The sequence below is a fragment of the Mus caroli genome, unplaced genomic scaffold (assembly GCF_978045245.1).
Source record: "Mus caroli unplaced genomic scaffold, Mus_caroli_1 scaffold_6, whole genome shotgun sequence".
NCBI lineage: Eukaryota > Metazoa > Chordata > Mammalia > Rodentia > Muridae > Mus > Mus caroli.
In genome coordinates this window covers 43,378,137-43,450,225 of record NW_028227261.1, presented here as the reverse complement: position 1 = coordinate 43,450,225, position 72,089 = coordinate 43,378,137, and the positions used below count along the sequence as shown (strand labels likewise).

Below are 72,089 nucleotides of genomic sequence, written 5' to 3'. Positions count from 1 at the left end.
AGCTGGGTACCCCAAGGACATCTCACCAGTTCCAGCCAGAGATCTGATCTACATGCACCTACATCGCGCCCAGACCCTCAAGCCTCGCTAAAAGGGCCCCTGCCTAGTTCTATTTACTAATCCTTCTTATTCTGTTTTTGTTCCCATGTTAAAATAGAATAAATGCAGTGCAAGTTATGGTACTAAGGCAACAATATCGGGTCCTTCAGGAGGCCGAAAACTCGCTCTAAGATTAGAGCTACTCACTAAAAGGAGTGGGGAAGGAAGGTAGAAAATTACTGACCACCTGAACTCTTCACCTCAGAGTTCGACCCCTCCCATCTGGAGAGTTCCCGGAACACACCTGAACTCTTCACCCCAGAATACATTCCTGAACTTTTCAACCCAAAGTCTGACCCCCTCCTAACTGAAGACTGTTCCAAGAACATTTTTGAGATAAAGGCTTCTTGGAATGTTCCAACAGATCGGGTACATTGCCAAAATATAGGACAGGACCCCTCGGTTACGTAAACTTGTACTTTCCCCACCCTGCTCCCCCCTTGGCTTTTTCCTATATAAGCCTGTGAAAAATTTGGGCGGTCGTCGATTCTCCTCTACACCATGCCTGGTGTATGAGTTTTGACCCCAGAGCTCTGGTTTATGTGCTTTTTATGTGCTTTCTTGTTGTTGCTTTATTAAATCTTACTCTCTACATCTTAAGTTCGGTCTCAGTGTCTTCTTGGGTACGCGGCTGTCCCGAGGCTTGAGTGAGGGTCTGCCCTCCGGGGGTCTTTCACTTTAAATCTTTTCTTTAATTCTACTTTCTAGGATAAGAATCACAATAAATATTATCTCAACTAGAAGTATCCTTAGAGGCCCAGTCTCTTGGTCTGCCTTATGCCATGTGTTGGAAAGACTCCAAACCTGAGTTACCAATTTAAAGCTAACTTTCTAGTAACCAGTGTTAAACCTTTCTGATCAGTAAACAACCAAATTAAGTGGCTACACAAATCTTATAAATTTAGACCAATCAAAGAATTTCAATTTTTCTAGCTATAACTATGAGATAAGAAAAGCACCTTGTCATTAGCTAAATGCAATAATCACAATTGCAGAGAATTTTGTTAGTAAGGAACAACTACCAGCCTATTTGCCTTAAAACTAAGAGGTTGCAAACTGTTTCTCAAAAAAAAAAAAAAAAAGTTTTTCCAGCAGGAACCCTCCTGCTGTGCATGATCCTGGCTAAAGGGTGTGGCTACTCTCTTGCTGAACCAGCAGATAACGTTTTAGCCATCTTTATTTTCCAACATGAAGCACAGAACATTCAGTCATTCAGACAACGAGACAAACACACATGGATTGAGCACGTGAACAGACTGGTGCACCAGACATTAGACGTTAGACAACACAAAGAGAGCAGAGAACTTCTGCTGTAAGGGATAGAGAGAAAAAGGCAAGGCGTCCCCCAACATTTCTCTCTGCCTTGGGAGAGTTTCAAAATCCATTTTCCTCTATCTTATTTTATTATTACAAACCCTGTTTCTGCTGCCTGATACAGCTCCCGTCTGCGGACATCTGCCTGATTATTTAATTTAAACCCTTTTTCCTCTTGCCCTAAAGCAGTTTTTTGAAAACTGTGGACAACCACCTGATCAGTTCCTAGTTCCAATAATTTGCTGCGTTCCTAAGTGAATCCAGCGTTGGGTTAGCACTGAATTTCAACCTTAGCCCGTATCTTCTGCACCTCCGACAACATTTTACCTGTTGTTTCACCGTTCCCTGATATGAATTCTCTGATTCTTTTTCTTCCCGTGGAGCTCCATTACTGAGCAGCGTTCCTTCAGTGTTTTTCTGCCATTCCTCAAGTCCCACGTTCGGATGCCAGATTGTTGTGAACCAGCCAGCGGCTCACATGAACTGGGTTTCACCTGGGAGGCAAACCAGGGCTGAAAGAGAGGGAAACTAGGCGAATGAGACAGAAATGGAGCCAGGACAAAGTTCTGATCAAGGCTCAAATGCTTAATGGTGAATGAGCTTATAAAGGAGGGAGGAGAGGCCTTTATGGCATGAAACATGTTACTGGCATATCTCACAGTCCTACAGGACAAGCAGTTGTAGTGATATCTAATCGTACACTAAAAGAGATACTTAACAAACAAAAAGCGGTTATAGAAACCCCAAAAGATATATTATATAGTGTTTTACTGACTTTTAATTTTTTAAATGCTAATGAACAACAACAACAACAAAACAGCTGCTGCAAGACATTGGATTATAGAAAAAACTTCTGAATTAGAATGGCCTGTACTATTTATTTTTTAAACTTATTTATTTTTACTAGCTATTTTCTTCATTTGCATTTCAAATGCTATCCCCTTTCCTAATTTCCTCTCCAAAAATCTCCTCTATCCTCCCCACTCTCCCTGCTCCCCAACCCACCCACTCCTGGCCCTGGCATTCCTCTATACTGGGGCATATAATCTTTGCAAGACCAAGGGCTTCTCCTCCCATTGATGGCTGACTAGGTCATCCTCTGCTACATATGCAGCTAGAGACATGAGCTCTGGGGTTAATGGTTAGTTCACATTTTTGTTCCTCCTACAGGGTTGCAGACCCCTTCAGCTCCTTGGGTACTTTCTCTAGCTCCTCCATTGGTGACCCTGTGTTCCATCCAATAGATGACTGTGAGCATCCACTTCTGTATTTGCCAGGCACTGGCATTTTTCCCTGTGCCAATGTGTTTGATGTACTTTCTCACTTTCTCTTCTGTTAGATTCAGTGTTTCTGGCTTTATGAGGAGGTCCTTGATCCACTTGGACTTGAACTTCATACAATTAAAAATGGATCCATTTGGATTCTTCTACATGCAGATCACCAATTAGACCGGTACCATTTGTTGAAAATGCTCTTTTTTCCACTGGATGGTTTTGGCTTTTTTTTTTTTTTTTTTTTTTTGGTCATAAATCAAGTGACCATAGTTGTGTGGGTCTATTTCTGGATCTCCAATTCTATTTCATTGATTTACCTGTTTGCCTCTGTACTAATACCATGTGATTTTTATTAGTATTGGTCTATAGTACCGCTTGAGATCAGGGAGGGTGATTCCCCCCAGAATTCGTAAATGGAAAGAATCTTGAAGCAATGCCACTAAAATCAGCGACAAGACTGCCCACTCTCTCCACATTTATTCAATATAGTACTCAAAGTTCTAGTTAGAGCTATTAGAAAACAAAAGTAAATGAAAGGAATACAAATCTGAAAGGAAGCACTCAAGGTATCACTATATGGAAATGATATGATAGTATACAAAAGCCACCCTAAAAATTCTACCAGAGAACCCCTTCAGCTGATAAATAACTTCATCAATGAGGCTGGATATCAAATTAACTCAAACAAATCAGTAGCCTTTGTCTATTCAATGGATAAATGATCTGAGAAAGAAATTATGGAAACAATACCCTCCACAATAGTCACAAATAATATAAAGTATCTTGGTGTAACTCTAACCAAACAAGTGAAAAATCTGTATGACAAAAACTTCATGTCTCTGAAGAAAGGAATTGAGGAAGACCCAGAAGATGTAAAAATCTCCCATGCTCATGGATAGATAGAATAGTCATAGTAAAAATGGGCATCTTACCAAAAGCAATCTACAAATTCAATGCAATTCCCATCAGTATTCCAACTCAGTTCTTCACAGAGAAAGAAAGAGCAATTTTCAACTTCATCTGGAAAAAGAAAAAAAAAACAGTATAGTGAAAGCATCTCTCTCTTTAGGTTAGAGAAAATTTCTTCTATGACTTTGTTGTAAATATTTTCTAGACCTTCAAGCTAGGAGTCTTTTCCTTCTTCTATTCTTATATCATTCTTGTGTTTTGTCTTTTTTATAGTGTCCCAGATTTCCTGGAAGTTTTGTATCAGGAACTTTATACATTTAACATCTTTTAAGTAATGTAACATTTCGTCTATCATATCTTCTATGCCTGACATTCTCTATTCTATCTATTTTATTCAGGTGGTGATGCTTGCATCTGTAGTTCCTGTTCACATCCCTAGGTTTCCATCTCCATGATTTCCTCAATTTGTGTTTTCTTTACTGTCTTCTTTTCCAGTTTTAGGTCTTGAACAGTTTTACTCATTTTCTTCACTTATTTGATTGCATTTCCCTGTATTTCTTTAAAGGACTTATTCATTTTCTCTTTTAAAGGCCTATGTCATTTTCATAGGATTTGATTTAAGGTAATTTTCCTGTTCTCCAGCTTTGTTAGAATATCCAGAGCTTTCTGTAGTTGGACAGAACTTCTCTGGTGGTGGAATATTGGCCTTGATATTGCTGGTTATGTTCTTATGTGGCCTCTAGCCATCTGGGGTTTTTGATTATTTTATGTTTAGGTGCTATTTCCTGAGTTTATTTTTGTTGCATATGTGCTTTTTAAATATAATTTTCCCCTTAGTGTCTGTTTGTTCTCAGTCTTCTGGCCTGAGTGGCCTCCACTTCTGGTGAACAGTGAGTTTTCAGGTCCAGTAGTATTATCTGGGATTTTTATGGCTAGAATGGCTTCTCAGATATTGGGTGCTAACATTAATTTTGGGGTTCCAAGTACCAGCATGGCCTGGAGTCCTTTGTGACTATGTGACCTTCCTGAAAGCAGGAATAGTTCTGACTGAGAAATGTAAACCAGGGGATGTGGTGTAGTTTGAGACAAGTAAAGGGCATAGGACATAGGGCATAGGGAACTGGGCAGGATTTGTTTTTCATTATAGATTGGCCTCCTGGAAAGCAGAGAGAGTTGTGGGCCAGAAAATGAAGCTGAGGGGATTAGGCATCCATTTGTTTGGAGATCCAGATTGTTCTGTACCTCTGTCTTTGCTGCTGTTTTCAGTATTTGTGTCTTATAGGATTCATGCATTTCATTTGCTAGTTCATATAGTCTCCTATAGTTACTATAGCATAAATATCCATTTCTTGCTTTCTTTTTAATTATAAAGTTATTAAGAATTGTTAATCCCTGTCTAAACTTCTTTGGTGTTATTATTATTATTAATTATTAATCGTTGGTTTTAAAAGAAATGTTTCTCTGTGTAGCCATGGCTGTCCTGGAACTTGCTCTGTATTCCAGTGTGGAATTAAATTCAGAGACCCACCTGTCTGTACCTCCTGAATACTGGAATTAAAAACATGTGCCAGCACACTGGAATAATAGTAATACTGGCCATTCTATAATCACAAATACCCTTAAATGTCATATTCTTTATTGTATATTTGAGTCTTTAGAAGTTTTCCTCAGAGCTGAGCGTGGTGGCGCACACCCTTAATCTCAGCACTTTTGAAGCAGAGACAGGTGAATTTCTGTGTTTGAAGCCAGCCTGGTCTACAGACTGAGTTCCAGGACAGCCAGGGGAACACAGAGAAAACCTGTCTCAAAAAATTAAAGAGAGAGAGAGAGAGAGAGAGAGAGAGAGAGAGAGAGAGAGAGAGAGAGAGAGAGAGAGAGAGAGAGAGAGAGAGAGAAGTTTTCCTCAATAAAATTAATTACAGCCTCTGGATATCTTTGGTAGAGTTTCATAAATTACAAAGACATGTTCCTTCTTTAGGTAATATTACCTATATATCTAAGTGTTGCTCAAGATCCATGTATTAAAATGTTATATTAGGTGTCATTTTCAGTTATCTATGAATAGATACTCATATTTTTGACAGTTTGGATATATTATGTCCTGGTGAAAACTTCTTTTGGTTGAAATTTATTGGCTATCTTTGAGCTTTGTGTAGCCTGGTGCTCCTATGTTTTCCAAGAATTGTAAAGTTTTCATCTATTATTTCTTTAACTAATCTCTCTCTTTCTTGGATAACTTCTATTATGCAAACTTAAGCTGTTTGATAATATCTCCTATCTATTTTGGAATTAATTCTTTTCATGTTTTACTTTCCTTCTCTGTTTGAGTAAATAATTCCAGATGACTCACTTTTTATAGTTTAAGAATTGGTTACTCTGTTTGATCAAGTTTCTTCTGTTGTTGATGCTCCCTTCAGCATTTTGATTTCTTTCACTATTTACTTCACTCTAGGATTCCTGTTTGTAGTGGTCTTCTGCTTTCCTTTGGAAATAATTTTCCCAATTATCAATGTTCATTTTTAATTCATTGTGATACCTTAAAAATAAATGAGAAACTATTTTCAGGCAATTTATCGATCCTCACTTCTTGGGGATTAATTACTGTAATTCATAGTGTGCTTTCTGTGTACATCTATTGTAATAAGTATAATAAATTACCTTAAATTTAGTGACTTAAATTAAGAGCTATTTGATCTTATAGTTCTGGGGATCAAAAGCCTGTGTAGTTCGTTTCACTGGGCTAAACACAGTGTTTTCCAGAGGATCTAGGAAGAACCAATGTACTTTCCTTTTAAAACTTCTAATTGTATAGATTATACAATTATATTGTTATTTAGAGCTTCATTCATGCATTCTGAAATTTATTTATATTGTTGGATCATTTTAGCTCCTTGAAACTGTTTATAGAGTCCTGTGTCCTTACTAGAAGTCATAAGAAGACTGAGTTGAGTTATATCATATGCTTCCATGAGACTTGACAAACTATGATAGGTCATGTGTCTTTCAGTATTAAATCATTCTCTGTCTCCTTCATTCTGACTCCAGCTAGTAAACATATATTTTTAAGATTTTATATAATTAGATTGGGTCTACCCAAATAATCTCAGGAATCCCTTTCATTTTAAGGTTTATAGCTTTAAAACCCTTTCCCATATAATATAACATGTTTCAAAATTACAGGAAATATGTGGATATTTTTGGAGATCAGTTATGCTTAATTACTATAGTCTGGACTACAATTTTGGAGGTGCCTCCAAAGATTTATATTACTCTTAAATAAAAAAAATAATTCAACTCATTCTGAAATTCCCCCAAATTTTCATCCTATTATAGCATCAAATCAAAGTTGGTAGTAGAGCATGATATCAAATGTATATAAATTATCTATTTTATATAATTGTAAGTATTGGGGACTCAATCCACAAAAGTAGCAAAAAATGTTATAGTAGCATAGCAGACAGATATCTTAAAAGATTAACAAGTAACAGGATTTTCTAAACCCAGTCATCCTGTGGTCTGGAGAACAACGCTAGATGAAAGGAAAGGTCAGTCTTGGAGTTTGCAAATTTAAAGTTAAACTCTAAAATTATAGTTTTCTTAACCGACAATGCAAAGAGTACTGCCTCTGAAGGATTAAACTGGATTACAAAATATTGTGCATTGTATCACTTTAAATGCAATGGATATCGATTCCAAAATTCTTTTTTTCCATTAATTTATTTATTTTATATTCTGATTACTGCTACCTCTCCTGGTTCCCCTTCACACAATTCTTCCCCCACTCCACCTCCTTCTCCTTGAAGAGGGTGAGGCCTCCTGTATACCTCACTCCCTCCCCAACCATGGTGCATCAAGTCTCTGTAAGGCTAGGTGCATTCTCTTCTACTGAAACCAGACAAGATAGCCCAGTTATGAGAATTAATACTACGTAATGAGCAAAGATGTAATATTGAGGTGGAATTACAAATCAATGAATAATTGTACTGACTAGTTTTGTGTCAACTTGACACAGCTGGCTTTATCACAGAAAAAAGGAGCTTCAGTTAAGGAAATGCTTCCATGAGATCCACACTCCTTTAATCCCAGCACTTGGGAGGCAGAGGCAGGCAGATTTCTGAGTTCGAAGCCAGCCTGGTCTACAAAGTGAGTCCAGAACATCCAGGGCTATATGGAGAAAACATGTCTTGAAAAACAAACAAAAAAAAATTAGCAAAACTTAACTCTTTCAAGATATATGCTAAGAAAGCTAACTTTTTTACATTGTCATATAGGCAGAGAATTGAAGATAATATGTATTAAATTAGGGATGTCACTGATGTTAACATAAAAATGTTTCTTTTATAATGATAGTCCGTGTTTCTTCAGATATGTGATATTCCCCAATACTTCTTGTATTCAAATAAGAATTATGTCACATTTATTCCATTGTGTTCTCCACTAGAATACTTTTAAATTACTATTAAATAGTCAATGCACATCAATAAATTTTAGGGAAATAAAAAAAAAATGTGTGAAATTGTGAGATGAAAGGTGTTTTGAGCTCGTAGTAGTACACATTCCAAACAGTTTCTCAAAGGCAAAAAGTAATTAAAAAATTTAAAATAAACTAATAGAATTGAATCTATGAAATCATTTATTAAATGATTCATTTAAGTAACAATAATAAAGGATGAGAATATGAACATATAATAAATGTGCAAAAGTAAGTAATTCAAATATTAATACAGCTGTTATATTGTAGCTGTAAATTAATGAGTATTTAACTAACAGAATGCAAATACAAAGATGGGTCTCTGAATCTACATATTATACTTTCCCAGATTTATCCAACTCTAGCTCAAAAATATTTTTAAAAGGTTGTACCTATACTGAGCATACGACGATATTTATTTGTTGTCAATAAAACAACCAAGGGATAAAAATAAGTCTATACTATGCTTCACCCTAACAGGAAAATATGGTTATCACCTATTAGGAAGAGGGTTGAAGAGATTATAAAGTCCATAAAAACAAATGACTACAAGAAAACCACGTCTTCTAGATAGCAGGCAGCTACAAATAGGAACTCACAATGGTTCTGACACCATTTATAAGACTTGTGCAAGACCAAGCCAGATCAAATCTTAGCAATCAGAGAGGTTAGTATAAAGTTCCAACCCTAGAAGAAGAATTATTGGCATTTTTTTTTAATTGCTGTGAGAAGAAATGTCAGTTTTTAAAATGACAATTGCCAATAATTTGTTTATGCTGCAGTGGAAGGACATACAATTAAAAATATTTAATAATCACAAATTAGCCTTGAAAGAAGACAAAAATCACAAAAGGTGGGTAGGAGTAAGGAGGTCTATCTAGAAAGAGTTGGGGGAACAGGATGTCTATGCTAAAACATGCACAAAATTCTCAAAGTGGCCAGATATAAAATTAACTCAAATAAAACAGTAGCCTTCCTTTATACAAAGGATAAACAGGCTGAGAAAAAATTAGGTAAACAGCTCCCTTCACAATAGCCACAAATAATATAAAGTATCTTGGTGTAACACTAACCAAACAAGTGAGAGACCTGTATAACAATAACTTCAAGTCTGTCAAGAAATAAATCGATGAAGATCCCAGAAAATGGAGAGATCTCCTATGCTCATGGATTGGCAGAATTAACATAGTAAAAGTAACCATCCTATCAAAGGCAATCTGTAGATTCAATGCAATTCCCATCAAAATCCCAACACAATTCTTTAGAGACATGTAAAGAGCGATTTTCAAATTCATCTGGAAAGGCAAAAAACCCTGAATAGCCAAAAACAATTCTTAACAACTACAGGACAATAGTGATAAAAACTGCATGGTAGTGGTACAGAGATAGACACATTGATCAATGGAATAGAATTGAAAGTCCAGAAATAAAGCCATCTTTTTATTTTGTTTCCTATCCATTGTGTTGTTTTATTCTGACTTTTATTCCTTCCAGACTCAATCAGTAGAAACAATGGCCCAATTTGTACAATTACAGAGGAAACTAGCAAATGGGGGTGGATAAAGGGAGATATCTGCCCTCAAAGTGTGTGTTGCTTTCAATGTCTGAAGAATAAGCAATGACATCTGCCTGCTATTGCTTCTTCCTGAGCAAGTGTGGCTATCACTGCTGCTACTGCAATCCTGTGATGTTATACTTGACCATCTCTGGCCTTCTAATGTGGATGGAGTATCAATAACTTTCCATGGATCTTCCAAAACTTTCACACAGGACTAGGACTGCAAAGACATCCAGGCTGATGGATCAAGAATCTTGATTCTATTTTATAAATGATTTAATAAACTGCATTTTATAATGTACATGCATTCTATTAGTTTGATTTTTGTTGTGCTGATAGAGTTCAGAATAGCCTAGAAGGTCTGAACTTACAAACTCAATTGTTCAACAACTCAAAAAGGGGCTACACATTCCCAGTACTGAGGTTTTTATTTCCTATTATGCAGTGTTGAATTATGGAATTGTCATCAGCATAGGGTACCTTTATTTAAACCCCTTTTATTATATACACGTGTATATAATCTAGAAGGTTTCTATAATAGGTTTTTATACCTAATTTTCAAAAACCCTTTAGTATTAGTTATCTCTCCCATATTTTCTCCTCTATTCCACCCTACCAATACTCACTCCATGTAAACCTACTCATCCTACTATGATTCACCTTTATATCACTCTTTTATTCTAACTCCCCTCTTTGAAAGATCTCTTCTCCCTGTATCATCCATGGTCCTTTACAAATATCCTAACATTCAAATACACACACACACACACACACACACACACACACACACGCACACACGCGCGCATGCGTGGATAATGCATATCTATCTATCTGTCTATCTGGAAATATCTGCCCTCAAAATGTGTGTTGCTTTCAACATCTGAAGAGTAAGTAATAATAATAATTATATATATATATATATATATATATATATATATATATATGTGTGTGTGTGTGTGTGTGTGTGTGTGTGTGTGTGTGTGTGTATGAAGCTAACATTCACCATTCACTTATGAGATAAAATGGGAAATGTTTATCTTTCTATGTCTGGATTACCTCACTCAGGATAATTGTTAAGAATTCTGTGCATTCACTTACAATAGGCATGATTTTATTCTTCTAATTTTTATTAATTTTATTAGTTCTTAGGGATTATTTTTTTGAAGTTTATAATCCAGTGCTTTACTTTTGTAAAATCCCAGATGATGGTGACCTCACAATATCTGTTTCTGAAAAAAAAAAGCCTCAAATCATCTATAGATTGTCTTTTACAATGTTAGCATCAGCTTTTAAAAATGATTTTTCATCTTTTTTTCCCAGTCCAAGAAATATCCCCCTCCCAGTCTACCCTGACTGCTTCACCTCCCATACCTCCTCCCCTCATCTCCAAGAGGATGTCCCCCCAATCACTCCACCAGATATCCCCACTCCCTGGGGCCTCAAGTCTCTTGAAGGTTAGGTGCATCTTCTCTGTAAGAGTCCAGATCCATCAGTCTTTTTCTATATACGTGTTGGGAGCCTCATACCAACTGGTATATGCTATCTCAGTGTCTGAGAGATGTCGGTGATCTAGGTAGTTGAAACTGCTAGTTTTCCTATAGGGTTGCCCTCCTCCTTAGTTTCTTCCAGCTTTTCCCTAATTCAAACACAGGGGTCACCAGCGTTTGTCAATTGGTTGGGTATAAATATCTGCATCTGAATCAGCTGCTTGTTGGGCTTTTTGGAGGGCAGTCATGATAGGTCCCTGTCATGCATCAGTATATATATCAGTACCATAGCATCAGTAATAGGATCTCAATTTGCACCTATCACTGAACCTCCTTTCCCCGTAGTTTCTTTTCCATTTTTGTTCCTGCAGTTCTTTCAGACAGAAACAATTCTGGGTCAGAGTTTTTGACTGTAGGATGGCAACCCCATCCCTCCACTTGATGTCTTGTCTTTCTGCTGGAGTTGGGCTGTACAAGGTTCCTCTCCCCACTGTAGTGCATGTCATCTAAGTAAGGTCCCTCTCTCTGAGTCCTGAGAGTCTATTACTTCCCTGGTCTGTGGTACATTCCAGAGGTTCCTACTCCTCCCAGCTCTTGAAGTTACCTGTTTCCATTCATCTGGTGGCCCTCAGGGCTTCAGTCCTGTTCCTCCCACCCAATACATGATCATGTTCCCCTCTTCCCCCCTTCCATCCCTTTTCCCTCCCAGGTCCCTCCCTTCCTCTTCCATTGTATGATTGCTTTCTTCTCCCTCTGAAGTGGGATTGAGGTATCCTCACTTGGGCTCTTCAGCTTGTTAACTTTCTTGAGTTCTGTATCCTGGGTATTCTGTAAGTTTTTGGTGAATATACATCCATTATTGAGTACATACCATGAATGTTCTTTTGTATCTGATTTACCTCACTCAGTATGAAATTTTCTAGTTCCATCCATTTGCATGCAAAACACATGATGTCCTCATTCTTAATAGGTGAGAACCATTGTATAAATGAACCACATTTTCTATAGCCATTCTTTTGTTGTGAGACATCTGGTTTGTTTCTAGCTCCTAGCTATCACAAATAAGGATATGAACATAGTTTTGCCCACACAATTTTGTATCATCTGTGCTTTTATCCTTTCTAGTACAGTGAATACTACTCCTATACTATGGAAATGTAATCTTCCAGTGCAACCTGGTCACCTACCAGGACTGCACATTTTAAAGAAAGCCTGCTCTCCCTCTCTGAGAAGCTATCAGTTGACATAACCCCCTAGCTAGTGTAGAACTTTGTGCTCTTGCTCCTCTTTCAAGTGTACTATTTTTTTTCTGACTTGAACTTGTATAGGCCCCATGCATTTTATCTCAACTGCTATGAATCCTTATGTGCAGCTGTTCTGCTCTCTCTGAAAATCATGGCTCCCTTGTATTGATCCACCATTTCTGGCACTCACAATCTCTCTTTATTCACAATGACACGTGAGCCTTTGTAAGTGGGATGTAATATAGATGTCCCAATTATGGTTGAACATTCAACAGTCTCTTATTCTCTGTACTTTAACAAGTAGTTAGTTTCTGTGATAATCTCCATCTACTGTAAAACAGAGGCTTCAGTTGTCATCCTTTTAATTTTTGACCATGGCTATCCAAGAAAATCCGAAATCAGCCTGCTGGTGTTTTCCTTGGTCACACACCCCAGATGAGGAAGGTAATCTACCACTGAAGATGTCATGTACTCCAACACCAGAGCCCAGAGACCTTTTCTGGAACTGACCTGAAAAACTCTTCCCTGAGGACTAAGTTCATGGTCTCAGGACACTCCATTCAAACTTTCAAAGGAGGGAAGCAACTAGCACTCCTACACAGTGTGACACTTATAAACCATAGAGTTATGGGGCCCAGTCCCAATAAATACACCTACAAAACATTCCCACACCTACGGTTAGAACAACATTTTGGAAGAGGGAACAGAAAGATTATAAGGGCCAGAATATCAGGTGTTTGCTGTGAGAGTGTATCTCATAGTAATGTAAGAAGCTACACCCATAGAGTCTCACTAGCATGACTTTCTGTATATGAGCTTAACAAAGATGACAACAATGACCACACCAAACTGAATGGAGAGAAGCCCATAACTCATCAATCTTACATACAGAACTTTAAGCAACTGAAGAAGTCTGGGACTAAGGGAGGTGGCCTTCCCCAGGGAAGGCCCTTCTAATTGATTGTCCAGTGCCAAATAGTCAGCCCTAAAAGTACTGAAAGCATATATATGGGTAACATGCAGACTCAACAGGCTCCTTTAGGATTACTACTGCCCCAATATAAATGTGTCTAATATATATATATATACTTATAGAGTTATATGCTTCCATAATATATAAGCTTATAGAGTTATATGCTTCCATATAGATGCATGTGATGTGGAAGAGAGGTCAGGATGAAAAATTACTAAAAATTAATACATTTTGAGAAACATTATTTACACCAGCAGAACAATATTTCATTGTATAAATATACCACATTTTTACTATCTGTTTGTTAGCTGATGGATGCCTCCTACTACATTTCTATTTACTGGCCATTTTAAATAGAGCATCAAATAACATGGATGTTGTGATTTGAATGAAAATGGCACCTATAGATCATACAGAGTGGTGCTATTAGGAGTGGCGCTTTGTTGCAGAAGCTGTTGTAATATAATAGGAAGTGTGTCACAGTGGGTGGGCTGTAGGGTCTCAGAGGCTCAAGACAGGCCTCCTAGGTCACTGTTTCTTCCTGCTGTCTGTGGATCCACATGTAGATCTCTTAGCTACCTCTCCAGCAACATGACTGCTGTCCCACCTCTAAACTGTAAGCCAGTCCCAATTAAATGTTTTAAGTTGTAAAAGTTGCCTTTGTCATTGCTTATTTTCACAGAACCCTAATAAAGAAAATGGATGAACAAGTATCTATTTAGTAGGATATCAAGTCCTTTGTGTATATATGTAAAAGTGGTATAGCTTGATCTTGTAGAAAATCTATATCTAGCTTCTTGAGGAACCTCCATATTAATTTCCATAATACCTGTTCCAGGTTGTATTCTCAAAAGCAGTAAGTGTTTTTCATTTTCCACCTCTACACCAATGTTTATTATCATTTGCTTTGTTGGGCTTAACAGCCATTGATTGCCACGAGCAATTGATCTAACAAGTGATACTCTTTGATTTTTCTGTACCCTGTGAACATACAATGTGGGTGTTGTTTAAGCAGTCCTATTGGTTTTTCATGGGCGAACTTTCCTATCATGCATAGAAAACACTCTCACAGCATGTGTCCTGGTTCTTTGACTCTTATTTTTCTGGGCATTACACAGTCACTTATTGTCCACAATTCTGACAGTTTAGTCATTACAGTATTCATCTTCTGCAAAAAGAATCTTCTTTTATAAGTGGTAAGAACTACAACTTATCCACAAGAATGAAAATAAGTATTTAGAACACTGTTAGAGATTATATTGGTTTTACAAAGCAGCAGTAATAGGTTCTTCTCTAGAATCATGGTCTTCAGGAGTATGAGTATTTGGCTATGCTTATAGTAAGAGACATGGAATCTCTCCTATTCTGTGTGGATTACAAGTCTGTTTTAGTGGATCTCTGCTACTTCCAATATAATGGTACCACTATTGCATGACTGAGAAGATAATTTTTTATTAATTTATTCACTTTAAACAGCTATCACAGCTCTTCTCCCTTATTTCTTCCCATTTCTACCCTCTTCCCTCATTTCTCTCTTTCCTTAGAGAAGGGATGCAAGCCCCTTGGGTTACAACCTGCCCTGGATTATCAAGTTGCATCAGGACGAATTGCATCATCATCCACTTAGGCCAGACAAGTCAGTGCAGCTAGGGGAACATGATGCAAAGGCAGGCAACAGAGTCCATGTCAGAGAGAGTCCGACCTTCAATTGTTAGGGAATCCACAAAGAGACCAAGATGTCCATCTATAACATATTTGTAGGGGAACTAGGTTCAGTCCATGCATGTTCTTTGCTTGGCTCAGTCTTTGTGAGCACCATGCTATGCATTTACACAATGGGATACTACTCAACTATTAAAAGCAGAGATATAATGAAAATTTCAGGCAAATAGATGGAACTATCATTAAGAAAATATCATCTTAGGTGAGACAACTCAGATGCTGAAAGAAACACATGGTATCTACCCTCTTATAAGTGGATATTAGGCATAAGTTACAGAATAACCCATGCTACAATTCATAGTTTCAAAGGTTAAAGGTTCCAAAGGAAGAACGTTTGAATTTCACCCTGAAGGAAAAATAAAATACATACCAGATGGAGAGTGTTGAGGGAAATTGGGTGTAGACCAGGTATGGGAAGAGTAGGCCTTGGAGAAAAAAGAAAAAATCAGTTGGGGGAGGTATCTCTGGTACAAACCAGAGACCTGGGATGGAGGAGATCCATGGGAGGAAATGTGGGTGACCTCATCTGAGATTCTTAGTAAATGGGGATATTGAGACTGAAGTGGCCACATCCTCTAGCCAGGTGGATTTCATTGGAGGGAGGGTGACAATAAGCCATCCACAAAACCTTTAACCCCCAAATTTGCCCTGCTTACAATATATGCAGTGATAAATTTGGAACATAGATTCAGGGAATGGCCATCTGATGACTGGCCCAACATGAGATCCTCCCTGACACTATTAAAGGAACTCTTCTATGCTTACAGACAGGAACTTAGCATAATTGTCATTTGAGAGGCTTCATTCTGCAGCTGATGGAAACAGATGCAGAAACCCACAACCACTTAGGATATCTTGCCAAGCTTCCTGTTATAATTCATATGCTCTACAGATGGGCAGTACTTTTGATTGTGTTTTTCCCTTGTCAACTTGCAAAGCACTTTTGAATATTATGAATCTTTTGATTTCTAACTGGGGAAAATAAACTCTCAAAGTAGGTTATTTTAATTTTTACTCATTTATTTTATATGTATAAGTGTTTTGTCTGGTATCCAAAGAAACATGAAGAGGCCTATGATCCCCTGGAACTGTAAGTTCAGATGACTGAAAGCTACTATGTGGGTACTGGGAATTGAACCCAGATCCACTGGAAGAGCAACCAGTGTTCCTAATATTTAGCCATCTCTTCATCCCTCAAAGTAGTTTGAATTTACATTTGTCTGATGTCTAAAGGTGTTGAACTTTTTGAAAACATGATATCCCTGCCATTTGTTTACTTTTGTTTGTTTTGTTTTGTGAGATATATATTTAGTCATATGTCTGAATGTTTGGTTGTTTTCTTATTCCTTAAGTGTTTTATTTTAGGTTTTTTTTTTTTTTTTTTTGTATACTATATATAACAGGCTACTGTTAGATGCATAACTAGTAAAGATTTACCCATTCTGTAGGATATGTTATCATTAAAATGGTGGTTTTAATTTTTAATTTTATACTTTTGTTTGTTTGTTTGTGAGGTCCCACTTGTCAGTTGTCATTGATACTAATACCAGAGTTACTGGCATCCTGTTCTTTCCTGTGCCTACAAATTGAATGATAATCCCTCCTTTATCAAATTCAGAGAATCTGGTCATAAAGTTCAACTCCTTGTTTCTTTTGGAGTTGAGTTTTGTCCAGGGTGAAACATGAGCCTCTAATTTCATTATTTTACAAGTAGCTATCCAATTTGAGCAGTGCCTTTTGTTAAAGATTTTATCTATTCTCTAATGCCTATATTGACCACTATTAAAAATCAAGCAGTTGTAGGAGAATGGCTTCCTATTTGGGATGTCAGTTTTATTCAGTTATCAATGTTTGGTTTTTTTTTTCCTGTGCTATGCTATTTTTATATCTATATTGAAGAAGTAACAAAATTCTAGGCCTTTAGGACGAGGCTTGGGAATGTGACCTTTGTGACTCATTGCTCCAAGGTATGCTAATCATACCTTGATATCGACATTCCTTCCTCTACCTACCTGCTTCCTGGGTTCAAAGAGTGTTCATTCAAAGAAAGTCACCCTGACCAACCCGGAAACTGCCATGCAAATGTGCTATTGTTAGGGGCTCTTAGAAACTGAGAGTTAACCAGAACAATTACCAGGTATTCTCTGTGACTCTTGTGACTTTGCACTTCCTTGTGACTCTTAACTGGTATCTTTGGTATTTTTCCAACAACGCCCTCCCCACTTCCTTGAGTTGTGGTTTCTTCCTTTAAATACCCCCTTATACAGCTACTCGGGGCGCCATGGTCCTCTACCCCTGTGTGGTGTATGACCATGGGCCCGAGAACGCTCTCGAATAAAAATCCTCTTGCAGTTGCAGCAAGACCGTTTCTTGTGTGATTTGGGGTGTCGCCTCTCCTGAGTCAGAAGGTGGGGGAGTCCTCACGTTGTGGGTCTTTCATTATCTCTATATTATAATTGAAATAAGGGATGGTGATACCTCTAACAATGTTTTTATTGTTCAAGGCTTTTTTCTCTATATGTGGTTTCTTGAGTTTTCACTGGAATTTTGATATTTTTTTATTTCAATTTTTGTGAAGAATTGCAATGGCAGAAGTGCATCAGGATTGCACTGACCCATATATTGATTTTGCTAAGGTGGTCATTTTTACAATACAAAGATCTACCAATATGGGCAATTTTATTTATTTTCTTAAAAAGTGTCTTCAGGTTTTAATTGTACAAATATTTCACTTTGTTTGGTTAAATATATTCCATCATTTATAACTTGTATTTGCTTGATTTTGTGTCAGTATGTTCATCATTGGTACATAAGGATGGTCTTTTTGTTGTTAATTTTGTATCCTTGCTACACTGATGAAATTTTCTTCAGCTTGGGGATATTTCTAATTGCATCTTTAGATTTATAGATAGAATTAAGTATTCTTTCCCTCCTCATTTTAAATTTTTATCCAGTTTGTCTCCCTTTTTTATCTTATTGATATAGCTAACATTTCAGAAGCAACATTAAATAGCAATTGTGAGAGTTAATATCCTGGCCTTGTTCCTAATTTTAGTGGAAACATCACTTGGTTTCCATTTAATACAATGCTGGCTGTGGGTTTAATTTTTATTGACTTTATTGTTTGGGGCTCAGAAACTTTTAGTTTATGAAAGACTTTCTTCTGTCTTACTGGGCCATATGTCAGAAAAAGTCGTAAGACTAAATTAAGACAAAGTTAAATGCTGGGGCCCATTAGTGTGACAATCATGTGAAATCTGAGTATCACATGATTTAAATACTGGCAAATCCAGATTCAATCCTATCTCTTTGTGAAAAACATATTTTCTTCTCTATTTAAACTGTTCTCTTAGTCATCTCTGATGTGTGGAAATAAGTTTCTAATTTTTTTACTAAATGTTTCTGAGCCCAGTGATGTTACATTTTGTTCAGGGCCTTTTCTGCCTGTAATAAGATTGTCATTTGGTTTCTACTGATTTTTTTTTTTTCAGCATTTCTCCGTGTAGCCCTGGCTGTCCTGGAACTCACTCTGTAGACCAGGCTGGCCTTGATCTCAGAGATCTGCCTGCCTCTGTCTCCCAAGTGCTGGGATTAAAGGCATGCACCACCACTGCCCAGCTTGGTTTCTACTGATTTAACCAGTATATGTACTTGGTTACATTTTTGATTTACACATATTGAAACTTTCCTGCATCTGTGGAGTAAAACAGCCCTGTTGCTGTAAATCTCCAACTCAAATATGTCGCAGCAATGAAAACACAACTCAATTAATATGAATACATGCTGTGTGTTTAAATTGGGCAGATCTACCACTACACTACCATCTTCCACATTTATGAGACCCCCTTAGAACTTGTGATTTCTCCAGGACATGTGGTTCTGCTCTGCTTTTCTTCTTCCTCCTCCTCCGAGTTCTTTCCTTCTTCTATTTTCTCCTTCTCCTTTACAATCTTCTGCTCTACTTGCCTTTATCTGCCCAAACATCAGCTCTCCTTTATTTTACAAATTAAGGTGGGAAGCAGGTTTACAGGATATCACCTGAGTGCTGACTCATTCCTTGTTCACAGCCCCTTACAGGAGAATGATACTAACATCAAATATAATTAGCTCTAGGGCTGTCTGCAACATTTCCCCCTTTCTGTCCAATTAAAAGACTGTTATTTTTGATATAAATGAACATAACTGTTACAATTCTTCCTCCTATTCTTCCGTAAGAGTTCCCAAGTTCCATCTACTGTTTGACTGTTAGTATCTGTATCTGTCTGAGTCAGCTTCTGGTTCAATCCTCCTGTCTGTAAGCATAACTGAGTATCATTAAAAGTGTTAGGGATTGGTGCTTGCCTGTGGAATAGGTTGCAAGTTGGGAGGAAGGATTGTGGAGGCTAAAGGGGATAAGGACTCCACAGCAAGACCAACAGAGTCAACTAATCTGGAACTTTGGGGCTCTTATTATCTGAACCACCAACCAAAGAACATACACAGGCTAGACCTAGGCCAGCCAGCACATATGTTGCCCATATGCACTTTGACCTTCACAGTCCTGAACAACTGGAGCGAGGGCTATACCAAAAGGTGCTGGTTATATGTGGGCTAAGTTCTTCTAGCTGGGCTGACTTCTTTGCCTTCAGTGGGAGAGGAAGTGCATAGACTTGCAGAGATTTGAAGTGCTATGGTGAGGCAATACACATGGAGGGGAGGGCTTCACCTGCTCACAGAAGAAGGGTAAGGACCACGGGGGGAAGGATTGTGAAATGGAGAGACTGAGAGGGGAACAGTCAGTGGGATGTACAGTGAATAAGTCAAAATTAAATTAAATTTAAAAATAGCAATAGAAACTGTAACTAAGACAATGGATAAGCAAATATCTCTTTAGTCGAATAACAAGACCTTTGAATATATGGTACACTAAGCATGGTACAACTATAGCTGTGAAAAACCTCTTTCTTGCTTCTTGAGTAACTTACCTCTAACTTGATTTCCATAATTTCTGTTCCAGTTTGTACTCACACCAGCAGTAAGTGTTCAGCTTTTACCATATCCACACCAAGGTTGATTACCAATTGTTTTGTTGATCTTGATGCAACTGATTGCCTGTAGCAATTAATCTAACCATGATACACTTTGAAATTATTTTTGTATCTTCATTAGTTTGTTATGTGGGTCATGTTTAGGCAGTTGTACTGTTTTATGGGTATAGCTTCTCTATCACATATAGAAAACCATGCTCACAGAACTGTCCTGACCTTTTGACTCATAATTTTTCAGGGTAACTCAGTCACATATTTTCTACATTTGACCAAATTTGGATCTTTACAATAGTCATCTGCTTTGAAAAGAAGCTTCTTTCATGAGGCCTAAGAGGTACATTCATCTGTGGTAATGGGGATACGTATTTAGAACATAGAGGTTATATTGAATTTAGAAAGTAGCAGTAAGAGGTTCTTTTCTAAGTTTATTCACCTCAACAGATATGAGTAGTTGGCTATGTTTACAGCCCCAGGTATGAATTCTCTCCTGTTTTGAGTGAATATTAAATCCCTGTAGGTGGTTATTGGTTAATTCCAAAATAAATTGGTTACTACTGCAATACTGAGGATATTCTGCCAAGCGGTGGCCTGTTTTTATTCATAGGCTTTACAGATGGGTAGGACTATTGATTATATTTCTCCCTTGGCAGCTTACAGAACATCTTCTAATAACTCAAAATTTGCTCATTAATACTGGAGACACTACCAGCCCCGGGCCACCTTGGGCACGAACTTGGCGAACAGTCCCATGGTTCCAAGAGGACACTCCACACCACAGGTGCCCTAGCACACCCAGGATCTTAGGATCACTCGTGAGTGGAACACAACAAAATAACTAGGAGGGGCCTGTTCAAGTAGAAACAGGGATACAGGAAACCCACCCAACCAGCGGCTAGGGTCCGTTCCAGTTGGTGCCAGCCCTAGGCTACCTTGTGCTCAGCAGAGAGTCTCATGGTCCCCAGAAGACTCTCCACACTGCAGGTGCCCTACCACACCCAGGATCTTAGGATCACTGAGGAGATTCAGCCTCCAGAGAGGGCTCTGACCCCAGGACTCAGGTGAGAGAGCCATCTTCTATTCCAGGTCTCTCAGAGACCAATCTGCACAGGAGAGCATGTGGGCCACAGAAACAACAGAGCTTTTTGGACAGGGTCCCTTCGGGCCTTTATCCTTAGCCAGGAGGAAGATCTGAGACCCAGACCTCTGGGAACCTTCCCACCAGAGGAGAGTCAGCCTCCAGGGAAGGCTCTGGCCCCAGGACCTCAGGTGAGAGCACCATCTTGTATCCCAGGTCTCTCAGAGACCAGTCAAAGCAGGAAAGTGCCTGGGCTGCAGAAGCCACAAAGCTTCTTGGACAGGGTACCTTCAGGGCTTTATCTTCAGCAAGAAGGCAGATCTTAGCACCAGACCTCTATGCACCTTCCCTGTAAGAGTAGAGCTTGCCTTCAGAGGGTGCTCTGACCATAGGAACTCAGGAGAGAGTTGGACTCCCAGGAGTGCTGACAGAGGCTAACAGAATCACAGGAGGATCAAGCTCCAGCTAGAGACAGCTAGAACATCTAACACCAGAGATTACCAGATGGTGAAAGGCAAACATAAGAATCTTACTAACAAAAACCAAGACTACTCGGCATCATTAGTACCCAGTACTCCTACCAGAGCAAGTCCTGGATACATCATCAATACACCTGAAAAGCAGGACTCAGATTGAAAATCATATCTAATGATGCTGATAGAGGATTTTAAGAAGAGCATTAAAAACTCACTTAAAGAACAGGAGGACACTGCTAAATTGGTAGAGGTCTTTAAAGAGGACAAAAATTCCTGAAAGTATTACAGGAAAACACTGCTAACCACATAGAAGTCTTTAAAGAGAAAACAAAACAAAACAAAAACAAAATCCCTTAAAGAATTACAGGAAAACACAACCAAACAGGTGATGGAATTGAACAAAACCATCCAAGATCTAAAAATAGAAGTAAAAACAATAAAGAAAACTCAAAGAGAGACAACTCTGGAGAAAGTAATCCTAGGAAAGAAATTAGGAACCATATACGTGAGCATCAGCAACAGAATACAAGAGATGGAAGAGAGAATCTCAAGAGCAGAAGATCCCATAGAAAACATGGGCAGAACAATCAAAGGAAATGCAAAATGCAAAGAGATTGAACTCAAAACATCCAGGAAATCCAGGGCACAAGGAGAAGACCAAACCTACGGATAATAGGAGTAGATGAGCCTGAAGACTTTCAATTTAAAGGGCCAGCAAATATCTTCAACAAAATTATAGAAGAAAACTTCCCAAACCTAAAGAAAGACATGCCCATGAACATACAAGAAGTCTACAGAACTCCAAATAGACTGGGCCAAAAAAGAAATTCCTCCCAACACATAATAATCAGAACAACAAATGCACTAAATAAAAATTGAATATTAAAAGCAGTAAGGGAAAAAGGTCAAGCAACATATAAAGGCAGGCCTATTAGAATTACAACAGACTTCTCACCAGAAACTATGAAAGCAAGAACCTGGACAGATGTTATGCATACCCTAAGAGAACACAAATGCCAGCCCAGGCTACTATACCCAACAAAACTCTCAATTACCATAGATGAAGAAAACAATGTATTCCATGACAAAACCAAATTCACACAGTATCTTTCCACAAATCCAGTCCTTCAAAGGATAACAAAGGGAAAACTTCCACACAAGTAGGGAAATTATGCCCTAGAAAAAACAAGAAAATAACCCTCAACAAACCTAAAAGAAGATAGCTGCAAGAACAGAATACCAATTCTAACAACATGAATAACATGAAGCAACAATTACTTTTCCTTAATATCTCTTAATATCAATGGACTCAATTACCCAATAAAAAGACATAGACTAACAGACTGGCTACTTAAACAGGATCCTTCATTGTGCTGCATTCAGGAAACCCACCCATGTCAGGGAAAAAGACGGACACTACCTCAGGTTAAAAGGCTGGAAAAACTATTATCCAAGAAATGGGTCGGAAGAAAAAAGCTGGAGTAGCCATTCTATTTTTTTGTTTGTTTGGGGTTTTTTTTGCTAAGGGTTTACCTATCTTGTTGATTTTCTCAAAGAACCAACTCCTCGTTTGGTTAATTCTTTGTTTCCATTTGGTTGATTTCACCCCTGAGTTTGATTATTTCCTGCTGTCTACTCCTCTTGGGTGAATTTTCTTCCTTTTTTTCTAGAGCTTTTAGATGTGTTGTCAAGCTGCTATTCTGTGTTCTCTCCAGTTTCTTTTTGGAGGCACTCAGAGGTATGAGTTTCCCTCTTAGAAATGCTTTCATTGTGTCCCATAGGTTTGGGTATGTTGTGGCTTCATTTTCATTAAACTCTAAAAAGTCTTTAATTTCTATCTTTATTCCTTCCTTGACCAAGGTATCATTGAGAAGTGTGTTGTTCAGTTTCCACGTGAATGTTGGCTTTCCATTATTTATGTTGTTATTGAAGATAAGCCTTAGTCCATGGTGGTCTGATAGGATGCATGGGACAATTTCAGTATTTTTGTATCTGTTGAGGCCTGTTTTCTGACCAATTATATGGTCAATTTTGGAGAAGGTCCCGTGACATGCTGAGAAGAAGGTATATCCTTTTGGTTTAGGATAAAATGTTCTGTAGATATCTGTTAACTCCATTTCTTTCATAACTTCTGTTAGTATCCTGTGTCCCTGTTTACTTTCTGTTTCCACGATCTGTCCATTGATGAAAGTGGTGTGTTGAAGTCACCCACTATTATTGTGTGAGGTGCAATGTGTGTTTTGAGTTTTACTAAAGTGTCTTTAATGAATGTGGCTGCCCTTGCATTTGGAGCATAGATATTCAGAATTGAGAGTTCCTCTTGGAGGATTTTACCTTTGATGAGTATGACGTGTCCCTCCTTGTCTTTTTTGATAACTTTGGGTTGGAATTTGATTTTATTCGATATTAGAATGGCTACTCCAGCTTGTTTCTTCAGACCATTTGCTTGGAAAATTGTTTTCCAGCCTTTCACTGTGAGGTAGTGTCTGTCTTTTTCCCTGAGATGGGTTTCCTGTAAGCAGCAGAATGTTGGGTCCTGTTTGTGTAGCCAGTCTGTTAGTCTATGTCTTTTTATTAGGGAATTGAGTCCATTGATATTAAGAGATATTAAGGAAAAGAAATTGTTGCTTCCTTTTATTTCTGTTGTAAGAGTTGGCATTCTGTTCTTGTGGCTGTCTTGTTTTTGGTTTGTTAAGGGATTACTTTCTTGCTTTTTCTAGGGCATGATTTCCGTCCTTGTATTGGATTTTTTCTGTTATTATCCTTTGAAGGGCTGGATTCGTGGAAAGATAATGTGTGAATTTGGTTTTGTCGTGGAATACTTTGTTTTCTCCATCTATGGTAATTGAGAGTTTGGCCGGGTATAGTATCCTGGGTTGGCATTTGTGTTCTCTTAGTGTCTGTATAACATCTGTCCAGGCTCTTCTGACTTTCATAGTCTCTGGTGAAAAGTCTGGTGTAATTCTGATAGGCCTGCCTTTATATGTTACTTGACCTTTCTCCCTTGCTGCTTTTAATATTCTATCTTTATTTAGTGCATTTGTTGTTCTGATTATAATGTGTCAGGAGGAATTTCTTTTCTGGTCCAGTCTATTTGGAGTTCTGTAGGCTTCTTCTATGTTCATGGGCATCTCTTTCTTCAGGTTTGGGAAGTTTTCTTCTATAATTTTGTTGAAGATATTTGCTGGCTCTTTAAGTTGAAAATCTTCATTCTCATCAACTCCTATTATCCATAAGTTTGGTCTTCTCATTGTGTCCTGTATTTCCTGGATGTTTTGAGTTAGGATCCTTTTGCATTTTGTATTTTCTTTGATTGTTGTACCGATGTTCTCTATGGAATCTTCTGCACCTGAAATTCTCTCTTCCATGTCTTGTATTCTGTTGCTGATGCTTGCATCTATGGTTCCAGATTTCTTTCCTAGGGTTTCTATCTCCAGCGTTGCCTCACTTTGGGTTTTCTTTATTGTGTCTACTTCTCTTTTTAGGTCTAGTATGGTTTTGTTCATTTTCATCACCTGTTTGGATATGTTTTCCTGTTTTTCTTTAAGGACTTCTACCTGTTTGGTTGTGTTTTCCTGTTTTTCTTTAAGGACTTGTAACTCTTTAGCAGTGTTCTCCTGTACTTCTTTGAGTGAGTTATTAAAATCTTTTTTGATGTCCTCTACCATCATCATGAGATATGCTTTTAAATCTGGGTCTAGCTTTTCGGTTGTGTTGGGGTGCCCAGGACTAAGTGGGGTGGGAGTGCTGCATTTTGATGATGGTGAGTGGTCTTGATTTCTGTTAGTAGGATTCTTACATTTGCCTTTCACCATCTGGTAATCTCTGGAGCTAGTTGTTATAGTTGTCTCTGGTTAGAGCTTGTTCCTCAGGTGATTATGTTAGCCTCTATCAGTAGACCTGGGAGACTAGATCTATCCTTAGTTTAAGTGGTCAGAGTACTCTCTGCAGGCAAGCTCTCCTCTTGCATGGAAGGTGCCCAGATATCTGGTGTTTGAACTTGCCTCCTGGCAGAAGTTGTGTTCCACTCACCAGAGGTCTTACGATCCTGTGGAGGGTCCTGTGAGGAACTTGGGGTGTCCAGAAACTCAGCGCCTAAGGAACCCCGGTGCTAGAGTGGACCGGAAGGGACTTGTGCCCCTAATCAGGCCGGGTTATCTGCTTCCCTAGTTAATGCAGTCTCATGTTCCGTGAGATTGGATTGGAGCAGAAGCTGTGTTCCACTCACCAGAGGTCTTAGGATCCCGTGGGGGATCCTGTGTGGTTCCTTGCAGGTGTCTGGAGACTCCCCGGGCCAGGAACCCCGGTGATGCAGTGAACCGGAAGGTGTTCGGATGTCTGGAGCCTGAAATGGGCGCTGCCTAAGAAGCTCTGTGGCTCCCACCCTTCCCAGAAGCTGTCTGCTTCTGTGTGCACACTCTCACCTTTGCAGACTACTTTTTGGTGGAGTCCTGGAACCAAGATGGCTCCTGCTGTTCCTGAGGCAAAAGCCTTTTGGGCTGGGTGGACACCTGTCCTCTGGTCAGGGAGGTGGTCGAATGTCTGGAGCCTGAAAAGGGCACTGCCTCAGAAAATCTGTGGCTCCTGCCTGTCCCAGAAGCTGTCTGCTTCTGTGTGCACACTCTCACCTGTGCAGACTCTTAATCCACTTTATAAACAAACTCAAAGACAAAAATCACATGGTCATCTCATTAGATGCTTAGAAAACATTTGACAAAATCAAACACACTTTCATGATAAAAGTCCTGGAAAGATCAGGAATTCAGGCCCATACCTAAACATTAAAACAGCAATATACAGCAAACCAGTTGACAACATCAAACTAAATGGAGAGAAATGAAGCAATCCCATTGAAATCAGGGACTAGACAAGGCTGCCCACTCTCTCAATACCTATTCAATATAGTACTTGAAGTCCTAGCCAGAGCAATTAGACAACAAAAGGAGATCAAGGGGATACAAATCGGAAAGAAAGAACTCAAAATATCATTATTTGCAGATGATATGATAGTATATATATATGACTCTAAAAATTCCACCAGAGTACTGAACCTATCAGCTTCAGCACAGTAGCTTGATATAAAATTAACTCAAACAAATTAGTTGCCTTTCTCTACACAAAGGATAAACAGGCCAAGAAAGAAATTATGGAAATAATACCCTTCACAATAGTCATAAATAATATAAAATACCTTGGTGTGACTCTAACTAAGGAAGTGAAAGACCTGTATGATAGGAATTTCAAGTTTCTGAAGAAAGAAATTGAAGAAGACCTCAGAGATTGAATGATTTCCCAAGCTCATGGATTGGCAGGATTAATATAGTCAAAATGGCTATCTTGTGGAAAGCATTCTACAGATTCAATGCAATCCTCATCAAAATTCCAACTAAACTCTTTACACAGTTAGAAAGGACAATTTGCAAATTCATCTGGAATAACAAACAAACCTAGGACAGCATAAACTATGCTCAACAATAAAAGAATCTTCGGTGGAATCACCATGCCTGAACACAAGCTGTACTACAGAGCAATTGTGGTAAAAAAGTGTATTGTACTAGTACATCGACAGACAGGTAGAGCAATGGAATAGAATTGAAGACCCAGAAATGAACTCACACACCTATGGTCACTTGATCTTTGACAAGGGAGCTAAAACCATCCAGTGGAAAAAAGAGAGCATGTTCAACAAATGGTCCTGGCACAACTGGGGATTGTCATGTAGAAGAATGAGAATTGATCCATTCCTATCTCCTTGTACAAAAATCAAGTCTAAATGGATCAAGGAACTCCACATAAAACCAGAGACAATGAAACTTATAGAGGAGTAAGTGGGGGAAAGCCTAGAAGGCATAGGAGAAAAATTCCTGAACAGAACAGCAATGGCTGGTGCTATAAAGTCGAGAATCAACAAATGGGACCTCTTAAAAATTGCAGTTTCTGTAAGGCAAAAGACACTGTCAATAAGACATAAAGGCCACTAATAGATTGGGAAAGGATTTCCACCAAACCTAAATTCAATATGGCACTAATATCCAATATATACAAAATACTCAAGACTCCAGAAAATCAATGTTACAGATGTTTACAGATCTAAACATCTAAAGATCTAAAAAAATGTTACAGATGTTTACAGATCTAAACAAAGAATTCTCAACAGAAGAACAACCAATGCCTGAGAAGCACCTGATAAAATGTTCAGCATCCTTAATCATCAGGGAAATGCAAATCAAAACAACCCTGAGATTCCACCTCACACCAGTCAGAATGGCTACGATCAAAATTTTAGCTGACAGCATATGCTGGCAAGGATGTGGAGAAAGGGGAACACTCCTCCATTGCTGGTGGGTTTGCAAGCTTGTACAACCACTCTGAAAACCAGTCTGGTGGTTCCTCAGAAATTTGGACATAGCACTACCAGAAGATCCAGTAATACCTCTCCTGGTATACCCAGAAGGTGTTCCAACTTGTAATAAGTACACATGCTCCACTATGTTCATAGCAGCCTTATTTATAATAGCCAGAATTTGGAAAGAATCCAGATATCCCTCAACTGAGGAATGGATACAGAAAATGTGATACATTTACACAATGGAGTACTACTCAAGAATTAAAAACAATGAATTTATGAAATTCTTAGGCAAATGGATGGATCTGGAGGATATCATCCTGAGTGAGGTAACCCAATCACAAAAGAACACACATTATATGTACTCACTGATAAGTGGATATTAGCAGAGAAACTTAGACTACCTAAGACTACAATTTGCAAAACTCATGAAATACAAGAAGCAGGAAGACCAAAGTGTGGATACTTTATTCCTTCTTAGAACGGGGAACAAAATACCATGGAAGGAGTTACAGAGACAAAGTTGGGAGCTGAGATGGAAGGAAGGATCAACAAGAGACTTCCCCACCTGGGAATCCATCCCATAAACAACCACCAAACCCAGACACTATTGCATATGCCAGCAAGATTTTTGCTCACAGGACCCTGATATAGCTATCTCTTGTAAGGCTATGTCAGTGCCTGGCAAATACTGAAATAGATGCTCACAGTCATCTTTGAATGGAACACAGGTCCCCCAATGAAGGAGCTATAGAAAGTACCCAAGGAGCTAAAGGGGTCTGCAACCTTATATGAGGAACAACAATATGAACTAACCAGTATACCCCCAGATCTTGTGTCTCTAATTGCATATGTAGCAGTGGATGGTCTAGTAGGCCACCATTTGCAGGAGAGGCCTTTGGTCTTATGAAGATTATATGCCCCAGTATATGTCAATGCCAGTGTCAGGAAGTGGGAGTGGGTGGGTTGGGGATCAGGGCAGGGGGATGGTATAGGAGACTTTCAGGATAGCATTTGAAATATAGATGAAGAAAATATCTAGTAAATATGTGTGTGTTGGAAATTAAACCCAGATTATCTGGGAAGGCAACCAGTGTGTGTATCTATTGATCCATTTCTCCAGCCCCTCAAAGTACTTTTAATATATATTTCTCTGATGACAAAGAGTGTTGAACACTAAAAAAATTAATTCTACCATTTTTAATTTTTTTTCTTTTGAGTGGTCTCTGTGTGGTTATATGTCTCATTTTTTCATTAAGTTGGTTTTTTAATGTTTAGGTTTTTACTTTTTTTTCTATATTCTCAATAACAGGCCTCTCTTAGATGTATAATTAGTAAAGATTTCCCCATTATGTAGGCAATATTTTCCTTAAAATAATGTTGTTCTTTATTGTATAGATCTTTTGGTTAGTTTTGTGAGATCCCATTCATCAGTTGTCATTGATCTTAATCCCCAACTTACTCAGGTCCTTCCATCTGCTTTCAAATTAATGCACACTCTCTAAATTGTTCTCTACAAAATATAGGCTATAAGGTCATAAAGGTGAAATTCTTGATCCTTTTGAAGTTGAGTTTTGTATCGAGTGAGTGATCAGCATCTAGTTTTATTAATTTACATGTATCTATCTAGTTTGACCAGCACAACTTTTTAAAGAGTCTATTTTTTCTTCCATGTCCTTTCTGACCTTTGTTAAAAATCACATGGTTGTAGGCAGATAGTCTGAACCTTCAATCCTATTGTTATGCATATGTGTGTTTTCTTGTATCATGCTATTATGTCTCGTTAGCATACATAACTTTAAAACAAGGTGGTAATAGCTCTAACGATGTTTTTGTTCTTCTAGGTGTTGTTGTTATTGTTGTTGTTGTTATCCTTGGTCTTTCATGTTTCCACTTATATTTTATTGTCAATTTATGTGAAGAGTTGCAGTTTTTTGATAGGGATTTACATGAATCAGTACATTGCTTTTCAAAAGTTGGCTATTGTCACAGCATTGGTCCTACCAATATATAAATATGGGAGATTTTTTCAATTTTTTTCTGTATTTTCTTCATTGTCTTCAATTTTTAATTGAACAACTATTCCATTAGTTTTGATTAAATATATTCTATGACATCTTTTGTAATAATTGTTTTCCTGATTTCTATGTTAGCATGTTTGTCATTGTTACCCTTTGATGAAACTTTTTGCTCCTAATTTTGCGTTCGAGGTTTTTTTTAAATCAGCTTTTGGATATTTCTAATGGTGTCATTAGTTTCCTTTATGGATAGAATTAAGTAATCTTTGGCTTCTTTTTCACAATTATACCTTTGAGTCATTTATTATCTTATTGATGTAGCTAACACTTCAGGAACAATCTGGAACAGAAATTATGAGAGTGGACATCCTGGTCATGTTTCTGATTTGAGTGGAATGTGTTCTATGCTTCAAATATTTCTTAGGTTAATCTGATGTTGGCAGTGGGTTTATTGTATATTGCCTTTCTTGTGTTTAAATAATGCCCTTGTGTCCCTAGGTTTTCAGGAGTTTTATTATGAAGTTGTGTTTTATTTTGTTCAATGCCTTTCCTTCATCTAATAGAATGATCATTTGGTTTTTATTGATTTAGTCTGCTTATATAATGGCTTACATTGATTAATTTATACATATTTAAACTTCCCTTAATCCATAGAATAAAACAGACCTATTTATGGTGGATCACCCTTTTTTATGTTCTTAAGTTCAAATTACAAATATATTATTGAGAATTTTCAACTCTGGTCATGAGGGTATTTGCCCTAAGATTCTTCCTTTTTAGTTGAACATTTATATGGTTTAGGTATAAAGGTAATATAGGCTTCACATTTTTTTCAAGTTCTCTTTCTTGTTTTATAAAATAATTTAAGTAGTACTGACGTTAGTTCTCTGAAATTGGGGAAAATTATATGGTAAGTCCTCAAGATGTGGAGGATTTTTAAGTTTGTTTAGTTTGCTCTGTTTTTAATTGAGGGATATTTAATTACTGCTTATATTTTGTTGGTGGTTATGATTCTGTTTAAATTATTACTTCCTTTATTTAAAGTTGTTAGATAACATGTATAAATAAACTAAGCCATTTATTTATATTCTTCCAGCTCAGAGATTTTAAGTCAATGTACACTTTTCACCATCTTTGACAGTATACACAAGACCGTACGAGATCAATCCAACAAAAATTCTACCATGAATGAGTTGGGGGAACCCGAAGTTCCACCTTTAACTAAATAGCCATTGCAATTGATGACTTATGTTTAGTTGGATGGCTTGTAAATGTCGGGATGTTTATGAATATGGTATCAAGACTTCCCATTCTTCATTAGATACTGTCACACCCCTATCACACATATCCATCACTAAATTATCTTAACAAGAGAGAGAGGGAGAGATAGAGACAGAGACAGAGACAGAGACAGAGAGAGAGAGAGACAGAGACAGAGAGAATGTGAAGTTAGGGGGTAAATATTGGTAGGTACTTGGTTATAATGGATTATTTTAGTAAGATATCAAATTCAGTTTGCTAGTATTACAAATTTTGCTTTCTTGTTCATAAAAACTATTGGCTTATAATTTTCTTTTCTATGTTGGGCTTTTGTCTGGTTTTGCTACCTGTGTAAAATTTGGATTCATAAAAGTAATTTGAAACTGCTTCTTTATTTTCTAGTTTGTAAAATAATTCAGCAGATAGTCATATATTAGTACTTCTTTGGAGGCCTGCTGAGATTCTGCACTGAATCTGTCTAAATCTTTCTAACCCTGTTTTTTTTTTCTTTAATAAGGGGGAGATATTTAATTATTGCTTCTATTTTGCTGAGTGCTATAGGTAGCTTTATTTATTTTTGTTGTTATATATCAATAAATCCATCCATTTATTTTAGTTTTTTCAGTTTTGTAGAATAAATACATGATGCCATTACCATGTTTGGAATTGTGGCCAGATAGTCTACTCTGGATAGAAAGAGAACCTACTCCTATTGTCTCATGAATGCAAGAGTGCTAAATTGACTCTTGATGGCTTATGTCTAAAACTATAAGTTAAGGCATATCTTAGCTCTCAGGGAGAAACTTCCCTTTGTTGTAGAAAATGATTAACACAGAGATCCAGAAGTGGCAAAACTACTGAGAATAAGAGACTGAGAAGTACTCAACCTTAAATGAGATATCTATACAATTCTGCCTCCTCTCAAAGCTTAGGAATCATTGAGAGAAAAAGCGGGGAGTGTAGGAGTGAGAGATGATAACACAGGGAAACAGTGTCTTCTGAACATAACAAGACAGTTGCACATTTGATCTCATAGTGCTCACAACAGATTATGTGAGACCTATGCAAGCTCAAGCAAGAACAAATCCCAGCATGGAGAAGGAAATTTGTTATGAAATTGCCCCCATATTTGAGGAGTCATTGACAACAGATAGTTGCTAAGAAAAGGAGAGGCAGTTTTCTTTAAGAGTGCAATCCTTGGTAAGGCAACAATACTCCCATGGAAGAATGTACTTCCAAAACCACTTGATAGCACAGTTTGTTCTTGATTGGTGTGTTGGTTATATTTTGCAAATTTGAAGTGAACCAAGACATATCAGGGAAAAAGAATCTTAATTGGGAAAATGCCTTCATAATATTGACATATATATATAAACAAGACTGTGTGCTACAGTCTCAAGTATTAATGTGAGAGACCCGAGAACATTCTGGGTTGTGAAAAGTCCAGAGCATGTAATAAGAAATCACGCTAAACTATCCATAAGTGTCAAGCCAGGAAGCTGTCTTCACTCCAAGGCTTCTGCTTTAGTTCCTGCCTCTAGGATCCCTGCTTCTCAGTTTCCTGTGTTTGTTTCCATTAAGATGTAGAGTTACCTGAATTGTAACTGAATTCAACTTTTTCCTTCCTGTGTTGCTTCGATCATGGTATTTCATCACAAAAATAAAAATGTTGCAGTTTTTATTGTTTTTGTTTTGTTTGGTTTTGTTTTTTATATAAGGGACACAAAGTTGATTGGATAGTGAAGGGGAATGGGTCTGGGAAGAATTGGGGATGAATTGATAAACTACTTTGTAAGACTATCTCAAGAACTAATAAATATATTTATAAACATTTATATGTGTACATTTATCATCTCATACATACATATAAGTGTACACATAGATATATGAAATATTTGTAGAGATACAATTATACAATCACTGAAGTAAACTTTTACATATATGTACACATGCATATACAAGTATCTGCAGTACTCTATAAACATATGTATGTACTAGTTTCTATGTTTTCATGTTAAACACATACATATATAAGTATGTAATCTATGTTAAACACATATATAAGTTTGTAATCTATGTTACACATTAATATACATCTATACATTACAAGTATGAGTGAATATGTGCATGAAATTAATTATTGTATCATATAGGTTTCCTAAATTTCATAACCTCTCTTATTTCTTCCTAAAGCTTACATCTTGTTCTTTCTCCCCAACTTTACTCCCAGTCAAGCTACTGCAAACTACTATTTTTGAATTTACTACTGTCTTTTGTGCCTTCAAGTTAGAATTGTTCTGTCAGCCTGGGAAACTACTGTGATCTTTTGCTTAACTGGTCTAACTTGTTGTTTTGTTTTGAGATTACTGTCATTTATTAACTATACAAAGCTTCCTTGAATATCTCATTTGAACTTAAGGACATTTACTTGTGTTTCTAAAATTATCTTTACTATGTACATGTCTAGCATTCAAAATTCATGATACCTTTTTATTCGGAACTCAGTGAATGACAGGTATGGGTCAGATTTCTTTTTACTTCTCCTGGGGAGGAAAGTCTTGCTAGCGATTGAGTAACACTAGATGCAATCACTGAGCTAAACAAAGATTTCATTTATGGGTTGATATAACCAGCCCTGTAGGAAGTTCCCTGGAAGAGAGACCTGTAAGGCTTGCAGAATCATGTGGCCAGACTTTCAGGTTAGGAGTAGGGGTGTTGATAGTTAATTTCTCTGATCTCCCTCTAACTCTGACATGTTTATGGCTTCAGGAGAACTGCTGAAGTGTTATCAAATACTCATATGACTGAACTGAGTCTTTTATAGGGACAACAGAGAACTGTTGTAGTATCATCTGGCTTAGGTAAGTAATGAGTTGTATTAAGTTTTAGAATATGATTATACCTTCATAGATAAGTTTTATTTCTTCTATTTTTTTCTTCCTTGTACTTCCTGGGAGGAATATTGTATCCGTAGAAACAAGTTTCAAGTACTTAGATTTAAGTATTTTAAGATTAGTAAATCTTGGGTCTCAGAAGGAGGGAGAGTTAGTCCTTTCTAGAGTGAATCTCCTAAGGTTTCTTTATGGGTGAGTTGAAAATTTAGTCTTGGGAAATACTGAACTTAGGTTCTGATTTTGGTTTAAACAGGGCTAAAGAAATATATGTATTCCTATAGCTGTTATTTCTCAGACACATAATAGTGAGACTTGTGCCCATCCTATGGTTTTTCTAAACCAATATACTTCTATGTTGTGTTCTGCTGTGATAAGCAAAACCATAAAGAGAATGTATGAGACGTCCCTGCTAAGTCTTTGAAATGTGTCTTTAAAATTTCAATTCCTAAAACAAGATAGCAGAAAAAGACAAATACTTCATGTTCTCAGTCATACATAGAAGTTTAAAAAGTTGATTTCCTAGAAATAGCTGCATAAACAGGCCTGGGATAAGGCAATTATTGGACATATTATTATAGAAGGGGTAATTTCTTTTAGGAATTTCATCCTAGACAATGGACTACAGACAGCTAATGACTCCTGGGAAAAGGAAAATAAGATGTTTATATTATATATTTTTAAAATTTAATATGAAATACATATTTTAATATTTATATATTACACATATAAATTTAGGTATTACATAATACATATACATATTATACATATATATATAATATATATATATATATGTGTGTGTGTGTGTGTGTATGTGTGTGTGTGTGCAATAATAATAAAAATTCTGCTGTCATCTTTAGAGTAGGGTGATGTGAGAGAAGCTGGAGGGAGGAAATGAGAGAAAAAAATGTAATTATATTTCAAGTTTTAAAATAACTTAAACGTTGATTTCATAGATCAGTATCATCATCACTAGACACTAGAATAGGGAAATAGATGCAAAATTGAGTTATTTAATCTTTTGAAAATATACCAAAATATAATTATCTAGCTGAAATAATTCTAATATGGTAAATCTAATTTAAAACTCATTGTAGTATTTTAAAACTGGAATATATTAGTAATGCGTTCTAACTTGAAAAGTTTACATGTTGAAATATTACACTGTAACACATAAAATATACAGTTATTGAATTTCAGTTAATAAAATTTTAAAGAAAATGAAAATAAGACTTTCTGCATAAAACATTAAATTCACCTTGAAAGCATTCAAACTCCTAGCAACTGTGATTATCTGTACAGAACCTGCACAGGATTAGTTCCACTATTTGCCATTGTGGAAGTCAAAAAATAATAAGGCTTTCATCCCATTCTGTGGCTTTGTATGAAGCTAAGAATTACTGGATGGGGAAGAGATGTTTTTCAGTGATGTAGTGACAATCAGTCATTTTCTTATGAACAAAACTTTACTATAGCAATGAAGGTGAATACAAAATATATAGAAGTATGAAAATATCACAATGGTACCCACTAATTATAATTAATATATACTAGTAAAATGCAAAAGAAAGAGTTATGGAGAAATGACTTAGTAGTTAAGAGTATGTATTGTCCTTGGAGAGGATCCAGGTTCTGTTCTGGCACCCATATGGTGGTTCATAACCATCTTTAATTTCAGTTCCAGAAGATCTCACAATTTCTTCTGACTTTCATGGGTGAAACTCATATGCACATCAGATGTTCTTATCCAGTGGTCTAGAGGTAGACCCAATTTTTCACGAAGGGTACCTAAGACAATTGGAAGTCATAGATATCTACATTATAATTCATAAGAGTAGTAAAATTACAGTTATGAAGTGCAAACAAAAATAATTTTGAGTTTGAGGGTCAACTCAATATTAGAAACTTTATTGAAGAGTCACAATATTAAGAAGGTTCAGAACCACTGATATACAAATATGCAGGTAAAACAGACAAAAGTGAAATAATTAATAAAAAGATTGTAAGACATATATGATATATATGAAAACTTTTCAATTTATTTTCTCAAAATTCAAGAAGGATGTACCATAAACATTTTTATATTTCCTAAAATAAAGAGTATAATAGATAAAAGGCCAAAATATTCAATAATGGATAAAAGGTCTTCATATTTGATTATGACAATTTTTCACCTTAAGTTTTTCCCAAACAAAAGGTCACAAAAATATGTCTCTACTTACAAGTTCTGCATAATAATAAAATTCAGAACAATGAGTAAAAGAAAAGAAAAACATGTATCTGTTTAAAAAGTCATATGATTAATAATTGTAAGGGTAAATCTGTTTCATACTTTTTTCATGTATTTAAATATAGCTAAGTGTGACATATACTTACACAACAGGGCCTTTGAGACTTTGATCCCTTTGGCAGTTCCATAACCTTATCTAGAGAGGTGACCTGATAAAGTTGGACAGCCCAGAAGACATCATGCCTGGAAGGATGAGATCCTCTAATGGGGAATAACATATCTAGAGGAATCCAGTCATTACATGGAACATTCCTAAAACTATGACCATCACTTTTAGTAAATGAAAATTAAAGGATGATATATATCAAGGAATAAATGAATGTAATGAAGTTATTCATTGTCCTAGATTGTGACCTAACAGTAACTCTACTTGGAAGCCAGTAGAATAGTATGGAGGAATTTGATTTCTGCAACTTTTTCTCATGTTTTTACTGACCGTTAACTTGTGTCTCATCACAGGTGTAATGGGAGCTACAGGAGTACTTCTGTGTGTTGTCTTACACTTCCTCCAGATGGTAACACAGAGTTCAGGTATGAATCTTTCACTTGCTCTTGAGCCTTAGCAATGTCAACTACCTCAGGAAAATCAAAATATGTTACAAATGATGGAGTATTTAAACCATTGTTCCTAAAGTTTGGATGTAGCAATGAAGTGAAGTCAGTCACAAGAGTACCCAGCTTAGAGAAAAAAAAGTCTAATCAGCATGAACCCTTTCCTTGGATTTGATTCAACTTTCAGGAAGAAAGTACAATTAAAGAGTTCAAATACTTCCCTTGTGGACCAACATTCACACTAAATACAGGAATTGCATAGCATTTTACACTGATGATTTCTACAGGTTGCAGATACATACTAGACTCTAGAGTTAAGAATGCAGTAGGGGGAAAATAAGGGAAGACAAAACAGGATAAGAGAATGAGAATTTGACTTTGTAGGGACATTTTATGTCAAACACAGATAAACATAGATTCTTGGAGATGTTTAAAAGAAACGATTTAAACACCAAATGATGTAAAATATGCAGATTATTCTACCAATACATGATTGTCTAATGTTAAAATCTCACATTTACTTGCATTCTACTCTTATTAGACTAATTTGTCATACTAGAAGTTTCATTGGTGATGATAGATGTCCATTTGTGCCTTTGACTTCCCCATTACATTGTGATTTCATTTGGATTTCTATTGAAGCAATTCAGTAATCTTTTTCCACATTATGTTTCCATATGACCCTGAAATGATCTATCCCTACCTGCATTTCCTGTCTTGGCCCTCTTCACCCCCTTTCCACTTTTGGTTCTCCATTTTCCACCCATAGCTACATATATTATATTCCTTTTTTAGAAGATCTATCGTGGTCACTAAATTCTTACCCTATACCTAATCTTTGTGGTTATATGGATTGTAACTTTCTTACTGAGGACTTAAAAGTTAACATTTGCATAATTGTTAATACATACTTGTCATTCTGGATCTGAGATACATCACTCAGAATGATTTTTTCCTCACTTCACACATTTACCTGTGAATTTCATGATTTCATATTGTTATATATCTGGGTAATAATATTCCAGCATACCATTGTACAACAATTCCATTCATCCATTGAAAAAAATCTGGGCCATTTATAATTTTTGAATATTATAAATGGAAGATCAGTTGGCATAATTGTGCAGGTATCTCTGAATTAGGATAAAGCATTATCTTGAAGTAGACCTACTCTGAGCTTCCTAAGAAACCACCACACCTATTTCTTTAGTGGCTGAACAAGTTTGCACTCATAACAGCAATGAATATTTACACCTTTTACTTCACATTCTCTTGAGAATAACCTATCATTTCTCATATTGTCAGGTGTAATTAATGAATGTGAGATGAACTATAAATATGACTTTGATTTGCATTTCACTCAGGGTGAAGTGTGTTGAACATTTCTTCAAGTATAATACAGTCATCTAAGAATTCTCTGTTTAGTTCTATAGCTGATTTTTTAATTAGGTATTTTCTTCATTTACATGTCCAGTGCTATCCCAAAAGTCCCCCATACCCTCCCCACCCACTCCCCCATCCACCCACTCCCACTTCTTGGCCCTGGCATTCCCCTGTACTGAGGCATATAAAGTTTGCAAGACCAATGGGCCTCTATTTCCACTGATGGCCAACTAGGCCATCTTCTGATACATATGCAGCTAGAGACTCGAGCTCCAGGGGTTATTGGTTAGTTCATATTGTTGTTCCACCTATAACATTGCAGATCCCTTTAGCTCCTTGGGTACTTTCTCTAGATCCTCCATTGGGGGCCCTGTGATCCATCCAATCGCTGACTGAGCATCCACGTCTGTGTTTGCTAGGCTCTGGAATAGCCTCATAAGAGACAGTTATATCAGGGTTCTTTCAGCAAAATCTTGCTAGTGTATGCAATGGTGTCAGTGTTTGGAGGCTGGTTATGGGATGGATCCCCGGATATGGCAGTTTCTTGATGGTCCATCCTTTCGTCTCAGCTCCAAACTTTGTTTCTGTAACTCCTTTCATGGGTGTTTTGTTCCCAATTCTAAGAAGGGGCAAAGTTTTCCACTTTGGTCTTTGTTCTTCTTGAGTTTCATGTGTTTCACAAATTGTATCTTATATCTTGTTTCTAAGTTTCTGGACTAATATCCACTTATCAGTGAGTACATGTCATGTGAGTTCTTTTGTTATTGAGTTACCTCACTCAGGATGATGCCCTCCAGTTCCATCCATTTGCCTAGGAATTTCATAAATTTATTCTTTTTAATAGTTGAGTAGTACTCTATTATGTAAATGTACCACATTTTCTGTATCCATTCCTCTGTTGAGGGGCATCTGGGTTCTTTCTAGCTTCTGGCTATTATAAATAAGGCTGCTATGAACATAGTAGAGCATGTGTCCTTCTTACCAGTTGGGACATCTTCTGGATATATGCCCAGGAGAGGTATTGTGGGATCCTCCGGTAGTACTATGTCCAATTTTCTGAGGAACCGCCAGACTGATTTGCCTATTTGTTTTGTTGATTCTAGATTTTTGAATTTTTATATATTTTAGATATTAATCTTCTACTAAATATGTAAAATTTAAAAATAGTTCTCCAAATGTTAATGTCTTTTTATGTGCAGAACATTTTCGTTTTCATAAGGTCCATTTATTATTTGTTGTCCTTTTAACCTATGCTAATGATGTTATGTTCCAAAAGTCTTTTCCTGCTCTAATGAGTTCAAGAATATTCCTCACTTTCTCCTCTATCAGACTCAGTGTATCTGCACTTATGTTCAGGTCCTTGATCCAGTTATGGTTGTTGATAAATATAGATTTATTTGCATTTGTCCACATGCAACCATCCAGTTTGAATAATATTGTTTTAAAGATGTTGTTTTTTTTTCTATGTGTATTTTGGTTTCTTTATCAAAAAACACAAATAAACCAACAAAAACAAAATACAAAAACAAAAACAAAACAGGTGTCCATAGGTGTATGAATTAATTATATCTGGGTCTTCAATTTTATTACAATAATAATTTTGTCTGTATGCTGGTTTTGTTATTATAGCTTCATACTCTAATTTGAGATGTAGAGTGGTGATATCTCCAGCAGTTCTTCGATGATCCAAACATTTTAGAGTTATCCTGAATTTTTGTTTTACCACATGTACATAAAAATTATCCTTTCAGGATCTGTGGAGAAGTGTTTTGGAATTTTGTTGGGTATTTCATTGAATATTTGGATTCTTTTTGGTAGAGTAACTGTTTTTTACTATGTTAATCCTACTAACCCATGAGGAAAGAAGTTATTTCCATCTTCTGTTATATTCTTCAGTGTCTTACTTTAGTATATTAAAACTTTTATCATACAAGTCTTTCATATCATTGACAAGATTATTATTATTAATATTATTGATATTATTATTTGAGGCTACTAGGGAAGATGTCCTGATTTCTATCTCAGTTCATTTGTTATTTGCATATGCAGGGGCTGATAATTTTTGTTAGTTAATGCTTTATCCAGCCATTTTGCTGAATGTGTTTACCAGATGTAGGGATTTCTTAGTTGAATTTTTAGGGTCACTTATGTATACTATCATATCATCTACCCAAGTGTACTTTAACTTCTTCCCTTTCTATTTGTGTCTTTGCTCTATCTATTTGTGCTTTGATTATTATATGCTGTGGGGAATTTCGTTTCTGGTCCAGTCTATTTGGTGTTCTGTATGCTTCTTGTACATGATAGACCTCTCTTTAGCTCAAAGGAATTTTCTTCCATGATTTTGTTGAAATTACTTTCTGTGGTATTCACCTAGGTTTATGCCCCTTTCTCTGTTCCTATAATTCATAGAATTTCCTTTTATCATAATATTTAAATTTTCTTGGATTATTTCCTGAATGTTATTAGATTCCATACTTTATTTGAACAAAGATTACCTCTATTCTATCTTCTCTTCAATGTCTAAAATTGGCTATCTCTTATATCCTGCTGGCAAGTCTTATCTCTAAAGCTCTTGTTTGAGTTCCTAATTTTTCACTTCTGTTTTCCTCTCAGTTTAGGTTTTTCAATATTTTATGGTTGGACTATTTTCTTCATTTCCAGTTTTTGTATTTTCATAGATTTCATTAAAAGATTTCTTTATTTCCTCTCTAAAGAACTTAAACATATTAATAATAGCTATTTTGAAGTTGTTTCTTGTGCTTCAGATATACTGCTTTTCTAACATTATATATAGTAGGGTTGCTGGGCTCTAGTGGAAACATATTGTCTTGAGTCTTACTGATAATGTTTTTATGCTGGTATGTAGGCATCTGAATAGGACGATTGTAATTCTAGGTACTGATATATGGTTTGTCTTTTTTGAGTACATCTATGTCCAATTCCATTTTTTTTGCTGCCTCTCTGGTTTTTACAAAATTGTGGTAGTTGTGAGTTTGGTGTTAGGAATGTTTCTGAGATCTTTCCATGTATGGTCACTGGGGGTCCTGAGTAAAAAGTGTTTTTATATATTTGGACCTGACACTTAGGAGTAGGATGGTGAATGTATCAAAAGGAGGGAGAAAATCTGGACATGTTGCCAAGATCTGATTAGAACCTATTTTTGTAACAAGTCGTCTTCTATGGGGAATTGAGTAAGCTGGGGACTTTGTAATTGGAAGACAGGAGGGAGACTAAACATTGACTACCTGATTTCCTGTTATCATCTCCAGTTTATTTTCAGAGAATGCCTATAGAAACTGGAAGTTGAGACCAAAGGATGGGGTGACAGAGTAGGCTATAGGAGATCTGCATATAGGAGATCCCCACTAGGGATAGGGGAAGGGAAGAAAGGGAAGCCCCAACAAGCGGTCTGCTACAGTGATTAAGGTGATCCTGGAGGATTGGCACTAAATGTCAGAATTGGAAGATTAAAGGCCCTTGATTTCCTGGGAAGTGGGTTTCCAGGGTTAATAAGGGAGTTTATGACTGAAAAAAAATCTTTCCCCTTATCTTTAAGGTTTAACTTTCAACATTTTTTTAACATCTGACTTTTATATTAATGAGTAAGCCTGAACATCTTTCATAAAATCTCTACCCTCCACCACTCAGCCCTAAATAATTATTTTCTTTTCATTGATAGTCATTTCTCCCTGGCTTTTTCATTCATTAAATGTCTTTTTCTGATGCATGTTTATAACTCATTCTGGTTAGCATCCCCAATTTTCTCTTGAATTTCGTATACCCTTGGCAATTTCTGCTCTTATTGCAGGTCCCTTTCCCATGTTCATGTTTTTTTTTTTTTTTTTTGTCTGTCTGTTTGTTTCGTTCATTTGGTTTGGCTTCGTCTGGTATGGTTTGGTTTTCTTATTTTGTTAGCTTACTACTGAGTTTAATCAGGGTCATCTCCATGACATTAAGTATAAAACTATTCACCAGAGCTTGAAGAACTCATTAGTGGATACACATCTGTCTATAATAACTCCTCCATTCCATGAATCTTTTAATAGTCAACAATTCAAGAGGGGTTAGTGGGAAGGGCTACCTGAATCCCTTCTGTATCTATGACCAGCCAATGACTGGTGCAGTCTTATATTGATACAGAATAGGCAAACTTAGCTGCTCTGTATTCATTATTGCAAGACTAGGTTATGCACAGATACTATTTTAGCACCCTTTTCTTTGTCTTCTAGTTCTTACATTTATTTCTATCCCTTTGTCTACAAAATTCCATGAACTTAAAGAGGTATTTTAGAAACACTGATTAATGAATTTATTTAGGGAACAAACTTTAATGTTTAGGAATTAGTTTGACATCATGAAATCAATTTAGCTATACAACAGGAGTAAATTACCACCTAAGAGACCTGACCTCCCTATCCTCCCACCATAGGACATCAAGTCTCTGTGAAGCTAGGTGCTTCTTCTCCCACGAGGCCAAACAAGGCATCCCAGCTAGAATAACATATCCCCATATAGACAAAAGCTTTTGGAATAGCTTTCTCTCCAGTTGTGCAAGATCCACATGAAGACGGTTTAGCATTTTATTGCTGTGTACAGATACTATAAACAAGGCATATCTTATAAGGACAACATTTAATTGGGGCTGGCTGAGAGATTCAGAGGTTCAGTCCATTATCATCTAGGCAGGAGCTTGGTAGTGCCCAGACAGGCATGGTGCAGGGCCTGCTGAGAGTTCATCTGAAGGCCACTAGAAAACTGGCTTCTAGAGAGATAGGGCAGGCATGTTAATGTCTATGCCCACAGTGATACACCTATTTCAGCAAGGCTAATCCCTCTAAAAGTGCTACTCCCTGCACCAAGCATATATAAACCATCACAAAGACTAAGCTGCACATCTGTTACATATGTTTGGGGAGGCCTAGATCCAGTCATATATGGATTTTGTTGGTGGTTCAGTCTCTGAGAGCCCTAAGTGTCCAGGTTAATTGATTATGTTGTTCTAACTAATTCCATGTTAATATTCAAAACAAAACTAAATAAGCTTCAAATTCCCTCTGCCATTTAGTTCTCCATTTTAAAACAAAATATTTTCTTTTAATTTCTAACTCTATCCTTCCTTCAGAGACTTCACTTTCTTACTTTCAAAAATTAATATTTCTGTCTATACCTGAGTTTTTCTAAACTCTTATTTTTGGGGTATTAACCCATAAGTATACAATACTAGCTCAGCTTGCATGTTCTCTGGACTTCAAGGTCTCAACTTCCTATGTACTGCAGAGCCACATCCTCTGTCTGGCTACTGGGGCTATACCTCTATATGCCATGAGAAGCAAGGGCCTGCCTGCTGAGCAGGTTCTCACAAGCCTCACTCATGTACAGGTACCACTGACTTCTGCTGTTAATTCAACCCCAGTCACTCCTGGTTTTTGTCACTCACCCACTCTGGGAAGATGCTGGGCCTGCATAGTAACTGCCCACTCCTCTGTATCACATAAACAGTGGAGATTTAACACAAATGGGCAGCAGTACCTACTACACTCTCATCTACAAACATTGTACATGTATCATAAGATCCATGGTTGTTGATCCTCTACTGTCTCTAAAGCCTCTATTCATCCAAAGCCCCCACTACATGACATTGCCTACTCATAGTGACATTTTTCCTGACTCTGTCTTGCTTGCTCATTGCCTTGATTTAGCTTGAATCCATCTTGTCTTGAAGTGTCTCAGCACCTGCAATTGTTCCTTAAAATTTTCTCTCACCATTTCTAGTAATACTTTATGCTTCTGTATCAGTTAATTAATTATTAACTAAAATACCTTCAGAATTTAAAAAAAAGTGATTTAAGTGAAGTATATGTAGACATCTGAGAGAGAGGAGAGAAGAAAAATTGACATAAATGATGATTTTAATAAACAATGTGAACATGTTTACTAATTCACACTCTTGTCATTTGACTATTGCAATCCTTCACAGAAAAATTCACAGTGACTGGCTTACAGAGGCCAGTCTTGGCACCATTGGGTGGAAATGTTGAACTGAGCTGTCAGTTGTCTCCGCCACAACAAGCACAGCATATGGAGATTCGTTGGTTTCGAAATCGCTATACAGAGCCTGTGTACCTGTACAGGAATGGTAAAGACCTGCATGGAGAAACTATCTCCAAGTATGTGGAGCGGACTGAACTCCTGAAAGATGACATTGGAAAGGGGAAGGTGACCCTCAGGATCTTTAAACTGACAGCTGATGATGATGGGACATACCACTGTGTCTTCAAAGTTGGAGAGTTCTATGAAGAGCATATCACAGAGGTCAAGGCCACAGGTAGGCATGGATCCCTCTCAGATTTCTGTGTATCCAAAGCCTATCTAGGGTTAACTGATTGGACAAGTCTTAGTGTTTAACACTTATTTAACAGGTCAATTAGCAAGCTTAATTCTGTGAATTTATTTTCTAAATTGAATGCTGTGAAAGAGCAAAGGTGAAAATTATTAAAGTGCAGAAATTGGTTTTATCAATAAATAGTTTCCTGTTTCATTTACATATAATGTTTATATTTCTAAATTTAAGGTTTTTTATTATCTTTTCAAGTAATTCTGACAACACTTTAGTAATTTTCCTAATGAACTAAAATTTTAAATATTCTTCTTACTATAAATCTGGTTGTGTAGAGAGGTCAAGATGATATGGTAGGAGGTGTGGAGGGAAAGTAATCAAATTCAACATATGAAAAAATTTTAATTAAAGTAATAAAACATTATTTTATGTAATTCTTATTTCCATTTATCTCCAAATCTGAGTACTTAGTGCCAAATTAATTTTCCTAAATATTTTCAAAGGATTTTAATTACAATCACTATACACCGATATAATTCTCTATGTGAAGTATAGAGAACTGTGTGGCTTTTATACTACTTTATTTACTCTGAACTATTCTAAATAAAAATAAGGATAGGGAAAGTAGAGAGTTTAAAAGAAGCTGATAAATTCCATAAATGTGTGTACATATGTATACGACTCTAGACCCAGAAATGAATCATTCTAGATGTCATGTGATACTCAACTCTATAGTCTAAAGCCAAGACAATCAATATAGCTTATAGCCATCTCTAGCAGTCTTATGGTGTAAACACCTACTATAATGGCTCAGATATAAATAAAATGTTTTTGTTATTTCAAAGACATTTTAATAAGTAGATTTAAAAATGCTATTTGAAATCTCCATACACTATTTCTTTGCCTATATATTACTGAAGTTCTATTATGATCCTGAAAGGTTTCTCTAAATGATCATTTCTCTCTAAATTAATTTGTACTTTTTATACTATTAATATATTATCTTTTAACACGATACATATTTTATGAAAATATTGACAATTAACTTCATAATTATTATCTACTTACCTTAGATAAAAAGTAGTTAGTTACAGTGATGAATAAAGAGATGGGGTAGAGAGGGTTTGAGCAAGAGAGTATTATAAAATTTCTGCCTGGCTCACAATATTTTTGTGAGTTTCTTATTGCAACCAGGGTCCTGTAGACTTTTGACCATTTGTTCATCTTTTGAAACTATGATTAAACCTGAGAAGAGCTTTGAAGGTTCTGTAGTTTCTTCTTATACTTATACTTAACAATATTGGTATCCTCTTTGCTTTCCAATCAGCCACAAGCTCGGACATGTACATTCTCATGCAGCCCCCTAATATCAAAGGTGTGATGTTGGAGTGTCATTCAGGAGGTTGGTTCCCACAGCCTCATATGGAATGGAGAGACAACAAGGGAAATATCATTCCAGCTACATCAAAGGCCCATTCACAGGATGAAAACAAATTGTTCAACATGACAATGACCCTTCTTATTGAAGCCAGCTCCCACAGGAGTGTCACTTGCTATCTTCAAAACCTTCTAACTCACCAAGAAGAAAGCATAAGTATTGTCCTATCAGGTAAAATGTTTGTCAGTTCTTCAGTAACAGTGATTGTCACATATACTTGTTATTAGCTTCTTCCTTGACTTGGTTTCTAAAGACTTCCTTTCTCTAGACCTTACTCACCATTTAGTCTGTTGTCTCTTAATTTCTTTGGTCTATTTATTTTTCCATTCTATATCCTTGGCTATTATAATTTGCATTTCTGTCATTTTGATAAAACACAATGATGAAAAAAATGTGTGGGAGAAGAGTCTATTTGGATTAGAATGCTACATCATAGTTCATCACCAAGAAAAGCTAAAGCAGGATCTCAAAGTAGAAACTTGGAGGTAGAAAGTCAAGTAGAAAGCTCAGAGGAACAGTGCTCACTGGCTTCTTCTCCATGTGTTTCTCAGCTTGTTTTCTGAAATAACCCAAAATCACCTGCCCAAGAATGGCACCACATACTCCCAATGGCATGGGCCCTACCACAAAATCATCAGTCAAGAAAATGCTCCCCATATAGGGCCAAAGGCCAATCTGATGAAGGCAACTTCTTAGTTCAGGTTTCTTTTTCCTAGATAACTCTTGTTTGTGTCCAGTCAATAAAACTAACTGGTACATAGACTTGAAACGTTACAAGACAAAACTTTAAGTCTGTATAGCCCTGGCTCCTGGAACTCACTTTGTAGACCAGGCTGGCCTTGAACTCAGAAATCTGCCTGCCTCTGCCTCGCAAGTGCTAGGATTAAAGGCGTGTGCCACCACCCTGCAAGGCAAAACTTTCAAGTTGTCACTCTCTTCTGACTTCCTTTTAGCTCATGACTTTAAGTATCACTAGAATTCTAAGGAATGATCAAGTTATAATTCTCCTCCTCTGATTCTCATCGGAAAGCTCAAAAGTAATCCAAAAGTCTAATTATTATCATAAAATAAGCATATCAAGAAATAGGTTGTAGTTAATCCCAAGCTAGCATAATGTTTATGCTTTGTGTTAGAATTTTATTTTTTCAGGTTTTTATAACAAAATCATTAAAGCCATACTTGACTTCCACTTTTAACATATTCACATATACAGAGATAATGCTAAGCCTAACTTTAGTATATATCCAGAATCTTGTTTTTAGTCCTCAGACAGATGTGTGAGTCCAGTTTCTAGATGCTGGAATGGTACCAATGACTTAGATTTAGTCACATATTGTAAAGGATTTTTAATCCAGCAATATGGCTGCTCTAGCAAGAGTTCACATCGAAAGACCTTCTAGATAATATATGATCAGACAGAAATCACATAACTTTAATCTCTCTAGCTAGAATATAGACATGCACTTAGCATAATCCCAAACAATGGAGGAAACATTAGTTTGTAGAAAGAATTAGTCATGTTTGAAAGAGACTGCTAATTCAGAGGAGAACAAAGTGATACATCAGAGAAAGATTTTAGAGCGTGAGTCAGAGATAGCATATTCCCAACTCTCACAAGAAAAAAACATTAAAGAGTGATAACTTAAAGGGCAGCACATAGGAACCGAGTCAGTTCTATTGAGTTCATGCAGTTCCATTCAATATCATTAAGTATCTGCAATCAGTGCAATTGAGTTCATGGGATTCAGAGGGAGTTTCTTGAAGCAAAGCAATTCAGTGAGAAACTTAGATAAGCCATTTTCAATCAATCAGAGTGGAGAGGAGTGTTTTTAAGGTAGAACAGCTGAATTAAACCAGAAAACCAGAATTAAAAAGCAAACAAACAAAAATGAGAAAGGGTGAGCTTATTCAACAGTAAGCCTCCAAGATGACAGTTTTATCAGGTAAATAAAAAACATATCCCAAAAGAAAATTAGGTATAAAACCTGATGATAAAACTAGAAATAAAAATTTAACTTCATTCTGATTATTCTGAGAGAACAAGTCTAAAGATGTTCTCCAAGTGACAATTTAGGCCTTAATATTATATAGACAATCCTTGAGTTCTTCATATATTTTGGATATTAGCCCTCTACCTGAAATAGAATTGGTAAATATCTTTTCCCAATCTGTGGGTTGTCATTTTGTCCTATTTACAGTGCCCTTGCCTGACAGCAGCTTTTCAATTTTATGAGGTCCCATTTGTCACTTGTTGATCTTAGAACATGAGCCATTGGTCTTCTGTTCAGGAAATTTTCCCCTGTACCAATGTGTTCGATACTCTTTCCTACGTTCTCTTCTATTAGATTCAGCATATTTCGTTTTATGTTAAGGTCCTTGACCCATTTGGACTTGGGCTTTGTACAAGGAGATAATGATGTGTCAATTTGCGTTTTTCTACATGCTGACTTCCACTTGAACCAGCACCATTTGTTGAAAATGCTGTCCATTTTTCCCCCACTGAATGGTTTTAGCTTTTTTGTTAAAGATCAAGTAACCATAGTATGTGGGTTCATTTCTGGGTCTTCAATTCTATTCCATTGTTCTACCTGCCTATCTCTATACCAATACCTTGCAGGTTCTGTCACTACTGCTCTGTAGTATACCGTGAGGTCAGGAATGGAGATGTCCTTCAAAAGTTTTTTTTTGTTTGTTTGTTTTTGTTTTTTGGGTTTTTTTTTTTTGTTTTTTTTTTTATTGAGAATGTTTTTTTTGCTACCCTGGGATTTTTCTTATTCCATGTAAATTTGAGAATTGCTCTTTCTATATCTGTGAAGAATTGAGTTGGAATTTTGATGGGGATTGCATTGAATCTATAGACTCCTTTTGGTAAGATGGTCATTTTTACTATGTTAATCCTGCTGATCCATGAGCGTGGGAGATCTTTCCATCTTCTGAAATCCTGTTCAATATCTTTCTTCAGAGATGTGAAGTTCTTATAATACAGATCTTTCACTTACTTGGTTAAAGTTACATCAAAATATAATATGTTATTTGTTACTATTGTGAAGGGTGTTGTTTACCTAGTTTGTTTGTTTGTTTCCTTTTTTGTATTTTGTTTATTTGTTTGTTTGTTTGTTTTCGAGACAGGGTTTCTCTGTGTAGCCCTGGCTGTCCTGGAACTCACTCTGTAGACCAGGCTGGCCTTGAACTCAGAAATCTGCCTGCCTGTGCCTCTCAAGTGGTACTGATTTGTTTGAGTTATTTTTATGTCCACCCACTTTGTTGAAGTTGTTTATCATTTGTAGGAGTTCTCTCATGGAATTTTTTGTGTGTATGTGTGTGTGTGTGTGTGTGTGTGTGTATGTGTGTCACTTAGGTATACTCTCATATCAACTACAAATAGTGATATCTTCACTTCCTTCTTCTAATTTGTATCCCTTTGATCCAATTTTTTTGCCTACTTGCTCTGGCTAGAACTTTGAGTACTGTATTGAATAGGTAAGGGGTAAGTAGGCAGCCTTGCTATGCCCTTGATTTCAGTAGGATTGCTTCAAGTTTCCCTCCATTTAGTTTGATGTTAGCTATTGGTTTGTTGTATATTGTTTTTTATTATGTTTAGATATAAACATTGAATTCATGATCTCTCCAACATTTTTAATATTAAGGGCTGTTGTATTTTTTCAGAGGCTTCTTCAGCATCTAATAAGATGACCATTTAGTTTTTTCTTTGAGTTTATATAGTAGATTACATTGAGGGATTTCTGCATATTGATCCATCCCTGCATCCCTGGGAAAAAGCCTACTTCATCATGGTGAAGGTACTCAGTGGGTAGAAGAAGGATAGGATTTTTTTTCCCCCCAGGGGAAATTGGGAAGGGCAATAACATTTAAAACACAAATAAATAAAATAACTAATAAAATAAAAATGTGATAATTGGAAAGAAAAGTGAAAACATGGATTCAAGAGAATAATTATTTTTTCAACCAAAAATTATGTATTGAATTATGATTGAAATGAAGAACATGCTTATATATAACTAAAAAACTTACTAGAGAAAACACTTTTAATAAATTAAAGATATTTAAGCAATTCAAGACAGAAACTACCTCAGAATAAAAGGCTGGAAAACAATTTCCCAAGCAAATGGTCCCAAGAAAGAAGCTGGAGTAGCCATTCTAATACCGATTAAAATAGACTTTGAACCCAAAGTTATAAAAAAGACAAGTAGGGGCATTTCATACACATCAAAAGTAAAATCTACCAACATGAACTCTCAATTCTGAACACCTATGCTCCAAATGCAAGGGCTTTAACATTCATTAAAGAAACTTTAATAAAGCTCAAAGCACACATTGCACCAAACACAAATATAGTGAGAGACACACCACTCTCATCAATGGACAGATCCTGTAAACAGAAACTAAACAGAGACATAGTGAAATTAACAAAAGTTAAGAAACAAATGGATGTAACAGATATCTATAGGACATTTCATCTTAAAACAAAAGGATATATCTTCTTCTCAGCACCTCATGGAACCTTCTCTAAAACTGACCATATAATAGGTCACAAAACAGGCCTCAACATGTACAAAAAATATTGAAATTATCCCATGAATTCTATCAGATCACTATAGACTAAGGCTGATCTTCAATAACAACATAAATAATAGAAAGCCAACGTTGACGTGGAAGCTGAACAACAGTCTACTCAATGATAACTTGGTCAAGGAAGAAATAAAGAAAGAAATGAAAGACTTTAGAGTTTAATGAAAATGAAGCCGCAACAAACCCAAACTTATGGGACACAATGAAAACAGTCCTAAGAGTAAAATTCATAGATCTAAGTGTCTCCAAAAAGAAATTGTAGAGAGCATATACTAGCAACTTGACAGCACACCTAAAAGTTCTAGAACAAAAGGAAGCAAATTCACTCAAGAGGAGTAGACAGCAGGAAATAATCAAACTCTGGTCTGAAACCAGCCAAGTGGAAACACAAAGAACTATATAAAGAATCAAGCAAACCAAGAGCTGGTTTTTGGAGAAAATCAACAAGAGAGATAAACTCTTAGCCAGACTAACTAGGAGGCACAGAGAGAGTATCCTAATTAACAAAATCAGAAATGAAAAGGAAAACATATCAACAGAATCCGAGGAAATCCAAAAAAATCATCAGATCCTACTACAAAAGGTTATATTCAACTAAACTGAAAAGCCTGGATGAAATGGAAAATTTTCTAGACAGACACCAGGTACCAAAGTTAAATCAGGGTCAGATTAGCCATCTAAATAGTTCTATATTCCCTAAAGAAATAGAATTAGTCATTAATAGTCTCCCAACCAAAAAAGCCCCAAGACCAGATGGGCTTAGTGCAGAGTTCTATCAGACCTTCATAGAAGACCTAATTCCAAAACTCCTCAAAATATTCCACAAAATAGAAGCAGAAGGTACTCTACCCAATTGAGTCTATGACCCCACCATTATTCTGACACCTAAACTACACAAAGAGCCAACAAAGAAAGAGAACTTCAGACCAATTTCCCTTATGAATATCGATGCAAAAATACTCAATAAAATCCTCACAAACCGAATCCAAGAACACATCGAAACTATCATCCATCATGATCAAGTAGGCTTCATCCTACAGATGCAGGAATGGTTCAATATATGGAAATCCATCAAAGTAATCCACTATACAAACAAAATCAAGGAAAAAAACCACATGATCATCTCATTAGATACTGAGAAAGCATTTGAAAAATATCCAACACCTCTTCATGATAAAAGTCATGGAAAGATCAGGAATTCAAGGCCCATACCTAAACATAATAATAGCAATATACAGCAAACAAGTTGACAACATCAATGAAAATAGAGACAAACTTGAAGCAGTCCTACTAAAATCAGGGACTAGATATGGCTACCCACTCTCTCCCTACCTATTCAATATAGTACTTGAAATCCTACACAGAGCAATTAGAGAACAAAAGGAGATCAAAGAGATACAAATTGGAAAGGATGAAGTCAAAATATCATTAGTTGCATATGACGTGATAGTATGTATAAGTGACCCCCAAAATTCTACCAGAGAACTCCTAAACCTGATAAACAAATTCAATAAAGTAGCTGGATATAAAATTAACTCAAAACAAATCAGTGGCCTTTCCTTATACAAAGGATAAACAGACTGAGAAAGAAATAAGGGAAACAACATCCTTTACAATATTCAGAAATAATATAAAATACTCTGGTGTAACTCTAACAAAGGAAGTGAAAGGTCTGTATGATAAGAACTTCAAGTCTCTGAAAAAAAGAAATTGAAGAAGATCTCAGAAGATGGAAAGATCTCTCATGTTCATGGATTGGCAGGATTAATATAGTAAAAATGGCTATCTTTCTGAAAGCAATCTACACATTCAATACAATTTCCATCAAAATTCCAACTCAATTCTTCACAGAGTTGGAAAGGGCAATTTGCAAATTCATCTGGAATAAAACAACAACAAAAACAAAAACAAAAAAAACCTAGGATAGTAAAATCTATTCTGAACAATAAAAGAACCTCTGGTGGAATCTTCATTTCTTACCTCAAACTGTACTACAGGACAATTTTGATAAAAACTGCATCATACTAGTACAGTGGCAGACAGGTAGATTAATGGACTAGAATTGAAGACCAAGAAATGAACCCACACCCCTATGGTCAATTGATCTTTAACAAAGCAGCTAACCAATCCCATGGAAAAAAGACAGCATTTTCAACAAATGGTGCTGGCTCAGCTGTCAGTTTGCTTGTAGAAGAATGTGAGTTGATCCATTCTTATCTCCTTGTTCAAAGCTCAAGTACAAGTGGATCAAGGAATTCCACAGAAAACTAGAGACACTGAAACTTATAGAGGAGAAAGTAGGGAAGAGCCTCAAACATATGGGCACAGGGGAAAAATTCTGGAACCGACCACCAATGACTTGAGCTGTAAGATCAAGAATCAACAAATGGAACCTCATAAAATTGCAAAGCTTCTGTAAAGGAAAGAACACTGTCAATAGGATAAATCGGCAACCAACAGATTGAGAAAAGTTCTTTACCAATCCTAAATCTGATAGGGGACTAATATTCAATATATATATTGATTGGTGGTTTAGTCCCAGGGAGTATATTGATTGGTGGTTTAGTCCCAGGGAGCTCTGGGGGCACTGGTTAGTTCATACTCTTGTTCCTCCTATGGTGTTGCAAATGCCTTAGCTCCTTGTGTAATTTCTCTAGCTCCTTCATTGGGGACCCTGTGCTCCATTCAATGGATGACTGTGGACATTGGTAGAAGAATGTGAGTTGATCCATTGATCAACCACCAATCAATATATATATATATATATATATATATATATTATATATATAATATATATATAATATATATATATATATATATATATATATATATATATATATATATATATATTAAGAAGTTGGAATCCAGACAATCCAATAACCCTTTTATATAATGGTGTACAACACTAAACAAAGAATTCTCAACTGAAGAATAACAAATGGCTGAGAAGCACCTAAAAAATTGTTCAGCATCCCTAACTATCAGGGAAATGCAAATCAAAACAACCCTGAGATTCCATCTCACATGAATCAGAATGGCTAAGATAAAAAAAAAAAATCAGGTGAAAGCAAATACTGGTGAGGATGTGGAGAAAGAGGAACACTCCTCCATTCCTGGTAGGATTGAAAACTGGTACAATCACTATGGAAATCAGTTTGGTGGTTCCTCAGAAAACTGGACAGAGTATTACCAAAATATCCAGCAATGTCTCTCCTGGACATATACCCAGACAATTTTACAACTTGTAATAAGGACACATGTTCCACTAAATTCATATAGTTTTATTTATAATAGCTAGCAGCTGGAAAGAACCCACATGTCCCTCAACAGAGGAATGGATACATAAAATGTGATACATTTACACAATGGAGTACTGCACAGCTTTTAAAACCCATGAATTTATGAAATTTCTAGACAAATTGATGGATCTGGAGGATATCATCCTAAGTGAGGTAACCCAATAACAAAAGAACACACATTATATGCACTCACTGATGAGTGGATATTATACCAGATGCTCAGAATACCCAAGATACAATTTGAGAAACACATGAAACTGAAGAAGAAGGAAGACCAAAGCGTGGACACTTCGATCCTTCTTAGAAGGGGGAACAAATACCCATGGAAGGAGTTACAGAGACAAAGATTAGAGTAGAGACTGAAGGAATGACCATCCAGAGACTGCCTCACCTGGGGATCCATCCCATAAACAACCACCAAACCCAGACACTATTACAGATGCCAACAAGATTTTGCTGACAGGAACCTGATATATCTGTCTCCTGAGAGGCTCTGCCAGTGCCTGGAAAATACAAAAGTGGATGTCCACAGTCATCCATTGAATGGAGCACAGGGTCCCCAATGAAGGAGCTAGAGAAATTACACAAGGAGCTAAGGCATTTGCAACACCATAGGAGGAACAAGAGTATGAACTAACCAGTGCCCCCAGAGCTCCCTGGGACTAAACCACCAATCAAAGAAAACACATGGTGGAACTCATGCTTATAGTTGCATATGGAGCAGAGTATGGCCTAGGCAGTCATCAATGGGAGGAGAGGCCCTTGGTCCTGTGAAGGCTCTATGCCCCAGTGTAGGGGAATGCCAGGGCCAGGAAGCAGGATTGTGTGGGTTGGGGGGTAGGGGGAGGGGATTGGGCATTTTCAGAGGGCAAACTAGGAAAGGGGATAACATTTGAAATGTAAATAAAAAATATCTAAAAAAACAGAAAAAAAGCAATTCAATAAAAATATAATATATATCCTGAGGCAGAAGCCTCTCAGGCCGGGCGGACACCTGTGCTCTGACCAGGAAGGTGGCTGGTTGTCTGGATACAATTTGCTAAACGCATGAAATTCAAGAAGAACGAAGATCAAAGTGTGGACACTTTGTCCCTTCTTAGAAATGAGAACAAAACACCCATGGAAGGAGTTACAGAGACAAAATTTGGAGCTGTGACGAAAGGATGGACCATCTAGTGATTGCCATATGCAGGGATCCATCCCATAATCAGCTTCCAAACGCTGACACTATTGCATACACTAGCAAGATTTTGCTGAAAGGACCCAGATATAGCTGTCTCTTGTGAGACTATGCCGGGGCATAGCAAACACAGAAGTGGATGATCACAGTCAGCTATTGGATGGATCACACGGCCCCCAATGGAGGAGCTAGAGAAATTACCCAAGGAGCTAAAGGGAACTGCAACCCTATAGGTGGAACAACAATATGAACTAACCAGTACCCTGGAGCTCTTGTCTCTAGCTGCATATGTATCAAAAGATGGCCTAGTCGGCCATCACTGCAAAGAAAGGCCCATTGGACTTGCAAACTTTATATGCCCCAGTACAGGGGAACCCCAGGGCCAAAAAGGGGGAGTGGGTGGGTAGGGGATTGGGGGGGTGGGTATGGGGGACTTTTGGGATAACATTGAAAATGTAAATGAGGAAAATACCTAATAAAAATAAATTAAAAAAATATAATATATAGACAGGAATAAACAAAAGCTGGAGATAAGAAGTTTTGCACAACACACTGTATCTTCTTCTTAACAAGCAGTTTCCTACATATGAGGGATTGAGGCCATTCTGTGCTTGGTGCAGTCCTGCAATTATGGAAAATATGCAATCCAACAATTTAGGAAGAGGGAGCCAGAGTAACAAAATCATCATGTTAATAACTAGATTCTCCTTCCTCATCAGCTCTTGCCATCTTTTCATTGTTATCTAAGTCTGAATTATGTGTATAAATACCACCCTATCTCTCTTGTTTCTGATCTAGCTAATGATTGTATATCCTGAACATAAAGATAGGGTGATTTACTGAAAATATCATGTGTTAAATACTCTAAAAGTGCTCCATATTTAGATATAATTAAACATATTCCTTTTTATTATCTGTGTCCCTGTTACTTTAAAGATTTCACCTCCTAGTGTTCTTCTCTATCTCATCTACGCAAACAGCTATATGAATAACCCCTGCCTTCCAATTTTTCTGCCAGCTGTCCTTTTACAGCATATTTTAAGTTCAATTAACTTTTCTTATCTCTTTCAGTTCCATATTCAAGTCTCACTTTCTAACAACTATTACCTTGAGAACCTGAAGCATATATCCCACCTGCATTCATGCACCTGGGAATATCTTTTTTCTTACCCTTTAACTCTGTTGCCTTTTTTATTAGTTCTTTATTTTTTTTACATATTATGCAACTGTAATGTTATGCTATTTTTTATATCTGTATACTTTCCTAAATATAAATTTTTAGTGATTTTATATACTAACATGTCCAACTTCTTTAAATACAGAATGCCTCAATGTAATTAAGCAAACAAAAGTTGATTCTTTAAAGGAATTAATAAAACCAAAATGGTGTGTTGAAAGTATGAATCAGTATTGGATGTATCCATGAAATTATCCAGCTATTTTCTAGAAGAGACTTAAATAATTACAGCCACAGATTTGGTTGAAAGATGTATTTGTGTGAATGTGTGTTTACATAATCCATTGAACACATATATTTATATACAAATGAGAAAAGAAAAATCTAATGTATTTGGTAATGTATTTTCAATTTCATTGAGTTAAAAAAAAGATGATGTAGTATTTTTGTTAAATATTTATGGACTCTAAAGAACATGTTTAAAGTAATTGTAATTAACACATAGATTAAAATTTGTAGTTTTAAGGAAACATTTAGGCATGTGTTCCATTCATTGAACATAATGAGGAATCAAGTAGGATGACAAAGATCACAATCAAATTTAATCATGTAGGAATTTGTTACTGACTCACTGGATGGCAAACTGACAAAATTCCAGTTTGAACTCACTGGGTTACCAGGCATAAGTGTTTATCAAGGAAAGGAACTAATTCCTGGAAATTATGTGTATGAATGTAACAGCTAAATACAAATTTATTTCACAACAAACAAATATTCAAAATGGTGTAGGAGAATTCTTAGCAGTCTGAAAACAACCTCCTGATAGATATAATGACTTGTTTTAGATAGTGTAGAATTTTTATCTTGGAAGAAAGATATAAAAATTTATATGAAGATCATATAAAAAAACTTACACCAACCTTAGTATCTAGATATATTCAAAATCTGTATTTCCTGATTCGATGAGCACATTAAATTTAGTCAGTGCATATATGGTGACACTTCAAACATGTGTACTACAGCACTGAGATGGACTGACTTTTAAATGACACTTGGAAGCCTACATCTGAGCATTAGAGAAGATTTAGATCTTGATAACTTCAAAAGAGTTGAAAAGTCACTTTCTTTCCACCCAGTGAGCTTATGAGTCAGGATAGATGATGGGAAGTAATGAGAGACATGACCTCCACATACTTTTGTGTTAGCACTACAATAAATCTTACCTGTTTTATTTTCTCTCGGTTCCTGTCTTGCCCTTTTTCTCCCCATTGAAATTGACCCTTCATACTTGCCTAGGCCTGATATTCTAGGAAGGTAGGCTATTAAATTATAGCAATATTCAAACAAATCACCATTCCAAACGAGGTATGACCAAGCCAATTTTTCTCAGTAATAAGATTTATGACTAAATATTTCAGGTGAACTATTTTCATGGAAAATTGTTTGGATAATGATTCTGACTACAATAGGATTCATGATGATAGCCTTCTGCATGACTTATTATGTTCAGCAACGTCTCTTATATGGTAAGTAGGCTTGAGTGTGGGGACCATAAGTGGAAGGAGGGGAAGTTGCTAATGCTAATCAATCATTACTTTCCAAACCAGTTTTTTCAGTTCAAAACTCTTGGGTCACATGTTATATATGTCCTTATCAATTTTTGGTCCTACATCCTCTGCTTTTGCAGATGAAGCTTCTGACAATGCTGTTTACAAAAGCTGGCATTGCCATTACTTTAATCACGTTGAAAACACTTTTACCTATGGTGATTAGAGAGCAGTGAAAAGTGACTTGGGTATCTCATCACCCATGCTCGAGTGAGAACTTTAGAAATATAGGGATTTATCTTTGAATTATAAAGGATAAAGTAAATAACTTGTCACTTAGGATATTGTAAGTAATCCAAAATAAGCTCATTGGTTCACTAATGTAGACTTAGATAGAATCATTGATTCTTCTTTATGGGTACACTGTTGAAGTGAATAAACTACTTCTTTGATTGTTCTTTTTTTTTTAATTGTTTAGTTTTGTTTTGTCAAGCCAGAAAAAGTTGGGGAAGAGTGGTTACCTACACTATGCAATGGTCAATGTGAGTCTGAACAGCCAATCTGAGGATAAGGTATCTATACAAGCCAAACTCCATATCTATATCTTTTCCTATGAGATATGGAATTTTGAACCTATTTTCTTTAGTTAGACTTGCATGTTCTTTGAGATGAGATATGAATTATGGAACCAAGCCTTAGCTATCTGAGAGTAGATTATCATCTGGGAAAGACAGCCTTAGTGTGGAAATTTTTCTTTACATTGCATCAGGTGGAATGCCTCATTGGTAAATGTGCTGTGTTTCCCGGGCTTATGGAGATGAGCCCCAAATGCCTGGTTAACTATATATTGCAATCTCTAAAAGTATCTGATACTACAGAAAATCATAAGAAAGCTCTGTAAGCAGTCACTTGTCTATTCCTTGGGTGATAATGCATGAAACTGAGGCTTATCTGCCTACCTGGAAAGAATTTTCCCACATGAGTGGAGGATGATGATATAAAAAGACAGGGAAGTTGCTATCCTTCACACTACTCTCAGATTTGACAGTAAAAGATAAACCAAAGAAAGATGAGGAGATCTGAACTTAACACTTCTCACAGCTGGTGATTGAAGAAGTTGGATCTTTGGTAAGGAGATCTCCTTTAAAACAGAAAACTTAGAACCCACTGTTCTAAGTTATAAATACATACAGGTACACCTATACACATATACACACATACACACATATAGATCTATAGCTACCATGTAGATATTGATATAGATATATAGAGGAAACACATGAGGTAACTGATAGAATATACCCATCATCCATGATTTTTTACATCAGGAAAAGATAGGCAATGATAGGCATCCAAACAATATTTATAGAATATCCTCAATCTGGGCTGCTTAAAATTGGGAAGATTTTAAGATAAACAGCGAATTTCTCAGGACATGGATTTTGTGGGTCATGGGAACAGATGGGAGAATGTCGGTATCACAGAACTGGAAAAACAGTTATTTAACTATCAATTCTGTATAACCTGAGGCAATACAAGGACAGCAGTCTGGATGGACAGACTCTCGAGAAATGCTTTAAACACTTAACTTTCTCCAGCCAAGGTTCTCATAATTATTAGGGACAGGAAGAAAATTAAAAAAAAATAGTCATCACCAAGGAATATTGTTAAACAAGATGTGGTCAGTGCCCAGATTTGCAGGCTAGCTAGAATCTGTTTATAGAAACTCAAGGGAAAAAATCACTTCCTGGTATGTCATTTTTGTAGCTTTCCTGAGCCCCATGGTGGTGGATGTGACCTTTGTGAAATAGAAGAGACTTTGACAGATCTGAATGACTTACATTGTTATTTAGATTAGGTTGTTAAAAATCAAATGTAATTAAGATGGAATAATTAGAGGGTAATTTAGATAAAAGGGTCTGCTAGGTTCACTCAAAGACAAATGGGACATCTGGGATGCTAGGGGATCTTTTCACCCAAATACAGAATATTATATATCAGTAAACTTCTAGCAGGCTTTAACACCTTAGAAAGAGTTAATGAACGGCATAAATGTTAAAAAGAACATAAGGAAATTATTGAGCTTTTTATAGAGATAGGTTATTATCTCCTAGCAGATTATATGATATTTCTTCCCTGAAAATAACTACTCTGGAAGTGAAGATTTTTATCTATCATCTTTCAATAACCAGATATGACTAATAAAGGAAAGAGGTTTTGGTGTTAGATCAGAGCTGGTCAGAACCACAGAGCAAACTGCAGTGGTAGGCAGAGCAGGCTAAATATTACCCTATTCCTCCTTAGGTCTGAGCCAGAACAAGCAGCACAATATGACACAGCCATAGGGACATAGTAGCATCTGAGACTGTGAAGGCCAGATGGATTATAGAATATGATTGGATTGTAGGTGGCTACATGAGTAGTCTTTCATATTCATGTACCTGTACCAATATGGATTTTTATAGTCATATCATTGATATAAAGAATGAGATCTTTTAATGCAATATTAGTTCTTGTTCATGTTTCTTTATTAGTGTTCTTTCATCCTTACAAAACCAATTGACTCTTGCTTGAAGTGGATAGTAGTGAGTCTTCAAAGATCCTGTCCACCCCATGTAAAATATAGTTCATTATGTAATGCTAACTCATAAATGTCATAGATTTGAAAGTATGTGTGAAAACAATTAGGGAGTGTTTGTCAAGACAACATATGTAAGTAAAAACCAACAAGAGAGATTCTGCAAGGATCCAAATGGATATTAAATGAATTTTTTTTTCCGAGACAGGGTTTCTCTTTGTAGCCCTAGCTTAATGAATGGAGGCACTAACTCTCTAGAAAGTCTCTGAGGCCAAGGAAAGCCCATCATCTCACAAACCACAAGAATATTTCTGCTGCTGTTAGTTTTGCTGAAACTAGATGATAAAAACATGTTGCTAATTATATTCCACCATTTGTCTACATAATATCAAAAAATCAGGATAGGAGAAAACTGAAAGTTCCCTCCCTGAGTCCTGGCTTTCATTGTGCCAGGAGATCCAATAGAGACTACTTTTGTTTAGATAAACAGTTTTAGAGTACCCAACATATCACATTTAAAACACTTGTGTTTCTACCCAAAGAGTACTTCTGCTACTAGAATGTAGAGGGAAATCTGAATTTTTCAATCTCTGTGGAGATTGCTAGCAGTCCATTCTCCTGAACAAAAGTGACATTTGTTATAACATAGTGACTCAATTCTTAGCTATAAAGTAAAAATAGTATGCATCTACACAACTATCTCAGAGTTCAAAAAAGGTCTTAAAAATGAATCAAAGGAATATAAGAACTGGATGAAAGGGTGGAGGGTTCTGTAGTTCTTTCCTTTAAATTGAAACATTTCTTCCTGGAGAGTGACCAAAGACTCATAACATTTAGGAAGCTAAGGAAACTTAAAAGGATCAGAAAGATCATGCATCTTAGATATCTCATGATACTCATTCTCAGTATTGTTCATAAAATCATTACAAATACTTCTGAGGAAAATATTATTTTAGTGGAAGATGAATGTTAAGCAAAGAGCTCTAAGGAAGCAACTTTCATGAGTCACCATTTACACTGGGAAGGATAATTTTTAGTTATAAAGTTATCCTTGAGTTATTCAAGTTTTTCCAAGTAACTCCAGAACTTATTGGTCTACCAAGCTGAACTTGGGTGGAATAGTTTTTTGTTCTATTGTAGATGCTGTATCTGGGATTGTTTGTTCATATCTCCCCATGAGAAAACATACAGCAATATCTGTCATAAACCAAAAATTAGAACTTTGATATATCTAGTGTTACTAGTACTGGGTGGATGCTCCCCAAAACTCTGTCAGTATATAACAGATAATTGTACATCCTGATTTATTGAGGCACTACTTAAAATAGCCAACCACTGTGAGATCAGTTTTGATGTTTGCAAACAAAGGAGTACATAAAAATATATAAGAATGTGATTTATAATGATGGTGAAGTTTTATTTGCTATCAAGAATAAAATTGTCATTTGAAAGGCATAAAGTGAATGTAACTAACCAGGTAATTAATATTTTAACTGATAGACTCAGAAATACAAATACCACAATTTTCCACATTTGTGGATGGTAGAGTTTACATAGATACAAAAAAATCAGTTAAAATATGTATGATATTAATGCTAAAATATCATTCTCTGGGAAGTAAAGGAATCATGAAGTAAAAAGGATTTTATTGTGGGGTGGCAATATAGCCAATGATTAATGTATATCTAAATAAAATATGTTAAATAAACTCATCACTATATGTGGGGATGATATGTGGGGATGAATATATGCCAATAAAATTAGTATTCTCAAACTCATGTATATTTTTGCCATAGGTCTATCTTTCTAGAACACATTCAGATCCTCTAGATCTCCAGATCTCCTACAATGAATGTATTATGGCCACTCACTAATGATCTGGAAATTGAATGTTTCTACATTTCTCTGAAGTTTGAGTTTCTTCCTTTATGTTTCTAACTACTCTTCTGAACACTGCTATATTATTGAAATAGTCGTCAGTTTCAACCTGTGCTATGGGGCATGGTGTGGGATCATACTTTTGAAAGCCACAATTACACAACTTTCTTTATGCTAGATTATGCTAGATAACACTTGTAAATATAAACTTTTCAGAAGTTTTCTTTTTATTGGTATTATCGAAGATTTTGACATAAGTATTTGCAATTAAGAGAAAGGCATACACATAAACACACATGCATGAGCACAAGGATATATGTACATATATGTGTGCATATGAGCATGCATGCATGCACGTGCACACACACACAGAGAGAGAGAGAGAGAGAGAGAGAGAGAGAGAGAGAGAGAGAGAGAGAGAGAGAGAGGCAAGAGACACAGAAAGAGACAGGAGACAGGGACAGAGAAACAGAGTCAGAGAGGAAAGTGAGGAAATCTTTTTTGAAACCTTGAAATCCAGTGAAATATCTCCTCACAGAACAACACATCTTTTAGTACTTCCCCCCCCCCCAATCCCATCTGAAAACCAATAAATACAAGCATATAAGTAGCATTTCCCTTCAAACAAGTGACTAAAGTTTTCTAGCCAAAGGATGCAAACGACCTATGGCAGTAAATTCTCACATTATGTAAATTAGGGTATATTAGGCAGTTTAGATGTCTTCAGAATTATCCTCTTTTCTGTATTTTTAAAACCTAGAAAAAACAATAAGTAAGATATAACTCTGTCTCTTGCTCTTAGTAATGCCTACTCATGACAAATTGAGATGGAATAGAGGAAGCATTAGCCACTTTTCACTGGGCTGGCCTAATCTCAATCCCAAATGGGCAACACCTTAAAAGCTTGTATCCCTTTTATTCCCTTCCTCTTATATTCTAACAATAAATCTTCCCTTCTTCTATGAATATAAGAAGACAGCATGAAAAAGTAGCCCTTACACTTGTCCACTAACAATGTACTCTACATACACATATACACACACATACACTCACACACACACACACACACACACACACACACACAAGATCTTGATTTCTTGATTATTTTTCCAATGTAGAGTAGAAACATCACGTGATTGTAACATTATTATTTTTTTTTTCTGAAGGTAGCGTCTCTGAGGGGAAATGTCATTGGTTAAAGAGTATAATGGTACTCATGTTTTCAGTGATTGCAGTTACAGGAGTAATGCTCATTTTGCATCTAAAACAAAGAGGTATGTATGAAACTGGAAGATTCCATCCTGTTAAAGTATTTTCCCAACTGGCCAATAAGACATTTAGTAAAAGAAGAATGATTGTTTCTTGAACTTCAGGAACAATAAGCATTAGAACATACCTATAAGATCTAGATCCCAGAGCCCTGAATTTTGCAGGCTTAATAATAGACTTAGCTAATTATCCTGTTAATTAATTTGGAGGGAGATATGTTGAAGAACTCGGAGGATGCTGGAGTTGTGGTGGGAGGGGGTGGTCAGTATAGACTGTATCATACTTGTTCTAAAAGAAAGATTTGTTTTTTAAATTCATAGTGTTCTTCACACAAATTCACATTCATCATCACCTAATAAATTGCTCTAAATGTTTTATACATTTAACATATAAGAGATAATAGTTCATACATTAACCTTCTTGTCATTTTAAATATTATTTAGGTGTATAGGATTTTTTTGCCATTATGTGTAGTGCCTGTGGGAGCCAGAAGATGGCGTAAGATTCCTCAAAACGGGTCCTAGCCACCATGTGGAATATCAGTCCTCTAGAAGAGCAGTCAGAGGAAATACAGAGAGTTCAGTGCGGTATGGCCATACACAACCAACCAGAGTTCCCAGGGTCTAAACCACGAACCAAGGAGAACATTTAGAGGGACCCATGGCTCCAGCCATATATGTAGCAGAGGATGACCTTGTTGGGCATGATTGGGAGAAGAGGTCTTTGTTCCTGTAAAGGCTCAATGCCCCAGTGAAAGGGAATGCCAGGACAGGGAAGCTGGAGTGGGTGAGTGGGCAGGGGTACATGCTCATAGAAGCAGAAGGATTTGGGATGGGACAGGAGGCTTCAGAGAAGGGATCAGGAAAGGGTGTTGCTGTAAATCTCCAACCCAAATATGTCCCAGCAATGAAAACACAACTCAATTAATATGAATACAACCTGTGCACCTATACCTCAGTTTACAACCTGAAACCTTACAAATGGGCAACACAATAAGTTCATTGGTTTACCAAAAAACAAGTAAACGAACCAACAAGGACATGAATTTGGGAGGGAGATAGGTTGGAGAACAACTCAGAGGATGCTGGAGTTGTGGTGGGAGGGTGTGATCATTATAGACTATATCATATATGAACTTTTTTAAAGCCAGAGAGTAAAATGGATTAGAATTGGTAGTGGGATGAGAAACTGAGAAGAGTTGGGGGAGGAGGAAAAACTTGTCTTCAGAATATATTATGAAAAATTATATTCAATTAAAATGAACTTTCAAAAATGAATTCAAAATAATTATATTCACAAAATAAAATTAGCTCAAATAATAATTGTCAAAGTTAAATAGTTTAATTTAGTAATGATTCAGATAAAAATTTTAAAGCAAATCTTCATTGTGAAAAGATAATTTCAAATTCAATACTTATTTTAGATTTTGATGCAAAGCAAAGGACATTCTTCTCAAAATTACCTACTTTTTGAAAAAATTTTGTTTGATTTCATGGTGTTCATAGACAGGCAGAGTCATTTTTTGTTTTCACTTTTGAGGCAGTAATCATAATGAAAAAATTTAAAAAGTAACATATTTGAAATATCTTGTCCTTACTTCTATCCTTCAGGTCTTATGGAAATTAACTATGAATGCACAGAATAATTAGATGAAGTAGTCCTATATACTGTAGAGGTCCTCAACTTATGAGTCATGACCATTGGATCACACATATTTTCCAGGACTCATGGACTAAGACATCACTAAGTGCTAAAATTACTATTATGAAGTAGAAACAAAAATAAATTTATAACTAAGTGTTGCTAAACCACTTGAACCATGTATTTTCCTGTTGGTCATGCCACAAGAGTTGAGAACTGCTACACTATTGTAAGCCAGAGCTATATCCTCAATCATACTGCAGAATCACAAGGCTGAATTGAACATTTTAGTGAAGTTTTTCATTTATTTTCTCCTGTGAAATGAGTACATGAACAGCCTTAAAACAAATGAGTTACTTGCAAATTGGGCAATATCCTATCTGCATAAATAACTTTTAGAGTCTTATTATACTCAGTAGAACAATCCAGTCATGAAAAGACACGATGTGATTTTATTTATATAAGGCCATTGAATAGCCCAGGCCTTATATATAGACAGTAGAATGGAAATTGCAAGAGCTAGAGGTAAGAAAAGAGGTGGACTTTTTGTTTGATGGGTACAGAATTTAATTTGTGGAGGTAAAAGCATTTACAGAGATGACTGGTGATGGAAGTTGTATAATATGAATGTATTTAATGTCACAAAACTATAAAGTAGAAAATGGGTACTGTGGTAATTTAATATCAAATAGCTTTGTCATAAAACTAATAAACTAATAAAAATAATGTCTCTCTGCTTTACAATTGGGGCCTGCTATACATATGAAAACTAAACTTATAGGTTAGAAAAAATTATAAACACATTGACAAATAGAAGAAATATCGAATATTTTATTTCTTATTTCATAAGACAACTGGGAAAATCATCACTTATCATGATGTTTGACTTTTGTTTGTATGATTATAGACTCTGATAATTTCAAGCATCTGATTTTTATTGGCCATGATGTTTCTGTGAACACAGATCTACAAATACCAATTCTAGAATGCATTCTCCATTTTCTGGGTATTTGTCCAAAAAATGGAGTTTCTGTATAACATGATAATTCTAATTTTTGTTGAGGATATAATGTACAATGTATTCTTCATTTGACACCCCACTAAAATATCCCAGAATATCCATTTCTTTATGCACTTGCCAATACTTAATCATTTTATTGTCTCTTTACACCCAGCCTGCCACAGACTTTAAGCTTTTTGGGGAAGATTTATAGCAGAGAATTCCATCTGTTTGGCTTACTAGTGGCTCTATCACTGAATAAAGCAGTAGCTGGTGGTCAGTGGGCATTGTTGAGTTTCTGAGCATGATAATTCAAAATTTCGTACCTCAACACTTTTAGCACTCATAACTGAAGGTGACCATAAAAGCCTTAGTGAGAGTACTTTCCACCCTCCCTCTCTTTCTCCTTCTCTCATTTTCTCACAAGACAGGACAAAAACTAGGATTCCTCATTTCCAAATTGTATCAGGAACCTAGTGCCTCTTTTTCCTGATACCTGGATAGTATGTTCTAAACATGAGAACTTTGTTTATAAGAGGTGAACATTCAGACATTCTCTTGTCTGCCTTTGGTAGTGGGTGGTAAGAAATTTATCTAAGAAGAAATCTGATCTACATCACAAAGAAAAAGGAGAAGCCCCAAACAAACCAACTGCTGTGTCTGTTCTTAAGTCCAATCATGTTTTCTCACAGCTGTCCGTGATTTATCAAACATAAAAATGAATAACTCTCTCAGAGCCCAGGGTCTTTCTTTATTCTAAAGCATGCTCTATCATAAAGAATGTTGATGACACATATGGTATTCATAGGATATTCTTTATATCTTTATATGATAGAATATTCTTTATATTCTGTAAATCTATTTCTTGCAGTTTCACTTTAGATCTAGACTGAGGAGGGACCAAGAAACTATTCCTCATCTGGAAGTTTTTTAGAAAGATGTACTCAATGAATCTCTGTGCCTTCCAATGAAAGGCACGTCTGTGGGTAGATCGGGAGTTTTCAAACTTTTCTCTTAACAAACATCTATACTGTCAATGAGTGTGTCTTGAGCAGACACCATTGGTGAGAGAGGGAATGTTACAGATGGGGACTGGGGAAGATGTATAGCAGTTAGAATAAGAAGACAGAAAGGAAAATGGGGGTGGAAAGAGAATGTTTCACGGGGAATATGATGCTTGAGAAGTGGAGAAATTCTTCCATTTCAGAGATCTTGATCATCTAAGAATGTTCTGTTCAACTATACTCTATGTGGACCTGAATTCCTGAGGAGCCTCAGTACTAAATAAAATAAATAAATAAATAAATAATATACTATACTTATGTGATATTCAAACTGATTAGTAAGAGCAAGAGTCATGCTGCTTGAGGAGAAAGGGTACCATCTTCTCATAAACTCTTGACACAAACAGGATCATCCCAAAATCAAGTAGGTCAAATTTCTTCTCTATTGTTTTTGTACATGTAGAAAGTATGGAGTGATAGAAACCTGCAAAGAAAGCCTACCTTCAAGGTGTAATCTATGGTTCCTATATTGTCTGCAACTATCCTGAGTCTTTCCTCTTTTCTCAGTCCCAGTTTCAGATCAACATTTTGAATTGGACACTTTGTGGCTTGAAGATATTAGTGTGATCCTGTGTGTGCTGATAGTGTTTATCATCAAGCTCATTTCATTTATTTACTTCAGATTAGAAGGTAAATATGATGGCAATGGTGGCAACTCAGAAAAGTAATGCACAGATGTCTAGAAGGTGACCATTCTGGTCATTTTGCATTAGTAACTATAAGAAAAACCAGATGAAGAACTGTGTTGAGTAATGGTTGGTAGATGTGGCGTCTTCATTTTGGGTATATTGGGGATTTCACTTGTATATATGGGAATGTCTCTCAGATTACTGACTCTCCAAGGTCATACTATATAATTATGCTAACACACATGCACACACACACACACAGACACACACACACAGACAGACACACACAGACATACACAGACACACACACACAGACACACACACACACACACACACACACACACACACACAGTTACTTAATCTATACACCCTGGAAAGCCTCTGAATATTGAGCTTTTGCAAAAACTTTATGATTTTTCTTAAAATTTGACCAATGACAGTTTAGAGTAAAATTTAAAGGCTACAAACATTAAACCAAGCTTCATCTCTGTTACATATGTGTGAGGAGACTTAGGTCCACCCTATGTACATTCTTTGGTTGGTGATACAGTCTCTGAGAGCCCCAAAGGTACATATTAGTTGACTCTGTAGTTCTTCCTGTGGAGTTCCTATTGCCTCACTCCTGCAATCCTACCTCCTATTGTCTCATAAGTGTCCCTGATCTCCATCCTCTATTTGGCATTAGGTTTCTGCATCTGTCTGAGTTACTGCTCGGTGGTGCCTCTCATAGGACAACCACACTAGAAGCCTGTCTGCAAGCATAACCATAGTACCATTATTAGTGCCAGATATTGATGCTTGCTTATGGGATAAGTCTCAAATTGGGCCTAGTCATTGGTTGGCAGTTCTTTCGGCCTCTGCTCCATCCCCCTGACCTTTCATTTCTTGTAGATAGGATAAATTTTGGGTTGAAAGTTTTATGGGTGGATTGGTGTCCCTGTTACTCTCCAGTAGAATTCCTGCCTGGCTACAGGATGTGGCCTCTTCAGTAGTGATATCCCCTATGATGTGAGTAATTTTTAAAGTCACCCCCAAAGATAACACCTTCATGGATACAAATTTATAAATTTTGCTGTTCCAGCCTTTAGGAGTATTTACGTGATTTCAAAACATAAAACTATGATAGTTTTATATCTAGCTTTTTCTGGTTCTTTTCGTGTGCCTATTTATCTCAGTCCAACCATACTACTATCTTCCCCTAGACCATGCTTCTTTGGTTAATATATAGAACCTATTTTCATAGAAAATATCTGTTGTACATAGCAAGAATTTCATGTCTTAAGCTTTGTTGTGCACATAGACCACATTATCTCCAAGAAACATTTTTCCAAATTAAGCTGTTCTTGCACATGCATAAAATATGTAGGCTACCTGGTGTCAGACAAAGTTTGATCCAACCTTGAGAACTCAGTCATGTCGATCCAAATTACCTTCTTATCTCATACAAATCAATAGTCTTCTGGCCTGGGTGTTAGTAGAGACCCCCCATATCTGGAACCCAGTGTGAGGGCCTGGACCCTCAGAGGAGGTAGGAAAACTCTATTGAATAGAAGCAATGGATAGAAGTTAGTTTTTCTTACCGCAGGGATCACAGCCATAAATAAGAGAGTGAAATAAACATAGTTTCTCCTCAATTCTCTGAGACAAGGGTTTCATAAAATTATTGAAATATTTGTTAAGATACAGAGGAGAAAAATTATCAGAATAACAGTTCTACAACTTTATACAAGTTACTGTTAAATTCAATCTCTGGTTTCCCAAACAAGGAACCATAGTTGTTGATAATTGGAAGCAAAATATAGGCAATGTGAAGAGAACCCATGAAAAGTGAGATAAAATTCTTGTCAATATTTTGCATGCTGGAGTATAGTAATATATTGATTGTATCTTATGAGAAGGATCATTATAAAAGAGAGATAGAGAAAAAAAACTTAATCTTGCACACATATCTTGGCAAGGCTTGGTAGCTTGACCCTTTCTTTTAACTGTTCAGGTCCAGCCAGATCAGCATATGTTTTAACACTTGACTTATGGGGAATGGTGTGTGTGTGGTTACATAGCCTACACTTAAATTTCAGGGCTCAGCTGACCCAGAGCTTAGCTTTGTATTTTCCCACACAGCAGGAATGTTGCATAATAGATTGATTGAAGGTCCCTATATGAAAAAAAATATGTTGAAACATAGTTTACTTCTATTACAGGAATAATTTTAACTAGGACATATAGAACCTTCAGTTAGTTCTTGAAATTTCCCAATTTATATAATTCCTAAAAGATAAAGTGTAACCTCCCTCCCTCAGCCTGAAATCTGGCTGATCAGGTTTGACTGCTATCACCAGGAGATCACCAGGGGTGGAATCTGCCACCCTATCATTCTGCAACTCCCACTGCTGATATCTTCCGCCTAGCTGTTCCAGAGTGAATACGTGGTCACCTGCAGCTGGACTCTGAAGATGATTTGGCCGGAATGGGCCCCTCCCCCTTCTTCATAACCTTGTGTTTCTGAATAGTAAAATTGAGCTTTGATCAGAATCTTTTCCTTGCTCCATTCTTTCTCTCGTCCGTCTAGTTCCCTCTCTTTCAACTCGAGTCTGCCGCTTCAGCCATACCCTGTTCCTCATGAGCAGCTGGACGGCCTGCAACAATAAAGAATAAGTTTTGCCTTAATACATTATTTCAGGGACATAAATACTTCTATAGAAACAATGGGGAAATCTGGAAAGGCTCTCTGCTCCTATTATGATTCTTCAAGGACATTACATTATTATACTTGAATTAAAAGACTGCTTTTTCTCTATTTCTTTACATGCTATTGGTACAGAATAATTTTCATTCTCTGTTCACTCCTTAAGCAATAAACAGCCATTGACCTTATATCAGTGGAAAGTTTTATCATAGAAAAAGGAAAATAACTCAAGTATCTGTTAATATTATGTATATATAGTGTATTTAAGCTAGTGCTGAATGAATTTTTTGAGGTATTGGTATTCTCCTCTCCTGGTTGTTTAATCAATATTTAGATAAGTGCTTAACTTTTTTGGTAAGTAAACTAAAAATGAACATTTAAATATTGCTCCAGATTAATATAGAAACTATCAACTTATAATTATTTAGGTTTTATTACTACCTCAAAATCATTATCCTCTGAACTTAAAACCTCACAAACAACGTACCCTCAATTATTTAGAAAAAATTTGGTTCCTGTTAATTTGGTACATTGTTATTTACTTATCATTATTGAGGATTTGGCTCAACTTTTTACATTGCTTCCCCGGAGACTCTCACTTAAACTCCATTAAGACAACACTAAAACAGAGCAGATATTTAGCTTATTCAATAATGCATTGGGCAGGGTGAAAAGTGCTGATTTATAGTACCAACTGAATATTTACTTTCATGCTTGCATATAAAATGAGCCCAATTGTTTTCTTCTTCAGGATTTTATGGGATTATTTCTCAGGTATTTTTGAATATCCTTTTCCCTAGAAGGAAATATTCTTGAGCTCAAAGTTAAATTTCTTTAAACTTCCAAAATTGTAAATGTTATATAAAAGTCTTAGATCTTAGAAATTTATGGCCATTTTTAATTAAGTTGGTTTACTTTATTTTTTATTTATTTTAATTCTGCGCTTTCCCTGTTTCTGACAAGAACAAATCAGATGCTGGGTATGGAGAAAGGTAGCAGAGACTCATGAGAGCCTAATCTATACTGAAGGAATATTTAACAAAGGATTTCAAGCTTCTAGTGCATAATTAATTGGTAGTTCTCACTTAATATCTGGAAATATGGCTGTCTATGACTGGGGACTTCTCTACTGTCAGGTGTGTAAATACATGTGTTTGGAATGCACTTGAGGCATGCATAGTACCACTTCCCAACTAATCAGCTGCATAGCATTGCCCCAGCCATAATATGGGGAACCGGAAGCTCCAGGAGAATAACATTCTGTCACATGTCAAACTTAACTTTGCCAAATAGCTCTTTATATATCACTTTTCTAAGGCTCTCATGGTCCTGTTTGTACTAACCAATGCTCTAAAACATTTTACAATATACAAAATTCTACTTATATTACTGAGACCCCTTAAA

The 72,089-nt window shown here is 36.4% G+C and overlaps 1 protein-coding gene across 1 annotated transcript; it reads left to right on the top strand.

Moving 5' to 3' along the window:
• Positions 1-36,895: 36,895 nt before the first annotated feature.
• On the top strand, positions 36,896-70,505 carry LOC110293057 (selection and upkeep of intraepithelial T-cells protein 2). The gene is given in 7 exon segments (XM_021160823.2): positions 36,896-36,965; positions 44,350-44,697; positions 46,037-46,318; positions 57,812-57,919; positions 63,563-63,670; positions 67,878-68,000; positions 70,339-70,505. Coding segments are annotated over 7 exon segments (1,203 nt in total). The 5' UTR covers positions 36,896-36,898.
• The last annotated feature ends 1,584 nt before the right edge of the window (positions 70,506-72,089 follow it).